The 72,089-nt window shown below is 35.2% G+C and overlaps 1 protein-coding gene across 1 annotated transcript; it reads right to left on the reverse strand.

Annotated features, from left to right (window-relative positions):
* Window positions 1-5,831: 5,831 nt before the first annotated feature.
* Window positions 5,832-22,586, reverse strand: LOC131055441 (uncharacterized protein At4g28440). The gene is made up of 2 exons (XM_057989924.2): window positions 22,077-22,586; window positions 5,832-6,506 (listed from the first exon to the last, which is right to left on the reverse strand). Exons 1-2 carry the CDS (start codon window positions 22,297-22,299, stop codon window positions 6,316-6,318), a joined length of 414 nt encoding a protein of 137 aa, XP_057845907.1. The 5' UTR covers window positions 22,300-22,586; the 3' UTR covers window positions 5,832-6,315.
* Between the last annotated feature and the right edge of the window lie 49,503 nt (window positions 22,587-72,089).

Consider the following 72,089-nt stretch of genomic DNA (forward strand, 5'->3'; position numbering starts at 1 on the left):
ATTAGAGAGATGCTAACAGAATGTTTGAATATTATGTCAAACAATATGCTAGATAGATTACCACCAACGAAGAGTGTCAATCATTATATGGACCTACCTTTAAGAGCAAGTTTGTGAAGTACATAAGATGACATCAATAGAAAATGAAAGTTGAATCAATAAGTGTTAGATGTTGTAGAAAGGATTGAGCATAGAGAGCTAAAGCCCATGTATGGTACTTGTATTAGAATCAAAGAAAGATGAAGAGTGGAGAATGTGTACAAACTCCATACAAATAACAATGGACTATTTGAGAATCAAGATTGATTTGAAAAGTGTATAGCATGATAAAGAAGATGAATAGAAGACAACATTCAAGATAAATGAGAGACTATATGAGTGGTTGGTTATGGCATTTGGGTTGTCTAACATACTAAGTACATTTATAAGATTGATAAATATAGTGTAAAATAAATTCTTGGTTAAGTTTGTGAATTTTTTACTTGGATTATGTTTTGAATTTATGTAAAACTAAGGAGCACATAAAACATAACAAGCCAGTGTTGCAAAGAATGAGGGAAGAAACTTGTTGATAAATATAAATAAGTGTAGTGTTATGAAATCAAAATTGGTAATTTTGGGAGTTGTAACCTCGAAAAAAAGGATTGAATATGGATTCAAATTTAAAAAGCAATTCTTGAGTGGCCTACATTGGTGAATGTTGGAGCGGTAAGATCTTTTCATGGCTTGGCAAATATCTACTACAAATTCATTAGAGATTTCTATGAAAATTGTGCACTAATAACTAACACCATAAGGGGAGATAAGAAGGAATTCAAATGAAAATAAAAGACAAAAAGAAGTTTTAAATTTTTGATAGACAAAAAAAAATTAAAAACCAATGTTAGCATTGCTAAATTTTGACAAAGCATTTCAAGTTGGGTTTGATGCAAGTGTAAGTGTAATGTAATAGTAGTACAAAGTCAAGAAGAAAGACTACTAACTTGTTTTAGTGAAAATTTTAATGATATTAAAAAGATATATTCAATCTATAATCAATATTTTTTATGTCTTAATCCAAGCTTTTAATAAGTGGAGGCATTATTTGTTACCAAAATAGTGGCTTTTAACATGTGAGAGCAATTTTGTTATGAAGCATAGGATTGAAATATCAGATAAGGTTGAAATGTGTTGAGCAAGGGATAAAACTCATTAATAGAGAGAGGAATTTGCAAAAGAATAAAAAGCATATAGAGAACCAATAAGCATAGATAAAAGTAATTAGCTTGTTTATTTAATTCAAAATGATATGATGTTCAAAGGTAATCAATTATGATCAAAGAAAATCAAGCAACAATTTAATAAATCCTCTTAAAGCAAATAAAATGGTGGCATTGGTGAATGAACTATTTTCCGTCATAGATATACAAGGATGTGAATAAATTCTATAAAATTTAGCAAGTAGCAAAGGAAGGTATTCAAAATGATGTGTTGTGCCAAATATTACTGAATAAGAGTACAATGAAAACACCATTTGCAGTTACATATGGCAATAGTCCAAGGAACATAATGAAATTAAGGGATCTTAAAAGTGAAGAGAAGTGGAGTAACGAAGTGGAAGAATTTACAAAACACAAAAGAAATGCATAATAAAGTAAGAAAACATTTGGAGAAGATGAATGGTAAATATAGAGACAAAGATGATGATAAAAGGAGACAACAATTTTTTAGTTGTTGATGAAATAAGAGTACGCCTAAAGCAAAAAAATCAATCAATAGATACAATAAGTTGGAGATGAGTATGATCCAATAAATTCATATAAAGTGGAGTCAACAAAAGAATTGAGCATATCACCAATGTTCAATGTTGCATAAATAACATTACCACTAAAGAAAGACAAAAACAATTACCACAATAGCAAAAAGAGAAGATTGAGAATTTGTACTAAAGGATTGGAAGCACGAAAATAGGCAATATAAAGAATATTTGGTGAAATAGAAAAAAGGACCCAAAGAAGACTCATCTTAGATTTCAAAGACTAAGGTAGACCATCTTGGATTTTCTCTAACCACTAATAAATAAAACTCACTTTTGAAATAGCCTCAATTGTCTAGTGTAGGTATATCCCAAGGTGTAAGAGCAATATTGCATCAATCAAAAATGTTCTCTTTTTTTTTTGCTTATCTTTTGTTTGTACAATTCCAATAATAGTTTCAATCATCTACTCATCATATATTGTACTAAATTTCATCATACTTGTGTATCTTACCGTACAATTGGGAACATGTTCCAAGTTCAGCTAGGTCACATTCAAATTCCAAGAGTTTATCACTAGACATATAATTCAATTCTAGACTCGTTACTAACACGGCATATTGACTCATTGTTCAAGGCTTGTGACATCTTTTTCAGATGTGACACAATCAAGAGACATTTCAAAGTTCTTTGAACCCATATGGTATGAACCTTACCAAATTTTATTGATCCATCATCACTACACTCCAAAAGATTCATCTATATGTTTGATGAACTAAAGCTACACTTGATGTCAAGATTTGCACCTCATTGCAACTAACTAAAATCATTCTCATGAAATGGTTAGAAGTCACCATATACAAAAATTTCTCAAGATCATTTAAAGGTAACAAAGTTAACCATTTATTACTAATAGCTCCACATCGACACTATATTGGAACATCTTTTGAATTATATAATTCACTCATGTAATCAAATAGATACAACCTAACATGTTGGAAACCCATTGTAGTATATTGTAATTGATTTGTGATTGTGAATCAATAAATAATCATACCTATATGGTTGAGCAACCCTTCATTAGACCCTTCAACCATAACCAAATCAAAAAGTTTATTGGGAATATCAACGAGGTCGTCTTCAACCCAAGAACAATTCTCAAGATCATTTGAAGGCAATCTAAGTTTGCCATTTAGTAGTCATGCTCAACATTAACATTGTAACCTAACATCTTTTGAATTATATAAACACATATAATAAAATAGCTACATCTAACACAAACACAAGTAATCAAACAGGTACATCTAACACAATGGAAGCCCATTGTAACATATTATAATTGATTTGTGATTGTGAATCAATAAATTTTCACATCCACATGGTTGAACAACCCTTCATTAGACCCTTTGACCATGACCAAATAAAAATAATTATTTAGAATATCACCAAGGTTGTCTCGACCCCAAGATTCAAATACAAGAATACAATTTCCTAAACAATCTTGATATACTCTCTCAATAGGGCAAGGATGGTTGTGATGCTTTAAGAGTTCATTGTGTAGATTACAAGAACCATCTCCACTATGTTTCAAAAACTAACCATCTTAATAGTTTTATGCTATGTTTCATGTCCACAAGAAATGAGGATGTTGCTACTGTTCATGTGTCAACTTATACAAAAATTGTTTTGGTATACAACACCACAAGAAGTTGTTTCACATTTGGTAGATGCTAATTTCACGGTGCCCACTATGAATATTATATGTATCAACTTATTCAAATCTTTGAAAAACATTTACAACAATATTACATTCTCAAGTCCCCAATCAAAAGAGGAAAACTGATAAAACATCATTTGCAATTTAATTTGTATACACAAGGATCACAAGGACATTTGGACAACATAAATGATAATTTCTTTAAACATTTCATTATATTCATTTTAAATGTATTCAAACAAAGGAGGAGATTGATCTATCTCGAATCCAATACCTTTGTTTAAAAACATCATGTGTGGAGGTTGACTTCGCAGTGTGATGGTGAAAAAGTGGCATTGTTAATGTTGTCACTAAGGTTCAAACCCCATGAAGGATGGAGTGAGAAAGAAGAGGGGGAGGACACTGAAGGAGGAAGGAGGGCGTGAAGAGGAGAAGATCAGTCAGCGTTAATGTGGAGGAAGAGGTCAGTTGTTAATGCCCAAGAGAAGGTCCCCCATTTGTGGCCTCATCTAGAGCAAGGGCTAGGCTAAAAATCCTTGCACTCATCAAAAAAAACATCATGTGTGCATCAAAAACACATCACATACTATATGTCAAAATTCCCTCAACAAATTTAAAAATTTAAAGAGAAGGAAATGTCACTGAATTGAGATGATACATCAATTCTACACAAATTGTCATACACTTGTAAACATTTTTTTTCCTTTGCCACTCCTATTTTTTTACTTTTCCACTCTCAAATTCAGCATGCACGATCATGATAAGCCTAACATAAACTTCAAAACATAGGCAAAATCAACAAGGCCCAAGCTAATAAATTTACGCAAAGCCTCAACAAGACATGCCAAGTTAATATCTTTTCCAAATGTCGACCCCGACGCCTCATCAATGAAGGCAAGCCTTCTCCTATTTGGCTTAAGCAATTATTGTCTATCAAAGAAGTTACAATACACGATGATGTTCCCACCACAATTTTTTCTAAATAACATTGTCATCCGAATAAGTGCCTAACAAAGATCGCTTAAAGAGGTTCAATACATAATTATAACCATGATTTATTTATCCCAATTATAGTTTTGACCACTCGCTAGGTAACAGTGCACATTTGATATAGAGGCACTACACCCGCGAGATAGAGATACCACATTCACATAAGTGCACTCCCTAGATCACCTCGATCATTTGCTAGGTGACCGGCACATATTCCAAATTGGACGTGTCGTACAACAGATATGCGAAGTGCAAACTTTCCTACAAATTGCTCTTTTTGGATACAAAGAGCCACTGATATTATGATCATCTTTATGAGTTTGCTATGTATTCTTTGCAGAAAAACTAAGCGATTTTTACTATTTAATAACATTACCTTAACCATGTCATTCTCCTCCACCACCCTCCACCCATGTGCAATATAATTGGTATTACTTTTCTTACACATTGATTAGTTTTAAAAAGAACAGCTTCAACTAAAATCTCTGACGAGTATGAACTGAACATCAATATCATTCAACCAAATTTCTGTTGATTACACCAAAATTCCAATGATGACATATCCAATCGTCTTACATAAAATGAACAAGTAAATGAAAATTTAAAACTAAATTATTAAAATTCTAACTAGAGATAAACCTTACGCAATGGTGAGTTTCTTCAGCTCTTATTGATCAGTGCAAAACACGGAATTTGAATACCGATTTCACATCAAAATTTGCAGCAAAATTGCTTTCCCAAACCCTTAAATACGGACGAATTGTAAGAATTCTATCACAAGTAAAAGTTTGTTGGAAGCAATAAGAAAATCAATGACTTCTCCTCAAACAACAAATTGCTAACACTGCTTTCGAAATTAGGATATATCTAGTCTAAAGTAAAGTGTGCCAACAAAATATAATAATAAATACTTTGATTTTATTCCAAAGATCCTGTGAAGTTGGATATCCATTCATTCTACAGTCTGTCCCATTGTCTTTGCCGTGACCTGGGAAAACCTGTGGCATTTGCACCAAAACTTTCTTGACGCTTTGTAGTTTCGATTTTTGTCAAGATGCAAATGAAATATATTTGATTGGTTCGGTTCTAAATGCAGTTTAGCGTCTGAAGGAGCAGTTCTTTGGTTGGCATTTGGACCATTTAGTCCCTTACTTTGGAAAGGTTTTAATAGAACAAGAATAAGACACCTTATAGTCTCAATAGGTTTCTATCCTTAAAATATGTTACACCAATAAATCCCTACCCATAGGAAGAAAAAACTGCACAAGTTTCAGAATCGCCTCTCCTAACAAATCAGAAAATGCTCCATATAGCATGTACATGTTATTGGAAATTGTCAATGCTTGCAAATTGTCCAACATGAAAATCACCCAAACTGAAACGTGAAAAGAAACTTAAAAGCTAAAAGCATGATTGTATTTCCATGTCTACAACCACATTAGAGAAACCAATTCTAGCAAAAGCTAAGGCAGCATCTTATGATAAGCTGGGTATTATTTACCATTACCATAAACTTGTATACCAGAGGAAAAGAGAACATATTCCTCATGAAGTCCCCAAACAAACCTGAAGAGCATTTACTGAAAAGCATGTCGGAAATAATATCCCCAAAGTCCTTTTGCCTCCCCATTTACTCAGTATTCTCATGATTATCTAATAATAATAAAGTTATAACTATTAAAACCTGCTCCCAAAATTTGTAGTGTCTACTATCATACCATAAAAGCGAAGAGCAACCTGAGAAGTGTCATCATATACCAGTATGATTTATGTACCATATTTCTATCAACCCCCATTTCGCATGTAACTACTAAAATAATCACGAGTATGCAAGGAAAATATTTTATCCCTTGCAACATAGAATTATTTTAGTCTACTCCTCTTGAACATTGACCAACTCATATTCAACGAGCGAGAGATTATTGTCCTCCTTCACAACAAAATCTGCAGGCTCAGTTACCTCAATCCTACCCCATTTATCAACAGCAAGACGCATGGATCCTCTAAACATATCAATCTTTGCATTGCGGAAGACTACCGTTGATCCTTCCTTCATAAGATCCACTGCCAAAACACAGAAATTCATCATGCGAACAAAAGAAATTAAAATAACGAAGAACATATATTAATAGGCCAAAACACGGTTGCAAAACCAAAAGAAAAAAAAAAGATGAAACATTTGTATCATAGATATAAACAGCAGTTGGCTAACATACTAGAGAAGAGGTACAATATGTGCCAAACAGACAGACTTGTTGCATAAAAGCCCATATCAAACATATTAGCACCGTACACATGAAAGCGATCTAAAATAAAACTAAGAGAATCTCATACAGCAAAATAACTTTGCTAGATCTTCAATTCAAATACACTGTCTCACAGTTTTAACTGTTCACCATCTAGCAAGGACGTAGTTTGACCAAAATGTCTGAGCTAAACTTTGCTTCCAGGAACAAAATTGCATTTTAATATAGTTGATTGAGGCTCCTGCTATTTAAATACATCTAGTTTGAAAAAAATTCCTCTTTAAAATCTAACATTATTGACTATTTTATTTGTTTGACCAAGAGATAATTATCATTTGAATCCTAGGATTTCCTGGTGTATTGAAGTTGACTTTAAGTGGTACTCATTTAGTGCCATAAATAGTAAAATCCTTTCATCATTCATTGCTAAGCTTCAATCCTAGACAAGATCTCTGTAAATCATCTCTGTGATGTAGACATTTGTAAATCATCTGGTGAAAGATATAGGTTGCTTGAGTCACATCAGCTGCCTTTGCAGAGGTAGATGCTTCTAAACCATTGCATGATAATGACAGCTCCTAGACAATGAATGTGATCCATTGTAATCTCTATTACCATAAATGCAATGGCAAAGCTCCATTTCACGTTATAGCTGGCAAAACACATTTCTCAATTTAAATGGCCTAAAGATTGAAGATTGACAAAACATCAAAGAATGAAAGACCAGAACCTTCTGGTCACCTTAATACTGATGCAATGATGGCAGAAACTGAACCAAAAAATTGCTTTGTTGCCTGTTGTTGAAAAACCTAAATTGTATGGTACTGATAACTATGAAACAGTAAGGGCTAAAATGTTGCTCGACTCTGTCCTCTTCCCTGAGGCTTGCAAAAAGGAAACCTTGTTCTAACAAAAGTCTTGAAGAATAAAAGGGAAGTTGATCAAGGTGAAGATATCTTGAAAAGAAAAAATAGCTTCCAACCTTTCCGGTTTGAACTCTAATCAAAGATCCCCCAGTGTGAAACCTACCAAAGGTGCTAGTAAAATTCCTCTACAAAGAAGCCAAGATATAACCAGGACAACTTCGAAATAGAGGGCCCTAGCCCTATAACCTATGTTATTGAGACCTCCCAAAAAGACCCTCAGTCAGACTTCTCTTCTGGAGGAGTGAGAAAAGCTGGGGAGTTTTTACTTTGCTTTGACAGAACATGTAGGTGTGGAGGAACTCCTGCCCATTAACGTTCCTAAACTTATTCATTGTTGTCATATGAAGATAATCAGTTGGAGTGTTTGTTGTCTTGAAGCTCAAGATAATAGATTTGTTATTTGAACCTTTTGTAAAACCAAACTGGATGCTGATATACTGGTCTTGCAAGAAAGCAAAATCTGTGTGATTCAATCTAGAGTGTGCCCTTAAAATTTAATTGGTCAGGAGCAATCATCCTCTTTTCCAATCACAATAAAGGATGCAGGGGGTCTGTTATACTTCTCAACCAGAATTGCACTCGCTTTATTGTTAATAAAGGCTCCTCCTTGCTCAATAGCTACATGGAACATCCTGTTCACCCAAGGGGCAAACTGTTGCTATATGCTCAACTTATGCTCCAAATGACTATAGAAAACATTCTGACCTCTATAACTGACTTCAATAGATTGAAAAAAGAGAAGATATATATGGAGTTAGTAAATTTGATTGAAAGGGCAATGATCTTTTCTTCTAAGTTAAATTCAAAAGGAAAAACAATATATAGTGAAGCGCCTTGGATTGTGTTAAAAGGCCAGCAAAGGATTTTGGTTCACTTGGAATAACATGTAAAAAAATAATAGAGGACATTTCTCCCGGCTGGATAGGTTCTACCTGGACAAAAATTTCTTTGTTGCTTGCCCCTTTGGAGAAAACAATGTGGTATGAGTTTTCCCTTTAATGCATTCATATCAGTGCCCTATAGAAATGGAGTCCTTTCCATCTGTTGTAACTAGTCAGCCAAAAGCAAAACTTAAGGCCTCTTTCAGATGAAAGATGATTCTTGCCTCAAAGGTTCACCAGCTTGTGGAACATTCACTAGGCACTGAGTGAATTGTTCCAGAATCCTTAATTGGTCCTTCACTGTCACTGTTGTTAAGAACCTTCTGAGGACCCTATGGTAAAGATCAAGCTTAGAAAAGACTGGACTTGTTAAGAAAATTTCATTTCTGTAGAATGGGATCTTCAAGTTGAGACAACATTTGAGGTATTAACAATTTTTCAAAGGCAAAGGTGTAAATTGAGATCAAGTCTGAATTGGCTCAAATTGAGTGATGATTGGATAACATTAGGGAACAAGGGGATGCGTCTACTGCCCAAAAACCCCCATCCCTGTCTCCTACCCGTTTCCAGGATTGGGGGGACGTCCCTTTGCCGTCCCCAAACCTGCCAAAATCCGCTGAAATGCCAGGAAATGTCTCGCCATCCCCTGCACTTGGGAACGTTCCCAAGCATTAAAAACATAAAAAAACACTTATTTTAATTTTCTTTGCATTGTTAGTGATGTGGGGGACCCCTAATGAGATGATAGTGACTCATATGGTTCTATGTCTTTGGCTATTGATAGCCTGAATGAGGCTTAGTTTCATAGACTGCTGTATATTGATGTTTGAGACTTTGGATATTGATAGACCATGGTTTTTTGATGTTTGAGACTGCTGTTATAATGCTTTATTGAAATTTATTATGTTGTTATAGTTATACTGCTGCTCACATGATTTATTTACATTTTGATATTGTTTTTCAGTTATTGGCATATCTCTCTTTCCCCCTCTCTCTATAATATATATATATGGTCCTCTAGGAAATATCCCGGGAACGCGTTCCCTGCCATCCCGTCCCCATCCCCAAAACTTCATGGAACATAGATTTACTTTAACTCTCTTCTCTTTTTTTCTTTCGAGTTCTTTTTTACCATTATTCCATAATTTTCTTTTTTCCCTTTTCTTGGCCATTTTATTTTCATTTTATATTTGTTTTTATTTAATTTTCTTCTTTGGTTTTATTTTTATTTTCCTTCTTATCCCTTGCATTCTCTTTCTTTAATTTTGTGTATTTAAAAACATTTTCTTATCAATATTAATCTGTATCTTATTTTAATATATATTTTATCTAACATTATTTTGTAACCTATTATAATTTATTACTAATACTTTAACATTCTCTTCTTTTTTCTTTTTCTTTTTAACTAATATTATATAATATTCTATTTACAATTTCCTATAATTATATATTAATCTTTTCTTATCATATTTGTTTTAATTTCATCTTTGGTTTTATTATTATTTTCCTTCTTATTCCTTCCATTATTATCTTTATTCCATTATATTTTGCTTCATTCTATAATTTTATTATATTACATCTATTTTAATTTCCATTTATCTTATTTATCTTTTTCCCTTTTAGGATATATATATATAAAGTATTTTATTAACTGTGTTGGTTTTATATAATTGATTAGGATATATATATATATATATATATATATATATATATAGTATTTTATTAATTGTGTTGGTTTATATAATTGATTAATTTTATTTTTATATTTAATTTATAATTTGATACGTATTTTCTTATACCTTGCATTAAATTAGTGCTCATCTCTTATTGTCTTATTTATTTTTTCATTTCCCTTTATTTTATTTTATATCAATTTATTACAATCATTTTATCTTATAATTATTTTTGGTATATTATTCAATTGTTCTTGTTTTGATTTTCTTTACCCCTTTCTCCCTTCTACCTATTTATCCTTTTCTTCATCTTTTATCCCTCCCTCCTAACCCCTAACTCTTAGGTTCCCGTGCCATTGGTCTTAGACCTCTTTCACTCTATCTATTTATTCTGCTTGGTCTGCTAACAATCATTTCAATTCTCTTCTCTATATATTCTGCTTGGTCTGCTAACAATCCTTTCAATTCTCTTCTCTTGCCGATCATGGATCATATCTCTTCTCTATATATTCTGCTTGGTCTGCTAACAATCCTTTCAATTCTCTTCTCTTGCCGATCATGGATCATAGTGTTTGATCCAAAAGGATGGCAACAAAAAACTACATGGTCTAATCCAAAAGAAAGCATATTGAATTCATTGTGGACTGTGGAAACATCATGAATCTGATGGTAAAGGTGGGCATGCCCTAAGGATGTAACCACCAGTGGAGATTTAGCAATGTGTGAGTTGTAGCTTAGATGGCCAACTTGGTGGGTCTGTCTGCACACGCTCTAGGATTGTCACAAAGTCCATTGAATTCGAGATGTACTTGGGCAAGGAATCAGGGTTATGATGCCGTATAGCTGTGCCCTTTGTTCTCTGACTTGTTGAACCATGCTTCTCAGCTGCTACAGAAATTGAAGGTCAAATTCAACCAGTTGATACATTGAACTGAAACCATGCAGATAGTTGGAACAAGGCAAGAGGCAGGCATCTGGGTTGCTCCAAAGAATCTATTGGGACAGCCAAAAGATACGTGATAATTTTGTTTTCAAATATACAAAAGAATGACAAAATGTGAAATAATTAAACAACCAGGTGACAATAGTTCCTGAAATTATATATAGGATAAGTACCAATTAGAAATTTATAAAAGGGAAAACCTCAGGCAAAACATACCCTTGATCTAAGACCATGCGGATAGTTGGACCAAGTCAAGCATCTAGGTTGCTCCTAAGCTATGTCATAAGGTTTGCGAAAATTAAAGTGAAAATTTTGACATATTGCAAATTTAAAGAAAAATTATAAGAATCGTTAAAGTTCACCATCAGATTCATACAGAAAAACATTTGGGGTTTTCTATTAAATATGTTTTAAAAACATGCTTTCGATTTGGCATTTTCAATTTTTTCTCACAGGCTTCTGTTGCAAGACACGGTGAGCGTCATTTTATTGGCATTGATAATCTACTGCTCAATGTTGCAGATTTAGGTGACACTTCAGAAAAAATTATTCATAGAATTGATGGAATTCACAGCAATTTGATCCCCATTTTGAAAGTTAGAGGCCAGGCCCATGCTTGAGGCACACATTATTAGATAGGAGGGCTTGTTCATCGACTGCCTCATGCTGTTGAAGAGTTGCACAGCATCACATCATATTGTGTAGACGCTGGGGCTGTGGGAGGCAGAACCTTACCACACCAATTTTAAATAGCTCCTTACATTTATTTTAGGTTTCATTCTTTTTTCTTTATTTTTATATTTAGGTTTTCCTTTTATTTTATTTTTTGTTGTTTCTAAAAGCTAATACATTAAGATCTAAAATATGATGTTTTTTTATTATATTAAAATTAATATTGTAAAATCTTTGATTTAAAATTTTTTTAATATTAGTATATTTATTTTATAAAATTTAAAAAATTAAATATATTTAAATCAAACATTAAAACTTACTTATATTTTAATATTTTTAAATTTATTATAATGTATTATTTCATATATAGAAAATATTAAAAATTTACAAATTTATATTAGTTGAACTTGAACAAAAAAAAAATTCAAATTTATCTTTGCTGAACTTAGAATTCAAATGTTATCTTTGTTGAACTCAAACACAAACACAAACCCCTTGTGACATGGGTCTAAGTATCTGTAGTTACAAAATTGGGGATAAATCGTGATTACTCACAGCCCACCCAAAACCGCTTTTTTCATTGTAAAAATGTCTTGATTTTTTGAAAAAATCACAATCAACAAGTTTGACCATAGAAATTGTGATAAACTTGCCAATAAACTGGGAAAAGAAACTGACCAGTCACAATTAAATTGCAATTTTCCACAATTATTCAATTTATTTGTGATTTTTTCAATTTTTTGATTGAAATTTTGGGGTTTCTGAGTTCTCTAATTTCGGTAACAACTCTTTCTAAATGATTTCCTAATCCTCTCCCAGTTTTTTCTCAATTAATTAAAAAAAAATTCATCTTTTAGTTTCCCCGTTCAGTTCCAAGAAAGACTACTGCTAAGACTACTGCTTCTATTAAAAGATAGAAGCACCAGGAGCCATTCTTAAAACATGGTGGAAGTAATTAAATCTTAATTTTCATATTCATATGTTATTTTTTGTTAATCTTTGGTGTATCTCTTTTTAGGGTCAAAATAAATTCATTCAATGGCAATAACAACCTTGATTTAAGCAATGAATTCAAAGGAATTGCATGGGAATCAGCTGAGAACAGCCAAACCCCAACCACGAGCACAAGCAATTCAAATGGGAGAGCATTCCAATTAGATTGTCCTTTCAAGTTGTTTGGCACCACATGCCAAAGACTTATTTTAACAAACAAACTCCTTTGTGCCAATTTGCAACATTCCTTAACTAACAGGGTAACTTGTTCAAGTAGGGGTCAACCTTAGTTAATGCACACTTTTACATACCCTTGCAAAGGGGGTTGGGCCTTGTTGAAAATTCACACTTGAAAGGTCTAAGATGATCATATTATTTCAAGGAGACATCACTACACCAATATCCCCTTGTACACCACAAGGTTCATTTAGACCACCTTCAATTCTGACCTCAGTAAGGGCAATAGAATTAAGGAGGAAGTGAAAGATCACAGGATCTTCGTCACCAAACCCGATACAAATATGTTCAATTTGAGGGAATGACTAATGTATATAAGGTTATTGCCATTTCTTTTTTGATAACGGTATTCCTTTGCATAATGTTTGATCTCCTTATTACAAGGAGTTTATCATCAAGTTAGGCAGGGCCAGTAGAGATTATGTGGGTTCTAGCAAGACTCGACTGAGAACCGCTCTTGGAAAAAGGTACTCTACTACAAAGGATGCTTGAATTACAAGAGCCATTGCAACTTATATTTATGACATGTCGAAATGGAATAGGCAGAACGAGTCAAAGACAGCATACGCAAAAGTTAAACATGATTCAGCTAGTAATATTTTTTGGCCAAATGTAAAATGTCACACCATTTATTCAAACAATTTTCACTGTCATCAAATTTAGGAATGCTAAAAATCCTAGTCTAGGGCAGATCAACAAGTGCATCAATACCATGCATGACTACATGAAGGCTGCCATACTGAGAGAAAGCCAACCCTAGAATTATACGCTAAGCATATCCTTGCCATCATGGAAGAAGCTGAACGCCACTCTACACATTGATTGCATATGTTTTGAATTATGTGGATAGACCTAGAAAAATTCTTCCCATTGACAATCGCATAGTGAAGAACAACCTCACAGAAGTCTTCAAGTAAGTGTATAGACCAAAGGAAGCTTTGCTGATCAAAGTTATAATAAATTTACATACCTAAATGACTAAAAGACTTCAGCAAAGATTGACAAGAAAACTTTCGGATACGACAAGACAAATTGGCAGTGACTCCATGCAAATCTAGGATTACTGAGCAAATACAGCTTTATCCACTTTCTAATGAAGAAGAGCAAAAAAGCTTGTTACTGTACATAAGGCCTTGTGTCCTGTCGATTACAAAACACCCAAGTATAGGAAGAGCCCAAGAACACAGTCAAATGTAGACCTTAAGGAACCACGACAAGGTGGTTCACATTGCAAGATGAGGATACAATACCTTCCAATAATTCCAGCTATGGCAAATTTTTGTGCTTGTTGATAAAAAAAGCGGCTATCAATTTTTCTTTTGGGATTCTCATTTTGTCAGTTAAAATTAATCTGAATTTCAGCTATTATGATACTCTGAGTGACAATAATTTTGACTTGGCAATTGGCATCATTTAGTTGTTATAAGTTAATAAAATCAGCTATTAGTTGTGTAGTGTGCTCACAATTCTATAATTTGTAAATGTTTACCTTACCCTAATATGAGGGGTAATTTAACGTAATGGGTAGGTTAAAGAATTATTCAAAGCAGCTTTGCATTGCTTTCCTTTACTGAGTTGTATCTCTGAAATAATATTTAAGATGAACCCTTTTTCCTGTTCCTTGTCAAAAAGAGTTGATTTTCTTTTATCAAGAATTTCTCTAGTTCCTATTTTTTGTTTTCTTGAATAAAAACGTTTCTCAGCTTTTCGTGTATATTGATCCTCTATCATTTTAGTTGCAAGTTGAGATTTACTCACATACACTCAAATAACTTGCTCGTTGATTTTCATTTTTGCAATAAGTTCTCTAATTCTTCATTTCCATCTCTTTGAAAGTAAGCCTCCTTGTCTTTTGTGTTCATGTTTCATTCATCCGCTATCGTTTTAGATGCAAGGCAAGATTTGCTCATATACAGTCAAATAACTTGCTTTAAAGAATCATTAAACTACAAAAACTATTAAAAAGCATCACTATATGACTATCATGTGGTGTGAGATTTTAAAATTACCCTAATTAAAAAAATTTTAAAAAGGTTAAATGACTAGCATGTAATGTCTAATCATTAAGATCATACACATTAACACTTAGACCCAAAACACAACGGGTGCAACAGGTAAAGCAACAGTACAAACCCTAGCCACGACTGCAAGGGCATTTTCCGCTAGCGATACTGATTCAGGTGAAAATGATGGAGATTCAGAAGTAGAAGATGTTTATGATGCCACTTTTTAAGATGTGCTTCATGTGGTAGATGTTTGGACAAGTGATTCAATCGAGGAGGATGAGTTCCTCCTCAAACACGCTGCTGGAGGCTCATCTAAAGGCACAAGGGAATGAGGATGTTGGGAAGGTAGATGTGGAAGTACTTGAAGAAGATCTGTTTTGAGGGCTAAGAAAAGGCTTTCTTCCCTAAACGGTTTTGGTCAATAATAATGAGGATCAGATGGAACTCATGGCTCCTACTCAAGAAACATTGATGACCAGATAGTGCTAGTGGCTTCTGCTCAGAAAGCTTCGAAGGTTAAGAAATCAGTAGTTGGTGCTGATGTTGTTCAAACTAACTTTGGTAATGAGGGCATTGGTGAGACAGTTGTTCCTTTTGCTGCTCCTGCTTTGTCACCTAAAGTTTGAGAGGAAACCTGTTAAAAGGAGGCTTGCATGTTGCAGGACACTGGTTCTTCAAGCTTGCAAATAGGTTACACTTGTGATAGGACAGTTGGGTGTTTTGGAAAGGGGCAAATTCAAATTGATATCCCGAAATCTCTAACTGTTGATTCGTCCACTTGGCTTAGGAATTTGATTGTTGAAAGATTCTACGTCAATCGTCCCAACGTTGTCCCTGACAAGACACGGGCGCTTTGGAGTTGGTAATTAAGAGGTCAAATTCAAGTAGCTGCTATACTGAATAATATTTTACTCTTTTCCTTTCCAATAAAGGAAAACTGCTCCAGGATTCTTTTTGAAGGTCCTTGGTTTTTAGGGAAGGATGGTCTTTTGCCTTAAAAAATGGGTCTCCAATGAACAATATTAGCTTCAAATTTCTTGTTTGAGTTAGATTATTGAGGTTGCTTTTAGAGTTCTAGAATGAAAAAAAGATTATGCTTATACCATGCTACTGATCCAATCATAAAATTCAAAAAGTGTTTGTTGTTTGCAAGATTATGTGTGTTTGTGGAGAAAGCCGAGGCGCTCCCTACTTGGATCAATTTGTCTTCCAAATAGGTTGTTTGGGTGCAGCAGATTGATTTTAAGGCTCTCTTGTTAACTGTCATTTTTGTTATAAAGTAGGCCATACTTCTATGGGCTGCAAAAACAACAAGAAATACAACTTCGTTTGGAGGAAGAAGGATCATACTCTTGCTACTCTTGAGGATTCTATTAGATCCTTTGACAAGGTGCAGAAGGCAGGCAATTAAGGGAAATCCCATGTGCACGATATGATGTGAGATTCCTCTTTTGAAGCTTCAAGGCTACAATAGGATTCTGCCTATGGTCTAATGTTTTTTTCTTATTCAAGAAAATATATTTAAAAGAGAAAGATCCTTTACTATGGTTAAACAAAAATCATTAGAACAATTATATAAACCACCCTGATTTTGGGTTGGTTGTAAGTAAGGTTTTGTAATGTCCTGTCTTTTGTAGTTTCTTTGTTGTTCTTTGGTTGTCCTTTGTTGTCTTCCTGTTCTTATTGCTAAATATCTCCTCTTGTAAAGGGATCTGGGACCTTCCAAACCCCTTACTTACCTTCATCAAAAACACTTAAGTCCTCTCATCACGGATTTTTAGTCTTAACCAAAGTTGCATGGACACGGATAAAGTATCGAATACGGATACGGCTATTTTTTAAGACCCCCAATATGGATACGGCTGGATACGTCATTCATAAAAAACACATACACATATATTTAACACAATTTTCTAAGTTATTCGAGGAGATTTTCATTACTTCAAAAGCAATATAGACACATAATTGCTACATAAATAATGATAAGTAGATTTAACATTTTACAATATGCAAAAATAGAAGAATTGCATTGGAAGATAACCCAAAAAATGGGTCACTGAAATAGAAAAACATTTCATTTGTCTTTCTCATTTGGTGTAGGTTTTGTTAATACCATTTTTTTTTTAAATGTGTTAATGAAGTTTTTTAAAATTAAATTTAGGAAGATTTACGTCAATTTTGTTTAAAAATCAAATCACATTAGTATTTAGCATGGTTGGAAATCAAGTATTTTCAGGCATGCGTGGGTACAATATTCGACGTGTATCTGGGTTGTATCGGATAACGGGAACGGATAAGGGAAAACGCGTTCCCGGGGAGGGACAAAGGAGTTTCTGGCAACTCTGGTCTTAACTGTTATAATCATAACACCCCCTTATAATACAAACCAGAAATGGGGAAACATCAAAATCAGTGCGATTCCACACACATATTGTATTGTACTCAAACCAACAATGTATAAAGTAAATATCAAAAAAGGTTATATACATATTTCATCAATTTTAGCATTGATATTTAAATAAATGGCAGGACTGGAGAGATCTAACATATCAACCAAGTAACTTGGGAATAACTAAGTAGTCATGCTCATAAATACATGGGAAAGTGATGACCTTATATCCTCAGCTTTGTGGTGTATTGCAGATGTATAATGAGTTTGTTGCGGTTGGTCTTCCACTTCATCATGAAGATAATATCTCTTTAAAAAGCTACTAAGCCAGAAAATTCCAAGCAAAAGAAACCAAGACTTAACAGACAACTGCTTGTCTAAACACAAAAAATGAAAAGGAAAAAAAAAAGCATTGGTTTTGTCCATTTTCTAAAATGGAAGACAAGAATTTAGAATAGCGGGCGCTCTAGTTTAAACAATATTATGCAACAGTATAGAGTCTATAGACTATAAAGTACCATACACAGCTCCTTCAGAAAAATAGAAAAACAATGTGGATGTATGAAAATGTGAATCACAATAAGGAAACAAATGCAATACACGATCCAAACTCACAATCCACACAATCACAAAATGAAGCCTAAAATATATGCACAAATCAATTGATAAACAATAATACCAACACAAAGACCTTAGGAGACTCCATTGTTACTTGTGATTTGTTTGAATGCTTGATGTAGATTTTCTCTCAATTTTTGTAGCATAACTTTGATATCATCATGATAGTATGAAGACTTGATGCTTGATAATGGATACTTGATAGTAATAGTGCTAGCTCTTGATAATGATAATGCTCATGAAATTGATAATTTGATAATGCTCATGAAATTGACAATTTGACTAAGGCATGTGTTCAAAAGTGCTAGCTAGGGAGAAATGAATGAGTGAAGATCTTATTTACTCACATTACATTTGAGCAATGGTGGAGATTAAATGACAAGATCTGCGGTTGAGAAAAATTGAGAGAAAGTTGGACCTATAATACACATGGATTGATGAGGTGGAAGGATAAGGAAAGGTGTAAATGCATAGAGGAAATAAATAAAATATTAATTTTAATTTAGGTGGGAAAATTAAATAATTTATTTGAATTTATTTAATTATGAGAGGAAATTAATTAAACAATAAAAATATTTAAATAATGTTTAGAATAAAATTGTAAAATTAATTAAATAAAAATATTTAATTAATCATGGATTGAAAAGGATAATTAAATAATTAAAAATTACTTAATTATTAGAGAAAAATTGGCTTTTTAAATAATTCAAAATTGTTTAATTAATATAGACAAGAATTGGTGAGAAATTGATGACATGACAAGATGAAAAAGCTTTAACTATTTTTTTTTGTCTACAACATGCTTCATTGAAAATTTAGTTTTGTTCCCAAATCATCACTAATGATTATACATGATAAAATAAATGAATGTCAAGCCTTGGATAAGTTTTAAATTTTTAATTAATCAGAATAACCAGCTGAAAAAAATAACTTACTACAAACAAAATTAATAACATTATCTAGGTCTAATGTACTAAAAATCAAGGTCTAGTCCTTTAAAAGCTTGATTTCCAATCTGAAATGCCCAAAAATGGCCTAATGAGAGACGTCATAAATAAATTATGAATACCATGTCAACGAAAGATAGCTCGGAATTAATGACCACATGCGTCATCCTCTTGAGGGAGTTCTAAAAGTTAATACTGATGGGTTTTCCCGTGGGAATCCTAGTCATGCTGGAATCAGAGGTACTGGGAGAGGCAGTGATAGTGGTGTGGTGTTTCTTTTCCCTATCTACAAAGGGGATAATTCTAATAATCCGATGGAGGCTCTAGCTATTTTACATGATGTTGAGAGAGGATGCTCCCTTGGCTGTAGGAGGATTATCTGTGTCAGATTCTCAGATTATTATGGATTTGTTAAATGAACAGAGGCTGAATGGAGTTAATTGGCAGTTGGCCTTAAGTGGCTAATCAGATTTTGACTCTTAGCAATTTGTTGGATTTTGTCTCTTTTTGTCATATCCCTAGGGAATGGAACAAGGTGGTAGATTGTTTGGCTAAATGGGCTTCTGAAAATCTTGAGGGTTGGGATGTGGGAGATTGGGGGTTATTACCCCCTAGTTATTCTGAGATTTTGGAAAGGTTGATCATGTAGTACAATAATATGTAATGTATTTCCTGGTTTATTTTGAATAAATTTTTACCACTTTTTCAAAAAAAAAAAAAAGGCATCTAGAATAAAATTTGTTGTTTGAAATGCTTGAGTAGAAAATTCCTAATAAAATTCAACACACCTTTCATAAAATAAAATGTCTGTATTCATTGACTTAAACAAGAGCATTTTCTTGTCCACTCCCAAGAATCTGATTTTGAAAACTTTCCTTACCCAAGAAGCCCTAAATTTGGCTTGTTGGAAATAAAACTCATAGAGAAAACACTATAATACTATTCCACTTATTGCAAATACCAAAAAGATCTTTAAGGATGACCAGACACATTGAGAAATCCAACACAAAAAAAAATGAGAGTTTCCATAATATAGGTAATTGTTTGAAAGATTTCAGTCGAAAATTTCAAAATAGCCTTAGAAAGAAACCTCATCATCTAAAAAATTCAGCACATAAAGTTTCTTTGACCTTGAATGGCAGTTCAAAAAACCCCTGTAACTACTCATGAAAATTGGTCATCACAATGAGTTGGTAAAACACAATACTTTAAGAAACCTACTTAACTAAATTAATATCTAATTTAAATTATATACTTGATTTTTCGTAGTAACAAATTCCTAAATATACTACTAAAAAATATTTTTTCTAAGGCAGATATGTATCCAAATGCATATTTGTTAAGCCAAATGAGATAAGCTCGAGTAGTAAATCGCTGAACCTTCCATTTGTCACATGCTTAGCTGTAACAAATGTTAAATGTAGAAAGGGATGAAGTTAAACCACCGCGTCCAATTCTGGATGCAGCTTACCCAAACAATCTATCACAGTGGATGAGGTTAGGTACAAGTCCAGTGTGAATTGGATAGGGGTGAAAAAACCTTGTCATGATATCTAAGCTGAATCTCAAAGAACTAAAGGTCAGGTGCAATTTCTAAGCGAATTGGAGGGGAAAACAATACCCTTGGGTCATGGAATCGAAGCAAAACACCACCTAGACAGAAATTTTAACTTAGAATTTTGAACCAGCAAATCTTAGATAAGTTTTAATTAATCAGAGTAACCAGCCGAAAAAAGAACTTACTACAAACAAAATAAATAGCATTATCTAGGTCCAATGTCCTAAAATTCAAGGTCTAGTAACCTTTCCAAGCTTGATTTCCAATCTAAAATGCCCAAAAGCGGCCTCATGAGAAACGTCATAAATAAATTATAACTACCATGTCACTGAAAGATAGCTCGGAATTAAAGACTACATGCAATTCAAAATTCCCACGAATGTAAAATATCTAAGGCAATTCAAGCATCTAGAATAAAATTTGATGTTTGGAATGCTTGAGTAGAAAATTCCTAATAAAATTCAACACATCTTTCATAAAATAATATGTCTGTATTCATGAACTTAAACGAGTATTTTCTTGTCCACTCCCAAGATTCTGGTTTTGAAAACTTTCCTTACCCAAGAAGCCCTAGATTTGGTCTGTTGGACATAAAACTCATAGAGAAAACACTATAATACCATTCCATTCATTGGAAATACCAAAAAGATCTTTAAGGATGACCAGACACATTGAGAAATCCAACCAAAAAAAATGAGAGTTCAAGATTCCATAATCTAGGTAATTGTTTGAAAGATTTCAGTCGAAAATTTCAAAATATCATTAAAAAGAAACCTTATCATCTAAAAAGTTCAGCAAATAAAGTTCCTCTGACCTTGAAGCGCACTTCAAAAAATCCCTGTAACTACCCATGAAAATTGGTCATCGCAATGAGTAGTTAAAACACATTACTTTAAGAAACCTACTTAACTAAATTAATATCTAATTTAGATTATTTTTTCATAGCAACAAATTCCTAAATATACTACTAAAATATATTTTTTCTAAAGCAGATATGTATCCAAATGCATATTAGTTAAGCCAAATGAGATAACCTCAAGTAGTAAGTCGCTGAACCTTTAATTTGTCACATGCTTAGCTGTAACAAATGTTAAACGTGGAAAGGGATAATGAAGTTAAACCACCGTGTCCAATTCCGAATGCAGCTTACTCAAACAATCTATCACAGTGGATTAGGTTAGGTACAAGTCCAGTGTAAATTGGATAGGGGAAAAAACCTTGTCATGATAGCTAAGCTGAATCTCAAAGAATTAGAGGCCAGCTGCATGTCCTAAGTGAATTGGAGGGGAGAAAAAATACCCTTGGGTCATAAAATCGAAGCAAAACACCACCTAGAGAGAAATTTTAAATTAGAACTTCGAGCCAGCAAATCTTAGATAACCACCTAATCTTTAAAAAACTTAAAATGACGAGATGCTAGGTATTAATATTCAACCTATCTGAAGGGAAGTTTGGCATTTTGCATTTTTTTAAATGAATTATTACAAAAATTAACGTTAAAAAGACTTGAAAAGCAATTTTTTTAAATGGATTTAAATTAGGTACCTTGCTCATTTCGGGCAGTAAAGACGATGATGCCAGTATCGTCGCCGACGAGACATTCGGCGATTCGCATTTGACGGACTTGGGCGTCAGGACGGCCCTTCTGCAGTACTACCTTTACATTTATCACCTTCAACACCAGATTATGCCCCGTCGTCCCCGGCCTCAACTGATCTATCTTTATGAACACTGCCTTCCTCAAACCACCCCCATTTGGAGACGACATCTTAACAATTGTAAAATCAAACCCTCTAAACCCTAGTCGAATTTCAGATTTTTGGTCAAAACCTAGCACAATGTGGAGTTAAAACAGAAAATAATGCAGACTTACATGAAACAGAACACATAGACAGAATTTAACTCTAAAATAAAAGAAGATGAATCGATTTCAAGGAAGAGAAAATGAGAAAAAAGAAGACAAAACCAGTGGCTCTGTGACTATTTTATAGTGACGAGTGACGACTAAGCGGCTTTCGGGCAGCGGGCAGGGATTCTCTAGGCGGGTATTAGGGGCGATGTGAGGTGCCCGATTTTGAGGGGTAGTTGGGGAGAATATTTGGCGGCAAGTCCTATGTTATGACTTTATTTGTCTGTATGTTAGTGGTGGAAAAACACGTGGATAAATTTTCGGCATGCGGAAGATTTGATAGAATTTTGGTGGCTTTTGCAGAATGGAAGTGGCAGCAGGTGAGGAGGAGAGGATATGACAAGGGTTTAGGTGAAGGGTTTAATAGTTATAATTTTGTTTTTATTCAAAGCAAGTTTACAAATAGTTAAAAAGAAAGCTGAAGAAAAAATACAAACGGATTCGGGTTTAATGGTTATAATTTTGTTTTTATTCAAAGCAAGTTTACAAATAGTTAAAACTAGCAATTGCACCTTGGTGTGCAATGGGTATGCCGAAAGAGATTTGGAAGGTTAGTTAGGAAAAAAATGGTCTATTTTTTTCATACATTTGTGTATTACATGAAGTCAACTTGTAGGACATATAAGAAATGATATTATTTGGGCAACAAAGGTCTCAATGGAGAAGTGATAGCTACAAATCATCTATTATAGGAATCTAAACATGATTAAAATAAAACCTTTGAATAAAAAAGATAAGTAGTTTTCATTCTCAAAACAATAATATTATTTTTGCAAGAGATAGATGAAAAGAGGGAGAGATGTAGGGATATAGAGAGATGGAGTGATAGAGATAAGGGAGAGATAAAAGAATAAATCTTGAAATTAAGAGATAGAAAGACAAAAAATGAGTGAGAGAGAGAGAGAGAGAGAGAGAGAGGTTTTTGGCTTGATCATAATTATTCCAGAACCATGTTAATCATTGAGGGGTTAGATGGAAGCATTCTCTCCTTAGCAATTTTGATAATAATCTTGGGTTGACCTAGCACTTAGAATAGTAAAGGGGTGTGGAAACCATACTACCTATAGTGAGATGGTTAGTTTAGTCTATTAGGGGTGGGTTCAAGTTAAGAACACTAAAAAATATATCCTAATTTTTTTTCAATATTTTTCTTTATGTTGTCTATATTTTGACAATACTATCAAGACAAATTATAAGAAGGATTGTAGTTACTAAGGTTTGATCAAATTTGAATGATTGTTCTCTTCAATGCAATAAATGTTCTTCAATACTTATGTAATAAATGTGATTGAGTGCACAATTTAAAGTTGATTAACACATGATGTGAGACTTGAATTAAATGCATCAAATTTTTGTATACATTAACATAAAATCAAATTGTAAAAAAAAATCCAAAGTTAGCCCTAGATCAAAGTGTAAGATGGGATTGGTCAATTAAATGTTTGATTATTTTATTTTATTTTTAATTTGATTACATTAGGATCATGGTTGTAAGAAAAAAATGCATACTTGTAGACATAACCAAAGTTAGAGAATTGCTCAAATTTTGTGTCCATAAATAAAAAGATTAAAAAAAAGGCTAAACATAAATTATCTTTTTTTGTAAGTGTAGAAATACAATAAAATATTAACCCAAATTAAAATGATAAAATGCATAAAACAAGTACTTTTTACCATCACAATATTATAAATTTCTTGAATATTGATTTAATTTTATTACAATTTTTTTGTATAATTCATTTTATTAATCCTTTCTAGTTATTCAACAAAAAAAAATTAATTGTTTAAATTGAATTTTTTTTCCTCCAAATAATTAATCAAGAAGTTGATTTTAATTTTATAATATTTTTCTACAATTTAATCTATTAATGATATACTTTATATAATTAAAAAATTCACTATTCAATCATAGTCATTGTATTATATGTTTTTATATAAATCTTTGGAATATAAAAAATAAAATAAATTATATGTATAAAAAAATATAACCATGTCTAATCTTTATCAAAATTAACAATTATAATAAAAAAAATCACACAATCGAATCCAAAAGCATTGATCTTTATATGGATGAAACTAATTGGTGAGTTTTATCTTTCCATTGGTTAGAAAAAAATCTTAGAAAATGAAAAAAAATGTTAGAAGATAAATTAAAATCTTATCTTAAAATTTAAAATGGACTTTAGATGTCCCTATTGGGAATTGAACTTGGGTCTCCATAGTGAGAATCCAGTGTTTTAACCAATTAAGCTCAACCCCTTGGACTATTTAAATCTTAATATTATTTTCAAAAACAAAATAAAATAATATATAAACAAAATTATATTTATCTTTTTATTGTCGTAAACAAATAAATCTTACATACAAAATATTTTAAAGTAATAATTTTACAAAAATTATAAATTAAATTTATACAACTTTGAGATATAATATTTTAATTATCAATACATAAACATACCATATATAATCTAACATGTTATATTTTAGCTTTCCTATAAAAAAAAATTAAATGAAATATAAGCTCCTAACACTAATCAATAAAAACACTTTAAGATTATATAAAAGAAAATATTTGTTTGAAACTACATGGTGGTTAACTACCTTAATCACATTTTTATGAAGAATCAAATGAGATTGTTTACGGGCTTTGTTTGATTAGGGTACCTTTTTAACTCACCCTGTGTTCATTTGACTCAATATCTGTGGGGCCCTCTTGTCATAGGTTTTTTTTATCAAACAAGATTATAATTTCACTAACCGTTGAAATAATCAAAGAGAAACTGTACAAAATTTTGAAAAAAAATGAAATATTGATAACGGTGCTAATTGTATAATAAAAAAATAATATGGGAAATAATGATAGGTACAATCTTTAATTTATTTAAACTATGTACATGCATAATAAACCATTAATGCAAAGGGTTTGGAGAAAAATGCGACCGTAGAAGACATCAAATACAAAATGGCAGAATAAAGAACGCATTAATGCATATTACTTGTGTTGCGTACAGTTCACAACATAACTAATATGCAAGTTGCTCAGTGCGGAAATATCATCCGGAAGTAATATCGGACGGCTAAAGAGGCTCCAATCGTCTTGCACTGACTACGATGGAAAGCAATGAAACCAAGGAAAGAAATCACAAAAAATATGAACGGTGACGATCATCCCGATCGTCTTGCAGGCCTTCACTTAGCATGTCCACCGTTGATAGACAAAATAAGCTCGGTGCATTTCATAGTAGGAGACGCCTTCGGCATAAAGAAAGCTAAAGAAAAAATACAAACGGATTACAATAGACTTCCAATTGAATATGACAACACCAGTCATAGTGAACAAGAAGATTGCAAATGTCAACAAATGGCATACATAAGAATCAAAGTATTAATAATTCAATTTGAACACTTCACATAGATCTATCTCGTTACTATTGTGGAACTCTTAAGTTTGATTTTGAATTAGTTTATTCTCTTGTATTAGGTGAAGGATTTAATAGTCGAGTATGTTATAGGATTAAAAAAAAATTGATAAATTAATATTTTACTATTACTTGTATTTGGATGAGATGCAATGGTTACGTCGATAGAAAGATATACTTTGTGTTTTAATTTTGGAAATGTTAGACCAAATTACTAATTGTGATAGGAGAAAAGTAGTAAGCAAATGTACATGATATCAATTCAATATAAGTGAAAACTACAAAAAGTGAATTTGCATATGCATACATCTAAACAACACATACATATTGTTACAATTGTTCATATCAAATGTACTCGACATAGATGTAGTATAAGAGATAGATGTCGTATTGGAAGAAATGAATTTCGCATTCTTATGACAATGATATATGTGACATGTATTTGAAAATAAAGACAAACAATTTTCATGGAGAATACATGTTTTTTTAAAACAAACATTTACATATGTTTATCCTTAAACAAGTGCGTAGATATTTTTACTCCCTAAAAGCTATGAGTAAATTTTTGACATTGAATTATTTTGTATCTAAACTTATGAGTTATATAATATATATTTAAATATAATGTATTATTAAATTATGTAATTTATCTTAATGTAACAAAAGAATAATTATATCTGTAGTTTTCTCTTATTATCACACAGATATTTCTATAAATTTCTTCCTTTGCATTTATCTCAATATTTCTCTTTGTTTCTATTTACTTATTGTATACAACATCTTGATATGTTCTCTTTGTTTCTATTTACTTATTGTATACAACATATTGATATGAAGGCATGAACTCTTCTTTATATTATTAGATTATTAGATTGTAAGTACTATATTATTGTATATTTTAATTATTATTTCATTGCTCTATTAGTTAATATATTACTATATTCTAACTATTATTTCATTATTATTTTAATTTTAATTTTATTTTTATTAGTGAATGCTTTTGATTGGAGCTATGAACCAATGAGGCCACGATTTTTAGGGACCTCATCTTCAGAGATGTTTGGCAAGTCCACCCTTGTATCTCCTCTTCCATCCTAATGCTCCATGTTTGTGTGCCTATGTTGTGTTGGTCTCCATATCCCGTTGTTGTCGTGTGCAGGTGTCTCCTTATCTCTTTGGCAATTCCACCCTTGTTTCTCCTCTTCCATCCTAATGCTCCATGTTTGTGTGCCTCTGTTGTGTTGGTCTCCATATCCCTTTGTTGTCATGTGCATGTGTCTCCTTATCTCTTTGTCGTCATGTGTAGGCATCTCCTTATCTCTCTATTGTTTCCACCACCTCGCGTAGGGATTTCCTTATCTCTCCATTGCTACACGCAAGGATCCCTTATCTCTCCATTTTTTCATATGTATCTCCTTATACATTCAAGGCATTAACACCTTCGTTGGTTGCATGCATGGAATACCTCCTCTAGATAGTCCACCATCTGACACTATCGTCAACCTACTTTACTTTGTCTTCTTTGAGGCGTGTGGGTGTGAACCCCAATGTGGGGCCTATCCTTCATTGCTCTATGAGATGTGGGGAACCTGTCATCGCCAACTAACTAGAGCCTCTCCTTTGTTTGTCCTTCATCCACATTAGCATCAACCCACAACCACCAACAAGTGAGGATCTTTGACGAGATTTGAACCAGGGAAGCAACTTTAACATTGCCTTGCAACAACCATTGCACTATAGGGTCAACCCATTGTTTTAATTGTATTGTTGTATTCTTTATATTATATTATCATCAACATTAACTCTAATGATAATTGTAACCTGAAATTTAATTAACTCTAATGATAATTGTAACCTGAAATTTAAGTATGACTCACTAATCCAGAAACCTGGATTTATAGTTGTATTATTTTGTATACTTTTATTGAGGGCAATTGCCCGACTTTCAAATGTCCTAGGTATAAAAAAAATTTATAGTGTTGCCAATTGGATGTGTATGAGGTAACAAATCCCAGACTTGAATCTATTCAAGGAGAGCAAGGGGTCTAGATCTTACATGTCAACAACTTAGAATATAATTAAGCTCATTAACTAAATATATAAAATTCTAGGATTTTGCTCACATGCATTGGCACTCTATTTCACATAAAAAAATCACCAACTTAGTAAGAATTCTTTTACATAAGAATAGTTTTTTTGTAGCTTCCACGTTTGAAATAATTTACTTGACTGAACTCATGAAATAATACATTTTCGGAACTACATAGTAATATTTTTAAAACTAAGAACTATGCAACAAACTAACAAAAAGGTGTTTAGGGGTAATAAAATAAATATTTTAAATAACTAACATGAATATTAAAAATATTAATCAATGTGATATTTTTTTGAAAGTAAAATTGAATAACTTTGCAATTAATAAAGATTTTTGTTTTCTATCATAACCTTGCAATTCAAGGTTAATTATCTAAATGTCATTCTTTATAAACACCGATATCAATTTTTATTAATATTATTCTACACATTATCATTGTTATTAATAATTTAAAATATGAATTGTAAGTGCAACCTTAATAATAATAACTATGATTAATAATAAAATGGAAGCTATTCATTTTATTAATAATAAATACAATGTTACCATTTTTTATTATTTTAGTACTTGTATTCCCAAAATTACCAATAGTAATAACCTTAACATGAATATTATTGTTGTTAGAATTGTTACCATTTTTAACCATGGTGAAAGCTTTTATTATTACCTAAACTTATTCACCATTTTCATCCAATCAAAAAACTCTTAAACATTTCCACAAAAAATGTATTCTCTATAAATAAATTATCTTTTTATAAATTTTGTTTAATTTATTCATATATTAACTTATAAGCCTCAATATTATCCACCGCTAAGAATGAGATAAAATATTATTATTATTATTATTATTTATAATGCTAAGTCATATTGTATAATATATGTAGAAATAATTTGTTCGCCAAAAGAGGTATGGCAAATTCATTTATAAAGAAAAGTGATTTATTATGGTTTTCAAACTCAGATGACCATGAGATTATCAACACCCTCAGTTTAAAAGTGAATTAATAAACTTAAATTGATAGCACTCATTTTACAAATTTTAATTATCTCATTGCAACTTAAAGTTGTTGGCAATCTAGCCCTAAAATTGGCATGCCCTAAGAAACCCTAAATATATTATTCTTTTCTTTTTGTTGCATACCTAGTCAAGGCAATGACTATGGAGCTACAAGAATATAAGCTTAAAATTAGTTCATGGCTCATAGAATCTACCCTTAAAGCACAAAACACAATAAAAGAGAATTCAATGAAATATTAGATAAATATGAAAGACTCCGTGGTAAAATATTCTCTTAGAAAACCCATGCAAAACTAATTCTTGTCAATAGGAAACCATAAATAATCACTTTCCAAGCAATAAATCTTTTGTTTCAATTTGTTTAACCGATAATGGCAATCTTGAAGATGGAATTAAACAAATACTCTACTTTCTTTTTATCCTAAAGCTCAAAGGTACCCTTTTTTCGTCTTCCACCCAACTTGTGAAGCCATCCAAAAATAAAACAAGTGTCACGTGGTGGCTATAACTTGTTGTTTAGATTTGTAATAGTAATTGAGTATGCTTTTTTGCAAACAATTAGCAAATAGAAGATATAATTTTGTAACCATAACTTTAATTGATTCCTAACCCTAATTAAGTTGTAATCTCCTTTGAACTCTAACTATAATACTAATTGAATGTTAATTATAAATTTAATTGAATACTAAATTTAACACAATAATCCCTAACCTAAATTGAACACTAATCTTAACCCTTACCCTAACCCTATTTTAACTCTAATAAAAGTCTTATCTCTAATTCCAATTATAACTCTAATATTAATTGAATTGTATTCCTAACCTCTTCGAATCCTAACCAAAATTTAACCCTAACCCTAAATTAAATGTTTTACCTATAAGCCTAATTGATCCTTAACCCTAACTCAAATTTAACTCTATATCTGACCCTTACCCTAACCATTTTTTAACAATAACCATAATTTAATCCAAACTCAAAAAAAATCTTTATAACTTTAATTAAACACTAATTGAATCATAGTCCTAACCCTAATTGAACCTAAGTACATATAAATGTAGTAAATAAATGAGAGGCCTAGTAAAGCTCAATTAAGAATACTATAACTCTTCTGAAATTTAAAATTTATTTGAAAACTAATCATAAATTGTACTTAAATAGTAGTAAAGAAAATTTAAATATTTATTGTAGAAAAAGAGATAAAAGTGAGAACAATTTTTATTTATGTAACATAGTATTAATATTCACTATATTATTTTTTACTGATATTCATTGTATTATTTTTTTACATTATTATTTTGTATTATTTTACATTAATATTTATTTAATAAAATGATCTTCAATCTTTCGTATAATCTAATCTTTTATTTTATTTGTATTATAAAAATGTTAATTTGATATAATTAATGTTAAAATTGTTAGATTATTATTTTTTATCATTCTAATTACTAATATATTATATTGTTGACTTATTATATTATTATCAATATTAATACTTTAATTATTAGAATATTTTTATTTTAAACATTATATTACTATTTGATAATTTTTATCACTAAATAATAATATTTTATATTATATTATGTTATTATTTTATTATTGTTTTAATCTTGTTATGTTATAGAAAATAGTATTAAATTATGTGAGCATAATGCTAACCCAACCAACCAAGAGCTATTTATAAATTACTTAGAAAGTAAAATATTTAATATTTGTTACCTTGTAATGGTAACTATCAAGATTTTCACAATTAATTAATAATCAAATAATTTTCAACTAATTTATTTGTCATGGTGCTTTAAAAGATTTAAATATTTAGATACAGATTCTAAATAATTTGGAAAGAAAATTAAAACATACTAAATATTATTAAAAAATTCATGTAGAAAGTGGATCCGGGAAATTTGGTAATAAGATGCAAATTGTTTGAGCCAATTAGATTGAAAAAATAATAATTTGTGTAATTTTAAATCTTAAAAATCACGTATCTTAACTATTGATTCATTGAAAAAAATATTGAAACAAAAAATTCATAGATAAAATTGGTGGAAAAGCAATTGAATAATAATGAGTTAATGAAAATTCGGTGCAACTGATTGCAATAGTACTAGCAGATGAGTTATAACATATCAATTTGAGCATGGGTTTCAACAATAATTTGAAATAATATAATTTTTTAGGGCATATGTATTGCAATTGTAGTAGAGAGTGCCCGCAATTGTAGTATGTAATGAACACATTGAAATTCAGAGCTAAAGGTGTTTTATTGATTAAACATTTATAGTTATTGCATAATTATTCTAATTTTTTAAATAATAATCAAAATGTTCAAACTCTAACACCATATAATTATATAATACACTCATCTCTATAACTTTAATTATATATTTAACAACCCTTAACCCTTGATCTTAGTGTAACCCTAACTATAATTTTAGACTTATGTCTAGCCTATTTCAAATTCTAGTTGTAACCATAACCCGAATTCTAACATTAGCATTAATTTGCACTATAGCCCTAAGACTTCACTTAATTATAATATTAAATACATTCCTAATTCTATTTTTTTCCTTAACTATATCCCTAGTCCTTAATGTAAAACTCTAACCTTAATTTTAGAAATAGTTTGAACATCAATTCTAACCTTTGGCGCTAAACCTTATTCTAACTCTTGTTATAAGTCTAATTTTAATCCTAATTATAATTATTAAAAAAAATGTAATCATAACATTATTTATAATTGTAATTATTATAAATATTTCTAATTAATTTGTAATAAAATAAAACTTAAATTTATGAGCACACTGAATGTATACTTTGAGCAATCTGAGCAGGTGATGAACAAAGGCAAGTCGCAACTATTCTTCTTCAACACTAAAATGCAAGATCAACAAAGGATCTCAAACCTGTTGGGAATAAAAATTTCTCAACTTCCAATCAAATATTTGGGCGTTAGAATTGAGAAAGGATGCAGGCAGACTCAGATTTGGGAAGATGTTTTGAAATCTTGTCCGACCAAAACAACGCTTTGGAAGAATAGATGGCTAACACAAGCTGACAGATTGACAATGGTTAAGTCTGTCTTATCGGCCATTCCCATTTACTATATGTCGTGCTTCAAGATACCCTATGTTGCTGGTAAGAATATTGACAACCTGCTTAGAAAATTTGTTTGAGAGGGTGCAAAAGACAAAAAAAAGATACCACTCATTAACGGGGACACCATGTGTTTACTAAAAGAGGATGGCGGAGCTGGACTTAGGAAAATGGCACTACAGAATATTGCTTGGGGTGCCAAATTATCTTGGAAGATGTACACAGAACCTCAGAAACTATGGTGCAAAATATTTAGGAAGAAATATTTGGATTCCGAGAACCCTAGTCGAATTCTCATTGTGGCAAATACAGAGGGGGGATCCGCCTCCTGGAACTTTCTTTGGGATTGTAGATTCATTATAACTGATCACATTTCATGGCACATTGGTAATGGCAAATCTGCAAAATTTTGGAGGGACTCATGGAGTGCTCCTGCATTATCTGACAGTTTTAATCAGGATTGGATTGAGCTTGTCGAGTCTACGTATGGTATGTTTGTTGAGAACTATTTCGAGCAGAATAAGGAACTAGATGGGAAGAGGGTATGGAAACAGATATCCATTGGCAATCCGATTCTATGCGAATCTCTAAAAGACATGCTCAAAAGTAGATGTATCTCATTGTCTAATGATGAGGATAGGATATTCTGGAGTGTTGCCAAATCAGGAGAATATTCTGTCAAATTGGGTTATGAGGTATAAAGACAAAGGGGTATGTGCACGGACTGGCCACATAAGCTATGTTGGAGCAATAAGCTTCTCCCTAAAGTGGGGGCATTTCTTTGGCTGGCCCTCCATAATAGAATCCTCACTGGGGATAGATTAAAGTCAATTGGTATCTCCGGACCTAACATGTGTGTTATGTGCAAGGCAGATGAAGAATCTGCCAATCATTCACTCTTCAATTGCCCCATGGCGGAGGCCTATTGGAATTGGTTCTTTGAAAATACCAATCTTAAAATCGTCAAATGTGAGGTACTCAAGGACTTCCTCATTTCTTGGCCGAGGATCTATAATTCAAGGTGGAGCGACCTGTGGCTGGTGGGGCCTTCATTAATTGTTTGGCACATTTGGAAAGAAAGAAACAGGAGGATCTTCAAAGAAACCGCACTCTCGGTTAATAAAATCATTAAGAATATCAAAAGTGTTGTTGAGGAAATGATAAATGGGAAATCTGTCATGAGGAAAATCAGATCCTATAACAATTGGGACCGTAGAATGAAGAAGATGTGGCTCTTCAAACATCGTGTAATCATAGACACCAATAACAAAGTGAATAGGAGGGATATCAGATGGATGGCCCCACCAAAGTATTGGGTGAAATTAAACTTTGATGGAGCTAGAAAGGGTAACCCGGGAGAGGCTGGATTTGGAGCCATAATTAGGAACAATACCAATAAGATAGTACACGGTGTATATGGTGGACTAGGCAAGGCTACTAACAACGAGGCTGAAATCAGAGCATTAGAGGCTGGATTAAATCTTTGTGTTCAAAATGGTATCTCCAAGGTACTCATTGAGGGAGATTCCCAAATAATTATAAATGGCATTATCAAATCAAAGTTCCAATACTAGAAGTTATGCAAATGGCTCCCTCGAATAAATCATCTCTTGGATTGATTGGCACTTTTGAGATTAAGCATGTGTACCGGGAAGGGAACCGCTTGGTCGATTACCTTGCAAACTTGGGTGTGGTATGTAATGATAACAAGATTACCTTTGATCAACACTCTGCAAGCAATGATATAATCAATCACATCAAAATGGATGCTTCACGTGATGGTATCGGCTGAGTCAAGTACGTTCGATGGATGACTACCCAGGCCTGGATTGTAGTGGCACTAGATAAGACTCTGGATCAGTCCCATGGTATTGTGGTAGGATTTCACTGCCCTCTATATCCCAAAAAGAAGATTCAAGTATGATTTCTCATAGTAGTGGCGGCACAGTCGCATTATTATTTCTGAGCAAATCGGGCAACAATATCAAAACTCTACTTTTTTGGATTTTGGAAAGGAAACTTCCAAAGACATCCGGCTCTATAAAGATTAATGCTTCATAGTTTGATGTCGCTTGTATTGATGAGCTTGGATAATGGCACACTTTGAGGAGATTAGTTGTGTCAACTGTGAAATGCATGTGGGTGCTCAAATACAAAATCTATTTGTAACAGAGGAGTATGTGTATGAGGCAATTCAGGGGCTGATGGAGATTACTCTGAATATTGACATGCATTGGTGTGATGCCCTCATTTATGAAGCAGTTGTGCTTCCGTTATTTGACATCATTGACTCAAGGGAGCGGTCTGTCGAGCTGATGTGTGATTTTGTGAAGCTGTCCGTTGGGAATATTGTTGCCAATGGTATTCTCAGTTTGGATGAAAATATAAAGGTCAACATATTAAAGACGTGTTTCCAGATCGAGTACTATTTTCCCTCTGATTCTAGCGAGGATTCAAACAATTCCGAAGAGGAAGGGGGTGGAGGATGGGTCGTATTCTGAGAACAACGACAAGGGCAGCACAACGCAAAGAAGAATGGAGAAGGCTAAGGAAAGGGAGCGAATGAAGTCCTTCATGGAAAACGCTTGGGAGATATTCAAGTGTGCGGTTTTGAATGGGAACATAGATCCCTTCAGGCATGTTACTGACTCTGATGAATGGTTGTCCCCTGCTGCCTCTATTGCAAATGTTATCAGCCTTGGATAATATGTTGCTCTAATTCTCCAAGCTCTTTGGGGAGATGAATAATTGCCCTGCATTTGGTCACTGCTCAATCTTTGTCTATGTTCGACATACTTGTGCTATCTGCTCTGGTCTTTGTCTCTAATTTTTGTGTTGGTACCAATTATAATGTCGGATCTTAGGATAGTCAGGATGAATCAATTCAACCACCTTTTGTCATATGTGGATGATGTAACTAGCTGTAATTTTTCTGAATTTTAATAGAGGGCGCTATCCCCATACTTGATAGCACTAATTTAAAAATTAAAAATTAAAAAAAATTAATGCTGGCATAAAATAAATTAAGTGATCTTTATAAATCATTATTACTTAAAAAATTTTAGCATGTTTGTAATTACTATTTTCATAAGACAGTGCAAATGTATAATATGTTATATTATGATAAGATTGAACACTTTTAAAGTTTATGCAAAATAAAATATAAAAAAATATTACAATTAAAAGAAGATTTCTAAATTGATTAAAATTTCATACGATGTGCTCTCTTTTGAACTTTAGGCTATGTAATGAAAGGACTAACTATACTAAGACCCTAAAAACAATATAATATTATCATTTACCTATCTTGGAATTTACACGAAAAAACTTTAGTTAAGTGACGTGATATATACATAGAAGAAGAAAATTCTAAAACCCTTAAAACAATATAATATTATCATTTACCTATATTGGAATTTACTAAAAAAACTTTAGTTAAGTGACCTGATATATAAATAGAAGAAAAAAATTATTTTAATTTTAATTGTTGTGATCTATAGAAGAAAGCATTATAAAGGGGAATTTTTTATGTCTGGCACAATTGCAATGACATGATGCCATTTTTTATGGCATAGATGGTGGTAAAAATTCAAAAATAATAACTGAGCGCACGTGAATAGATCAACATAGTGGAAAAAGTAAAATTCGTTCAATAATATAACTAAAATTTGGTAATAAAATATTGTTCAATCATTGTGAAGAAAAATATTTTTTTAATTAATAAACTTGAAAAATACATATCTAGACTTTAGAATAAGAAAATAAATCTTAAAATCATAAAAATACTTAGTTCAAATAATTTTTTTAATAACCAGTTAAATAAAAAACATAGAACTCATTACAATAATATTACCTAACGATAAATTTTCATATAGATTCTAGATAATTTGTTAAATATTTGTTTATTTGATGTATAAAATAAATTTGAAAAGAAAATTTAAACATGCTAAAGATTATGTTAATGTACTAAAACTTTGCCTAAAATAATTCATTTAGATAGTGGATCCGTAAAATCCGGTAATAAGATGTAAAATTTTTAGCCAATTAGATTGGAGACAAATAATTTCTATAATTCAAAAACTTAAAAATCATGTATCTTAATTCATAGTTCTAATTGATGGAAACAAAATTCGAATAATAATGTGTTAACCAAACATTCAGAGAGGGTTTCTCGGTAATCAATCGATTCAAAGAATTTTTGCCTGTTGTGATGGTCAAGAGCAAGGCATTTTAACATTCTTCTCTTCAGAATACCAAATTTTATGATCATTTATGATAACCAACAAAACCTATTAAATGCACAACAAAATTTATTTTCAAGCACGAGGTAAGAGAATCGTTTAGAAAAAGTTTGCGTGAGAAACTTTTCGAGTGAGAATGCTGAATTTCAATGAGCGATGCCCACCATATATAGCCTATCGGATAATAAATTACTTTAAAATTTTATTATTATAAAAATTTATTAGTCTATGTTTTTACGTATAGATTATTCTTTTCATGTCAATATTTTCTGATTGGTTAGTAGTTTTCTTCTAGTGGTTTTTTATTTTTGAATTAAAAATCTAAGAAAAATAATCTTGACAGATGATCGATAGACAAGTGTGGACATTTTTAGTGTGTTTCTAATGTTTTAAGCACTATGGGGACAAAGGGTAATGTTTTTGGGTGGCATTTGTAAAACAATTAGTGTGTCTTATTTATCCTTCTACACTTTACATAAATGTAAATATGGATGGCTTCTTATATTTTATCTATTTTTTATAAACGTATTCTAAATTCCAATTGATCTCATTGATGCTTTATTCCTACTATCGATTGCTATGGAATTCAATCCAATAAGGTTTAATCCATGACTCCTCCAAAGAATTCAAGGTGGTTTTGCTCAATCACGAAAATGGGGTTATCTTGTCCTTATCAAAAGGTTTTGTGTGATCATCAAATCTATCCATTTCCTTATAAAATTTTATGTAGAAAAGTTGTGGGAAAATGAGAACATGTATATGTTAAATGATGTTGCATAAAGGAATGAAGAGATTGATGGTTTTAGCTCTATTGGTAGTTGTTCACCTTGAGGTTGTTGGCGATTCATGTTTCTCCATTAGAAAAGATACAAATAGAAAAAAAATGACAAATAAAGAAAATTTATAATAGTAGCATAAGAAAACGGGATATGCAAAATTCACAAAGCAGTAGCAAAAACATTTTGTAATTTTTTTTCTTTGCTAATATAAATTAATTTTGCATGTATGTGTATATTTTTATGTGTGTTTTCCTTCCAACAACATGTTTGTTTAACTCTTCAACTCAAATTTCTATCTGTTTCCCATGCTCAATGTTTCTATCAAAGTTTAGTTTGGCATTGGCTTTTGTTATGTCCTAATACTAGAGAGTTGTTTATATTCTCTCTTGTGGTGTTTTCTACTTTTATTCTAGCTAAGTACTTCTTCATTGTGGTTTTCCATTTATTCATTTATTATATAATTAAGAGTCATTTAAACTCTTAGAGTGTGTGATATATTCTCTACCATATCCAATCTCAGGTAACAAGATACACAAATGAGTTCTTGATTTTATGAGAAGTCTTCCTTTCTATTAATAAATGATGTTTATTGCAACAACTCTTCTTAGAGTTGTGTGAACTCAACAAGTGTTCACTTCATTACAATAGAAGTGGTCTTCCGAAGGTTTGTTGTTTCCCTCTTTGCAAGAAACATTTTTGTATATGACAGTTATTTATTTACGCTCATTGGAATAGCTTAGTGTTTTTGTGAAGTCCAAGACTTTTGAGTTTTGTTTATAGCTTATTAACATAATTTCTCGTGCTTTCAATCAATATCTCGTTATTTGTAAAATGTAATCAATAATGGTATTTAAAACTTAATATCATTAATTAATCTCATTTTGTGGAGGGTAGAATTTTAGTAGATGACATTAGCTGCAATATTTGTGTGTCTTTGTAAGAGTTACCTATACAAGGAACTCTAGGTTTGCAATTTTTTTCATTACTTTTTGCCCATGAAACCAAATGTATACTTGTCACGTCACTTGAGATCTAACGTATACTTGTCATGTCACTTGAGATCTAAGGTGGTTTTGATAATAGTTTCATACTTCAGATGAGTCCATTAAATAAGTAAAGAGAATACCTTTTCTATTGGTTGTTGTTCAAGAGATCTGTTTGTTTTAATCTTCGCATTCATAACAATAAATTTATTCTATGAACGAAGTGATGTACATGTTGGAGGTGATGACAAAACAATCAAAGATCTAATAAAAAGTATTTGGTGCTCTGAAAGTGATTTATGTTTTCAACAACCATTGGAGGGAAAATAAAAGCATGGTTATCTACAAAAAATCATGGCTACATCAAGCCTTTAAGTTTTCAATTTAAGTGAGTATTCATTAAACATAGAATGAATCTCTCATTTTTTATAAAAGGCAAGGACTTCAGCTTCATCACAGCTCTTGTAAAAGTTTAAATATTCTTTTTTTTAATCTTTTCTTTTAGACTTTATTTATCTTTTTATATTATTCTACTTTCTACTCTTCCTTTCATTTATTCTTATTTTTTCTATAATCTTTTTTTAAAGATTGTTCTTTCTTATCCTTATATATTTGTCCCCTTTCAACCCTCTTGTTTTTTTGTAAGTTTTTCTTATCTTTTGTTCCGTACTCTTTTACCTTTGCTCATTAATTAGATATCTTATCATGTCCTTAATGTAATCATTTTCTCTTTTAATATTTTGACATTTTCTTCAATTTGCCTTTCTTATATTTTGTGTTCTTTTAATAAACAAAAATTGGTATTAGCTTGTTTACATTATTATTGTGTTGTTATTGTTTTCTTGTTGTCACTCTATTTTATTATTATTATTCAATTATTAATTTTACACCATAATATTTTCTTATATATATATATATATATATATATATATATATATATATATATATATATATATTTTATATTGTTGTATTTTATTTTTTTGTCTTAACTATCCATTAGTCTTCCCCTATGATTCTTGGTTTTTCTTATCAGGTCTTTATCTTTCTTTTAAGTAGTTGGTTGTCAATTATGCATCATTCTTATCCTCTTTCTAATGATGGATCACAAAGCATGATTCGAAACATTGATGTAAAATATTGTGTACAACTTCTAATTTCAATTCAAATTTAAATTAGTTTTTTAATGAACAATATATATGTCTAGTCGATACCTTTTCTAGACCTCATATATACAAGATAAAAATAAGATATAAAGCTCACCAAGTGGGCGTAAATCGCACTCAATGAAGATTGCAAATATTAAATTTATATACTACCAACCAAATTTCAAATGGGTCTCCTCTCAATCCACACCAATTCCTCAAAACCAATAGAATTTATGACCATAGGTTAAAGCCTAGGAATTTGGGAGTGAAAGAAGTTTATAAATTGAAACAAATATTCAATCAACTATTTTTATTTTCATTATATGTTATAGATATGCTTAATTTTTTATCAATGTAAAGAGTATTGACTTGGACAACTTATCAAATTGATCTACTAGTCAATTTATCAAACTTTGTGTCACTTGTAATCAAATCAAATATTTTACATTTTCTGGCCTGTTAAGGGGCAGGCCCGAGTGCATTTGTGAGAGGATTCTCAAAAGGAGGTGAAATGGTAAAAACCTAGGGAGGGTTGGTATAAAATTAATTTTGATGGGGCTTTGAAAGGAAACCCTAGACCCTTGGGCATTGGGTGTGTGCTGAGGGATTGGGAGGGTAATATTGTGGCAATGGGGGGTAAAAGAATTGAAGATGGAGCGAATAATGTGGCGGAAGCAGAAGCAGCTCTCTTTGGGATCAAATTGGGGAAACAATTATGCTTGCATTGTATCCACTTGGAAGGAGATTCAATGATTATTGTGAATGACATTATTAGCGGTGAGATCCAAGCATGACACTTGCAAAAATACACTGTGGCCATTAAAGTTGAGTTGGATACATTATCGAGATGTGAGGTGAGCCACGTAAGAAGAATGGGAAATAATGAGATGGATGTATTGCCAAAATGGGCATCATCATTCTTTGAAGTGGGAGAGGTACACATCAAGGATTTTAGAGAGATTACATGGCCGGATAATATATGATGTCATCCATTGAAGCATGTGAGTATTAATGGCATGATAGGGGAGTTAGAGTGTCAAGACGGGGAATGTATGAGGTGGCATAAGGAAGCCAAAATTCTCGGCGGCAGCATTTGCAGTTTGTGTGACAGAGATCAAGGTGGTGAGTGAAGGATGGAGGTGAATTTCACCCTCGTCACCTCTCGCTTGCTAGTTGCCTTTCATGGGAAGGTAATGACTCGCGATTGAAGCAGTTGTTTTTATTTTGAGATGCAGAGTTTATTCAAGCAGTGGAGATTCTAGTAGGTGACATTTTTATGTAGCTCGAGCATAGGTATAACACGAACATGGATATTATGTGTATGGTTATTGCCTATGGGTTAGATTTGGGTAAGCCCATTGACACCATTAAATGGGTTATGAACTCAAATGTGGAGAAGGACTAGCTAGAGGGGTTGGATTCTCTTCTGGAATGGGCAGTGTCAAGGGAGGGCTTTGATGTGAGTGAGGGCATGGAGAATTCAAGGGTGGAGGAATGGTACGAGCCCATTCCGTTCATGTGGTGGCCTCCAAATTGTGTCAAGGAAGAGATAAGGATGAAGGCTCTCATTGTGTGGGACACAATTAAGATGTGTATTCGGAATAGGGAGGCTCAGAGGGCGTTGGCGCTGGCGATGATAGACGAGGAGGCAAAATCAGATGGTCAAAGACACTCCATGCAAGTGCGGAGGTCTTGGGGTGGCAAGGTGGTAATGCCATGCAGGAAGGCTTAACAAACGATGTAAGGAAAATGGATGAGGATTGTGACATATATAGGGCAGCTTTTTGGTTTTTCCCTATTTGGTAACAATATTAGGGGTTTACACAGTTTGTGTACGAGGATTTTTATCTTTATTGTAAACAATTTTGGACCGGGATGGGTTTGGTGTCGACTTGTTTTGTAGTGTCCTGGCGGGCTAGTATCTAAAGGGAGGGTTTTTTTAGCTCTTTACTGGTGATTAAAGCAATGGTGCTTTGGCTCTGGGTCTTGGGTGATGTCTAAAAGGGTTGTAGCTATTATGGCTCCAAAGTGGCATGCCTCTATATGATGTTGAAGGCATACCATTCAAGTACGTCAAGTCCATGAGAGCGACATTCCTGGGACCCACAGATGATATGGAGAAATTTGCGGCTGCGATGACGTGGATGATGTTGTCATTTTGCATTTGACGAAAAACGTTGCTTGCGGTTAACATTTACCCGGTCATTGTCACCGTGATGTGATGGTTACATCAGACGAGGCGATTAACATACCGTCGGGCAAGTGGTTTACATTTTCGGTGACCGCCAATTTTGATTGTATTTTTTTTTAATGGCCATGCGGCCATTTTTTTAGCTAACCCGCTTTATTGTGTCCACGAGTCGACTAACATCGACGGTCACGTGCTATGGGCACAATTTTCCATTAATTTTTTTAAAAAAATTGAATGAAAACTCGATTTCGAGAAAAATTGAAAATATATTTCGTCTGGTAGCTACATGCAAAACGCACTGGTGGAGGCGAAACAAAATATTCTACCGTGTAAATTCATGTCCCTGGTTGAATCACTGAGCGAAGGAGTTGCACTTCAATTGTATTTATAGGTATGCATTCTCAAAATATGTGTGGCTCCAAAAGGGAGGAGAAAAGTCGACTGCATGCATAACGCAAGTTGTCTGGGTATATTGTTAGTCCTATTGTTATCGCCTGTTAACAGGCAGGTTTTTTTCATGTGCAGGGAGGAGGTATCGTAGCGTACAGGGGGTGGTACGATTGAAGATTGTTGTGTAGGGTTATGGCAGCATCAGTAAATTCAAACCCTAACAGATAAAGATAGTTTTATGATTCCTTCGTCAACCCTATGTTTAAAATTGTAAATTTTTATATCATTTTTGTATCACAGAGGTGGTTGTGAGTGTGCCCTCAGGAGGTGTCAAGAGGACAATGATTTGGGTGGAGGCTTAGGCGGCTGTGGTAATTTGAAACCCTAAGACATTCAATAAATTTTATTTTATTTTCTATGTCATTTTGTGTTCTGTCTATGAAAATTAGGCATCATTTTGCAGCATGGTCGTGTTAGGATACCAAGGTTCCCTGTTTGATTGTTGAGGGTTGATTTTTGGGATTTTGTTGAAAACCGTCAGGGTTTGCATTGTTTGTTTGCATTTTGGTGTGTGTTAGTATATATATATGTCAATATGAAGCAATACACACACACACACACAAACATGTCTACTGCAATATAGAGGAAAACGACAGAATAAAACATAGATAAAAGAAACTATGGAAATATTATGCTCTGTTTCCATTATTCTCAGGTGCTCATTAGATTAAAAAAAAAGAAAACCTACAGTCCCATAAATCCACCTTCAACAATGAGCCAGAATAGATGGAGGTTGCTTCAACAAGGAGCCCTTCAACAATAATGTTTTCGTTCGCGCATTAGTCTTACTTTTTCCATGTTAGGCAAATAAAAAAGGCGCCATGTTTGCTATCATCAAACAAACAACAGATCAACTCCTAATTGTCAACAAACAACAGATCAACTCCTAAACAAGAGCAGGTCACACACAGTCAAGGAATGGTTGCATCAACCAGTCAACAACCTAATTTTGAGGAGTCTGTTTGCATCAAAAGGCAAACCATAACATGTAAACGAGGTCAAGACCACGTAAAAGAAGCTCAAATTGAAACAAAACATTTTACCTCACTTTGTCTTTCGTGTAGCTATTAGGTGTCTGCCACTTGTATTTGCATATATATTTATTCTCGGACATGTATGTTGATGCATGTCATTGGTACGATATGTCCTTTTTGGAGCCAGAATAGACGTGTGTCATGTATGTCGATTCATGTCATTGTTACAATCTCATTTTGAAGCTAGAATAGACATGACACGAGTTGGAAGCACCTAATCACACTCGAAAAGTGCAGAATAAACATATATGCAAATATATGTGGGAGGCTATGTGTATTGTGGCTCGACAGTGGACGTATCATACCAACAACATGCATCGACATACATTTCCAAGACATGCATACCATGCCAACTTCTCATGATGCTCCGACCCATGGTATGTGATGTGGAGTTGTTGTCAAGTTCTCGATTTCAGTCCTCGGCGCCCACGCAAAATTATGTGGACATGCCAGAGGATGGCTGCGGCATGCTTCGTGGTTACCGTTGGTTTATTGTGCATAACACGCACATTAAAAGCTTGTGAATAAAGGAATCACGTTAAGAGGGCATCCCGACAGAAAGAAAAGGCCACGGGCTGCAAAACTTGGTACTTTTGTCAGAGAAAATACTAGCACGAAACTCAAGTTACTCTCGCAGTGGGATGCCTCTATTGTGGCTGCAAAAAACAAAATGGGGGGACTAACACCCCATGTTTGTGGCAGGTTTTTAATCATAGGTTTTGCATTTGATGGCTACTTCTGTCTAACATAGCGTTGTTAGTCTATACGATTTGTCTATTTTGGAACCAGAAGAGACACAACCTCTCGGACCATTGTTCATGTACGGGTTGTGATTTGATGCAGCTAACAGTGGTAAAGCCAAAGGCTAACACACGATGCAATTTACAATAGGAGATGGAGTTAGTCAATAACAAGGCTCGAGAATAGACAATGGTACTGCGTGTTAGTGACATGTTATCCAATTGCATCCGTTGAATGTAAAATATAGTGTAAAATGTGTGACTAAGTTGCATGTTAGTCGAACCATAGCGTTGATTTTGAGTTGGAATAGAGGCGTTTGTCCTTGAGCGCACAACAACAGTACGAAAATAGGTGGTTGATATAGACAACTCTGGCACAGCTCTGGCACTATGGCAAATGGACAGATATAATTTAGGTGATATAAATTAATTAGTGGTAGTTTATATTGAATGTTAAACTGCATTTTCATATATGAACATGTAGGTTCCTTTTATGTCTTTTGAAATGCATGTACTTCCCAATGTAGACTACCAGTAACATTAGTTATCCATGCAGGTTGTTGATTTTCAAGGCCTATTGAGTAGTCCCTTGGCAAACGTCCAGACGTTCCCAGGTTGTTGCTCTCTCTCCCTTGTTTAATACTACTTGCACTATAATGTCCCCTTATTAATAATCTTTGGGCTTGTGCAACTTTTTGAAAGGCACTTGTTATATATATATATATATATATATATATATATATATATATATATATATATATATATATATATATATATATATTTTTTTTTTTTTGTTTTTTATTTTTTAATTTTTTTTTATGCGATACAAATGTATGTATAAATTTCAGTTCTTGATCATGTAATATTAATGTCCTTACTTTTACTGGATTTGATAATAATGAAAATGAGCAATGCAATTGGCTGATGCCTTATATTATATGCTATAGATGCACCATATTAGACAATAAGATATAATTTTTGAACCTGAACGCAGTACGATTGTTATTTATGGCTTCGAGTCATGAAACCAGTGTTGAATATATGAACCAAAAATCCTAATTCTTGCGAACTATGTGTTATAAATTTGTATATATTTTTTTGATTTGCATGAGAGTGTTAATGTTCATCCTAGTGTATTTGTATTTCTAGATTATTGATGTTCGTGATGTTTGAGAAGTACATGTGTTTGATGATCCAACTCCGATTTGAAATGTGATTTGGGCTTTTGTTTCAGATGTTTTAGGTTGGCACGATGAACTCCTCACGTGTTTATCATTATATTATATGCTATAGATGCACCATATTAGACAATAAGATATAATTTTTGAACCTGAACGCAGTACGATTGTTATTTATGGATCTTCGAGTCATGAAACCAGTGTTGAATATATGAACCAAAAATCCTGATTCTTGCGAACTATGTGTTATAAATTTGTATATATTCTATTGATTTGCATGAGAGTGTTAATGTTCATCCCAGTGTATTTGTATTTCTAGATTATTGATGTTCGTGATGTTTGAGAAGTACATGTGCTTGATGATCCAACTCTGATTTGAAATGTGATTTGGGCTTCTATTTCAGATGTCTCGGGTTGGCACGACGAACTCCTCACGTGTCTGTCCTTCAGAGTATTTTTTTCTTTTTTCTTTTTTCTTTTCGTAACTTAAGACTACATTTTTAATAAATAATAATATTCCCATGTCAACAAAGAGATGGAAGCTTTAGAATAGACACTCATTTCAAAAGACTTGTGTCTTTCAAAAAATGAATTGGAGGTCTTTGTACCCATTAATTATCGTCAAAGACTTTGTTAATGGTAATGAATCCCTGTGTATTCTTTGACATAGATTGACCATCTTGACTGTTGCACACTCATTTTACAACATCAATTTTGCAATTAGCGGATGTGATTGACTAACCTGTCGGTAACATGTTGTAGGAAAGGTTCGTTCTGGAGCCAGAATAGACACACCCGATTCGTTAAGCGTGTTTTGCATCCTTCTTTATCAATCCTTAAGAAAGTCTATTTTTTATGTTGTATTTTGGATGGGGAGAACATAAGAAGCCTTTTTAACAGCGTTGGTGATGGATCATAGTCATTATTTCGTTGCAATTGCAACGAAATATGTTCTAGAGCGGAATGTCATGGATAGTTTATAGCTAAACCGTTAGCTGGGTTGTACATAACACAGTGACATGCTGACCTTGTATTGGAATGTGGGCATAACCGGTCGTGTTTTGGTTGTGTCGTTTGTGGTGAACGTGTGGTGTTATTGATAGTGTGAAAAATATGAATTGCATTTTTTTTATGTTTCAGTTCAATCATGTCAATTGCATTGCGAAAAAGGTTGAGGGAAAATGCTGATCTTGATTATGGGTTACTGGAGCTAAAGGTAGATGATCTCCTGGGAGTTGGCCGCGTTCACTTCCCAGTGACACGTGACATCAGCCTGCCTGTAAGATAAGTAGTTTTAATGGATTATGCAACATGTAGTATTTCTTGGTGTTGTAACTGTTTAATGCTTGTGACTGGAGAACTAATTTGTATACCCAGGAGAGAGGTGGGCTTTCATATGCAGGACCAGTTCAGCATTCATATCTGAAAGATTCAGGAGTTGGGCTTTCACATATGGGAGTAGTTGAGGATTCGAATCCGAAAGAGTCGGGAGTTGAGCTTTCAGATGCGCGACTAGTTGGAGATTCAAATCTGAAAGTTTCAGGAGCTGGGCTTTCGTATCCAGGACTAGTTGAGGATTCAAATCTGAAAGAGTCAGGAGTTGGGCTTTCAGATGCACAACAAGTTGGGGATTCAAATCTGAAAGATTCAGGAGTTGGACTTTCACATCCACGAGTAGTTGAGAATTCAAATATGAAAGAGTCAGGAGTTGGGCTTTCAGATGCAGGACTAGTCGAGGATCCAAATCCGAAAGAGTTGGGGGATGGGCCTTCAGGTCAGGGACTAGTTGGGGATTCAAATCTAAATGAGTCACAAGTCAGGTCTCCAATTTTGAACCCATTGTCAAGTCGGCTTCTCAGTGAGTGCACAACCACACTAGTAATTATTTATCATTGCATTATATTTTTTTTCCATCATTGCATGGCATGGTTGCTGGAAGTTGGGATTTATAAGTGGAAATGTAGATATATACACGGGCATAAAATGGATCGATGACGTGTGCTATTTTATTGAACAACATTATGATAGTGGCTATGCTGGTGAGGAAGATGAGGCCATTGGAAATGTAGATGAGGGCGATTATATTGATGCTCGAGGCTGTGAGAGTGAAAAAGGGGACGTTCGTAGCGAGCACGAGGTGAGCATAGAGTAGGAGGCTGAATGGCAACGTGATTCTGTCAGCACTCACGAACAAGAACAAGGAGGGGCGAGTAACAAAGAGGTCCACTATTAGTCATTATATGTTGGATTATCTTTATAATGCTTGATTAGTGCAAAATTGAATGTGACTATTTGTCTCTGTTGGTTGTGTGCAGCAACAGGCCGATCACAAAAGAGAACATATTAATGGTAGGTTGCACTACTTTTGTCTCTTCTGTTATTGTTTCAAAAATGGAGGTCGTCAGTTTTGGGATCTAGGGAGGCTTAATATGCATAGAGCCAGAGAACATCAACTACCATTATTAGGGATTGCACGACACAGTCGTCAATAGTGTGGAAGTGGAAAGCACAACGTGGATCATACGAAGAAATCACTGATGCGCTTGAAAAAGAGGGAGTCTAATATTGAATACCAAATGGGTGTATGACACAGTATGCAAAAAAAATGTGTCACTGACCGAGTGTGTATGAAATATGGCAAGAAAACACGTGATAAGCTTCCAACCGAAGGGAAGGAAGAGATAAAGGAAGCAATGCGAGTGTACGACAGCAGTCCGGTTAGGGAGGCGAGAAGGAAGAAGGTTTTAGAGTTACTGCAAAGAAAGAATATTGCAACAGAGGTAATTTTTTAGTGATCGTATTTTTTTGCAGTTTACTAAATTCCTTTAAACATGTGAAGAACGACTTATTGACGTATCCTATCCCGGTGCCCAGATTTTAAGTGACAGTGCAAGCCATGGCGAGGAGGTTTTGGCATCGAAGGCTAATTGCGAAACAAACATGCCAGTGAATGAGGCGAGATTTATTTCGTTGGGGAAGCAAAAAAAGAAGAATGCTGCAGAAAAAACAAGGCCAGCTTCAGATCATCAAACAAAAGAGGGTGCACCTATTTTATCGGGGAAGCAAAAAAAGAAGAATGTTGCGGAAAAAACAAGGCGGACTTCACATCCTAAAACAAACGTGCGAGTCAATGAGCCTGCATGTGATTCATTAAGGAAGCAAGAAAAGAAGAATACCACAGAAAAACAAGTCTGACTTCAGATGATGCGACACGTTTGTCATCGAAGGTGACTATCTGTTGGCCTGTCCATATGTGTGTTTTCATTGCATGGTATGCTTTGCACTGCACTGTGTAGTATGTTGACTATTTTGTCCATGTCATTGTAGGCTGATGGGGTCCATGGAGGGAGCATGGACTGTCCCGTGGTATTGGATGACACATAACGCAGTGTGCGCAAAAAATTAAGTCGAAAACCTTGGTCGTCTGTTACGTATAAGTCCATTTTGTCAAAGAAGCTGAAGGAGATGTCAAATGAAAAATTGGGTGCATGCAGTGGCAAGAAGATTGCAGAGCAGTCTCCTGAGTTGGGGCAGACGATGGATGATATGAGCAAAGAACAGTCAATGCAGTTGCCTGATGACACTATGTGTAGTGTTCTCAAAAAACCAAGTCCAAAATCTCGGACGTCAGTTAGGAGGAAGAAGCTAAAGGAGACGATGATTGAAAAATCGAGTGCATGCAGTGGTGAGAAGATTTCGCAACAGTCTCCTGAGTTGGGCCAGACGATGGACGATATGAGCAAAGAACAGTCCATGCAGTTGCCTGATGACACTGTGTGTAGTGTTCCCAAAAAACCAAGTCCAAAATCTTAGATGTCTGTTAGGAGGAAGAAGTTGAAGGAGACGATGATTGAAAAATTGAGTGCATGCAGTGGTGAGAAGATTACGGAGCAGTCTCTTGAGTTGGGGCAGATGATGGACGATACGAGCAAAGAACAATCAATGTAGTTGCCTAATGACACCGTGTGTAGTGTTCCCAAAAAACCAAGTCCAAAATCTCGAACGTCTATTAGGAGGAAGAAGCTGAAGGAGATGACAATTGAAAAACCGAGTGCATGTAGTGGTGAGACGATTGCAGAGAACTCTCTTGAACTGAGGCAGAGATTGGAGGATAGGTGCAAAGATGAACAAGTAATGTGGTGCCATTGTGCATGACATGTAGTGCTATATCATGACATGGTGTGTTATACTATACATTAACTCTTTTTTATGCAGTCGACCGCGGTATTGGACGAGAAACTTCAGAAGTCTATTTCGAGGGAGAAGCTGAAGGAGATGATGAATGGAAATTTGAGTACATGCAGTGGCAAGAAGATTGTAGAGGAGTCCACTCAATTGGGGTAGACATTGGAGGATAAGAGCAGAGATGAACAGGTATTGGGCTCTTCTTTTGGATAACAGGCGGTGAGGGGTAGTGTTATACTGGAGAGCATTTTTTATGATGTTGTGGTTTGTGTCCATTATCTGTGTTCCTGTTATTGCCTTAGTCATGTAAAATTCATCGGTCTTGGTCCAGTAGTGTTCGTAGATGTATGGGTTTAATGTGTACTTACACTCTTGTACAATGTGTCACGTTTTGCAGCATAATTCGATAGAAACAAGCATTGAGAAAGAGTCTGGGGGAAATGATGATGGATATACAAATGCAGACCGTGACCGTGATGGGGGCAACGGGTCAGGAGAGACAGCTACTCTAGTATTGTTGTACTGCATTGCCATGAATTCATTTGACTATGTTTGATGGACATGTATAAAGAATTTTATTTAAGCGACTGTGCCCACTCGTTACTAATGCAGGCAACTGTGGAAGACAAAGAAGAGTGTGCCAATGAAGATGCTCATGTTGTTGTTGTTGGAGTTGAATTCCACCTACTAGTGGATGGGGCAGTGGTTAGGGAAGGCGTTGTTGATGGCCTGAGGAAGGGTGTAATGTGTCATACTATTCCACTCCCACGACATTGTGCTAAAGTTCGCATCGTCAAAGTCTTTGATGCAAATGCCCAGCTGCCTTGCCCAGGTCCTTTCGCCGATGACTTGTCGGATTCCCTAAAATCATGGGCGATGTGGCCCATTGAAGACCTGGTCTGTTCCCCACCCTCGGTAAGTTTTGAAGATGACAAGATCCCTTCCTCTGTCTTCTCATTCCATCCTTTACCTTATTCCAATGGAATGAAATAAGCAGTACTCGTATGATGTCATTTGTATGTGGCAGGGTAAAGTTGGCAAAAGTGTCCAGCCACAAAAAGAGGATGTTAAACGTGGCCCTGTGATCAGACGGGTAAGTCACAGGTTGTGATCACTTGGCATCACCCCTCCCGAGTTGCATAAGAATGAGAAGAAGCGTAAAGCATTTTATGGTGCCATCAACTCCATTGCGCAATCCAGATAGCGGAGGTGATAATATTCTTCGATCATAGTTGTTGTTCCTCTTTCCAAATATTTAGAGCGAGATACTATGGCGGAAGATCAGTCTTGATAGAACCTATTCAAATGGGATTTGGAGATGTTAAATTGACATGGCTTTTACCTTAGCATAGTTTAAACCCTCTCAATTATTGTTTATGTCTTAGATGAATTGTACATTATTTTCAACCTTTCCTACTATTTTAAGCAAAATAACTATAAAGGCTTGATTTGTTGGACTGTTTCATGGTGATCCTCCACCATCAACTACCCTTTAATAACTTCACAAACCTTTCTTTAGTGAACAACATTTTTAATAATGATAGTGGATGGTACAATAAAGTTGATGATAGTCGTTTACTGTTCAAGCTTTGTTCAAGGTCTCTTATCAAGTTTTGTTCAAGGTCTCTTATATATTGCATATGCATAGGTTTTGTTATTGTGTAGCAATAGGGTCCCTGCAACTCTTTTATGTATATAGATGAAGCGGAATGTTTGATTGAAATTGTGAACCATGTGCTCTTTCCATTGTAGCTTATGATAGTTGAATATACCATTGTTATTGTTTGTTTTTTAACACTGAATCTGAAATGAATTAACAACGAAAAAATAACCAAAAAAAAATCTATTAAAATACATCAGACTTCTGTTATAGTTTCATGGTAGATGTGTAATAAGTTGGATGCAGGATGAGGAGTGGTGACTGATGGAGTTATCTTCCCAAAACATGGATTCCCAATTGGCAAGTAACCTGCCACCCAGGTGCCCAGTTTAGTGAACATGTCAACTTTAGTGAACATGTTAACTTTTGTATCGTGCATAATGTTATTCATTCCAAAAAATGCAACAGATAGCTGTTCGTTTCTTGTTGGCATAAACTATTGTTTCCTGCATTTTTCATGTTGTCTTGCCCACCTGTCTATAGATACTTCTTTTTGGCATTGTTTACAGGGATGGCAATGGGAAGACCATGGATAGGAAAAAGAAAGGGTGTCGAAACATCTATTTCATAGAATGGAACGCCTGCTACAAATTCAAAGGCGAATGGGACGATCGATGTTCTCACCTCTGACAGTGGTTTAGAGAAGTCTGCAAGACAACCACCACTGCCCTTTGCAGACTAGAACGATGGGATGGACATAATGAAGTTTGATGCCATGCAAGTAGAACTACTAATGCAGAAGGTCGAAATGGCCCACGCTAAAAATGAAAGGCTGAAGGGGATTGTTTCTGATCTTGAATGGAGACTCACTGAAGTGAAAAGGAGATGCACCAAACTCAATAAGAAATGCACTAAACTCAATAAGAAATGCATGGAACTCAATAACAAGGTCAAGGAATTGGATGATAAGAATATGGACCTTGAGCTAGAAGTGCATGGTTTGTAGATGGTGAATGAGAGATAGGAGGTAGTGCGTGAGGCATGTGCTAAAAATAGCAAAATCACAAGTGACCAAATGCAGGGGATGCTAGATGTTTGTGTGCAACACGCTCAGTACTAGAAACAGAGGTAGGCAGAGGTGTTTGCCTCCGTAACCGATGAAGATGATGGGAATGATGCACCTCCCCTTACTCCGACCACTGGGGGAAACAAAAGTCATTTAAATACTCAACCTCTGCCTCTATAACAGGCTTGCACTGTTACGAAAGTTTTGTAGATGTATATTGTCGAGTCTTGTTCAATAAAACGTCAACAGTGGTGCAGACTTTTTGTAATCAGACATATTCTTTCATTTAGGAAGACACTTTGTATGCTTCATGAATGGTTATTTTCAATAAACTTGATTGACCGAAGTTTTTCTTTCTGGTTCTTTTCTTCGGGAGCCCTTCTTGAACCAGTTGTAAAAATATATTAAGTGGCCTTGCCACCTTGTCAAAAAAAATAAAAAAAATAAATGTCATTGACTTCACTTAAACATCAATGGTTGATGATTGGTTTGTTGTACACGTTTTCATGCTTTCTGAATGGTTCTGTGTGGCTTTTCTACGCGTCTTGTATGATGAATGGTTTTCGCACTTCTCTTAATAAGTTAATATGACTTCCCAATCAGTGTTCGCAAACCAAGGTGAGTGAATCTATACCTGAAACCTAACTGTAGGTTAAAAAAGTTTTTTTATAGCGGATTTAAAAGAACCACTAATTGTATGATGGCAATTTTTCTTAACTTCCACCTGCTTATAATAGTTGCTTATAGAAGACTGAAAAATGCTTATCTATAAATGATGGATAAACTGAATCACAAGTACATAAGATAGCCTGCTCAATGAGGTATTCTTCTGTGTAAATATTAACTTCCACCTACTTATAATAGTTGCTTATTGAAGACTGAAAAAATGCTTATTTATAAATGATGGATAAACTGAATCACAAGTACATAAGATTGACTGCTCAATGACTATTATTCTTCGTAAATATTAAATATAGATCAATGAGTATTTAACTATTTAAGCTTTACCACACGAAAGGTCTGTTTTGGAGCCACAATAGCTTCAGCCCACACGAAAAAGGTGTAGTATAACACACAGGTTAGTTCTACTTGTATTCCATAAACAAAGAAACTCAGATTGAAAGTAACACTTCATATATATGTGACAAGTGTTAGTCAGTCATCTTCATTGATTCGCTGACTGGCTGCCCGCTAATTCCACGTCACTGTCTCACGGCGAAATCGACTAACACGGCGTGTTAGTCAATTTCATCATTTTGCGAGCATAAAGGAAATGGCAATGTGCCACTCAGTGAATTAGCGAAAAGGACTAACGTGGCGTGTTAGTCGATTTCGCCATTTCGTGGGCCTAAAGGAAATGGCAGACGCGTCTATTGTCGCTCCACAAAGACAGTACAGACTGACTAACACATGTGTTACTGAAAAATAAACTAATATGGTAATGAGTTGTATCTTATAGATGACCAGTGCCTTCTTTGCTGTTTGGGCTACAGAGTCTTTATATTTCTTCAGGACTTACTGTGTAAACTTATGAGACAGTTTTTAAACCCACCCCTTTTCGCAAGTCTGTCAGTTACTGTTTCTTATGAGATCTACTTCAATGTTTATATTGTAAACTGTTTGAATGAATTTAACCCTAACTTTAAGAGTCCATCCAAGGAAGGAATACAGGGAACAATTACAATTCACAACTAAATCCTTTTTCATCCAAATCCACAATATTAAACACAAAATTTCACTGGAAGAACACAAATAACCTTATCTCCTTTAGATAATATCACAAGCAACTGCTTGCATAAAATGTAGAAATCGACAACACATACACAAAGGAAAAACAACTGATTGTATTATATTTCTTTGTCAAAATAGTACAATGGTGAGCCTGCGGCTATAGTCTACTTCTTTTCTAATGGTCCCTCTAATATTATAAAAATTCCCTCATTTATATGAGAGTATACATCTTCACCAAGAGGTGTGACTTTTCAGTACATAGCTACTAACTAATGCTTTTGTTAACAAACTGAAAGATAAACAAATTTAGCATCCCTACATGTTCTATGTAGTTGTCATCCTTGTACATTACAATATCATTGTTCATTCTCCTCATATCGGTTTCAATCAAGAAATAATTGGAGAGAATGTGATTCACATAAGGTGACAAAGCTTTGTCCCGATCCAATCCTACCACTGCTCGATCCTTGTCATTAACAAACTCTTGTTTCCATTGCTCTAGCAACACCAATTCACCAGCATTGTAGAAAGAGGGCACCCTAGGGGTATTCCCATTGTCCAATCTCTGAAGCTCTTTTTCTCAATCGATCTGCAAACTCATCATGTGACTTTAGGTAAGTCTCGGCTTCAATCCTCTCACCAGGAATCATTAGACTATTATCATTCATCATCTCCTGCAGCTGTGATCTGAGCCTCTCATGCTCCCTCAAAGCTTTGGTCATCCCAGTGTATGTCTTCCAATAGTTCTCTGCGACCAGCAACACACTCCTGAATCTATGTTCAATGATTTCATGAACAAACTTATCCATCTTCTGCTGCATTTTTTCTATTTGCCGAGATGACTTTTCTGCCTTCCTTCTCCAATATATTGCATATGTCCAAGCATCCATAGCATCTTGGTCAATACCATATGACATCCCTGTTTCACTGGTGCCTGTCTCAATCTGTAGTAATCTTGCTTGCAGTCTTTGCTTCTCTTCATCAATTTTTTAATATAGGCTCTTATATGTACAGTTCTCCCTGACAAGAAACTCTATTTGATCTTGATTCAGTTTAGCCACATCTAAGTTTAGTTTGGCAGTGATTCTAGGGTCAGTCTTTCCAACTTGTTGTATCATCAGATGTCCAAAAGCTTCTTCTGTGTCAACCAGTGTGGGTCTCTTATCTTTAGGATAGATAGCCCATTGTAGAAGAGCTATCTGCACCAGTCTCTTGGCAACCTCTTTTGTATCTTGTCCTAAAGTAGTGTGCCTCAATTGAGAAAGTACATGTATCTTGCCCTAAGGTAACTATGCACCTTAGTCTTGCAAGTCCATCAAGTGCATGTTTCTTCTTTGTTGTAAGCCTAAAACTTTGTATTCAATTATATTTACATCATGAGTATGATTCTCACCATGGTTTTCCCCTGATTGGGTTTTTGACATAAATTTGGTGTTCATGTGTTGATGGATGATGTTTTTAGTAATTCTTTAATAATTGTTTAATATCAGTTAGATTAGATTTAAAGTGTTCCAGACTTATTTATCCTCCCCAGCCATTAATATCAAAATCGAGGATCTAAAATGCACGACTAACACGTGTGTTAGTCCCTCCGTAATGTGTTAGTCGATTTCGTTGATTCGCGGACTCTATTTACCATGTTTGACAACTTTGTCGATAATTTGTACTATATGTAATTTATGTTAAATTTTTAAGTTTACTTGTCGATCACTTATGATATTATTTTATACTATATGCTAATGTTATACGTGCTATCTTTGATTTTCTTGCGCCATTCCCTTTGATGACATGTAATGGATTCTTTATATTGTAACAATAATGCATTTCTAAAACCTAACCTCCTTAATTAATCTTAATTAATTGATATATCTTATATGAAACATTGACATTCTTGCATCATCATAAAGGAGAGAAAATTGTCTTCAATCCAAGTGTTCACAATTACACATTTGCATTCCATATCTCACATCTTAATTTCATTGCATATCAATATTGCAATATTGCATTATTACAGAAATCAATGCTATTCCTTTTAGAGTAGACTTAATGCCTATCGCATGTTTAGAGAAAGGATTATATTTATTAGATTATCTGCATTCCATATCTCACATCTTAATTTCATTGCATATCAAAATTGCAATGCCTATGACATGTTTAGAGAAAGGATTATATTTATTAGATTTAAATTGACATATAAAGTGTATTGGTTTGTAGACATATAAAGTGCATAGAGACAAACATATAAATTGTAAACATAACCGACACAAACATATAAATCGTAAACATTCGAGACAAACGACGTACAAAGATCGGCTATGTAACCATAGAATTAACTGTTTTATAAAAAATAGCATAGTCATACAAGAGCAGTTATACAATTTTAATTAGAGGACCTCCTTTGCGTTGGGAATCTACTCTGTATCCTCACAAACCTCCTCGTTGACCGTGGACTACCATAACCCATGAAAATGGGGGTGTAGTCCATAATAAGCAGGTTCCATGGAAAGAATGTTGTGACATCCTCGATACTGTCATCGAAGTATGGCACTAGGGACCGTCCACATCTCCAATGGGGTCTGTCAGCACAGATTATGTGAATCCGAGGGAGAGTGACTGGCCAGTACGCAAGGCTGAAATACACTGGCCATAGTCGCCTATACAAAGCGACCGTCAACGGAGTCGACAATCTGGCGAACGAGATCACGTCTTCTATGTCGACAGTGTACATATTGTCCTCGGTTTAATGTCTTCCCATTCGAATGGTCCACTCAGCGGCCTGTCTGGGAGTTATTGTTCGGATAATATCTGAAACAACGATATCCAGGAGGCATTGAAATAAGGCAGACTCCTCGTCGTTCTCTACCAACCTCTCTAGCAATCTACAGATACATACGATAAGAGTGTTAGTAATATAACTATAGCATTCAATAAATGTAAGACATAAGAGTATTAAGCACTACAAAAATGCAAGACATAATCACACCATAAGAGTATTAATTATTTAACTAGACCATTCAATAAATTGAAGACAAAAGTGTAATACTAAAAATTAAGTTGCATAAAACCTACGCCTATCGTCCGACGTGTATGTGAACGCCATTTAGTGATAAAACAGGGCGAAAGAACAATGGACCTGCATACAAAGATACATTATAAAAGATGGTTAGGGACAGTTATAGTAAACATTACAACACAACTACAATAAACAAAGTTGTTCCATATTACGCAACAAGTTGAATGAAGAATGGCTAAACATCAAGCACATATATGACATAGTTACAAACAGAAAGCTTAATCTGAACAAATAATACCCAAATTAGTATCAACAAGGATCATTGTGTGATCCCTCACCACGTAAAAGACCATCAAAAGCCAATCGCCGATGAGGACTTCTATGGCCAGGTGTTGAGGGGGTGTCGAACACTATCACACATAAGTGTGGATCACTTTCACCGACTACAAGACATAACAACTAAATAAACGCATGAGCATTCACATGTTTAGAAACCACTTACAGGTGACACTAGAGTACCAACCTATATCAGACACAACCGATGCAGTGGCAAGGACATGCGGTTTCGTTGCTTGGTCCAATTGCCTCTTCCCCCTTCTCCTCCTAGAAGTCTCAAAGGGGAACTCAAAGGTGACAAGCTGCCGAACATCATGACAGATCTCACTCCTAGTACTATTCCCATGTTGTCGTTGATTACGACCGACCCGACTTGCACTGAACCAAGGCCGCATACGTTCGGTGGTTGTATTGGCTGGATTGGTAGATGGACTAAAATCAAATGACATGGCACCGACATTCTGAAGATCAGCCATGAACCTATCCAGAGAGCCTACAAATGCCATTAGTTTATCGCCTGAACCCGACATTGTTTGTGACAATATGTTTAACTTTCTGTTTGCTTTGTTCTACATTACAATGTCCACATCCTCTAAATTTGTATGTGCATTAGAAATGGTATCAACGACAGGTTCAGGTGTTGGGTTTTCATTAGTATTAGTAGATGTTGGAGTCGACATAGGAATAGTATTTGTATGAAACAAGATCTTAGGGTGAAGTACACATCTTTTAAGTTAGCAAAAATCAACATTCACAAACATCCACTTACCTGGAACACGTGAATCATGGAATGAATTGTTCATCATTGCAACAACCTTCAACGCATGCTTGCACATGTTTCCTCGCAAACTCCACGGACATTCACAGATGTAGAAGTGATCCCCAAATTTCCTAACCACATACCAGTTGCACGAGGACTGACTTTTCACCCAGTACCAACCAGGAGTAGTGTCGTCTGGAACACAATTGACATCAGGAATTGCCTTTTCCCTCTCCATACTAGTTTGCAAATGTGTCAACCTGTAATTTTTGATAAATCCAAAATGTTGCAATTCTCGCTTATGCTGGTAGAATGGTTCCACTTTATACACAAGTATAAAATATAGATTGTCCATCCTCCTCGAGCATGTCTTTTTATCATCTCTTAGGTGCAGTGACTTCAATTTTCCATGGTATGATTCGATGGCATTATTTGTGTCCTGGTTAGCATGAGTGAAATTCTTGAAGTTTTTTGCCCACATAGCTGGCCAAAAAAATAAATAAATAAATAAAGAAATTAAAAATAGGAGTAGGATGTCAACTACCAAACGACAACCAAAACGGGTAACAAGTCATAAAGCCACCACTCAAATCTAATGTCGAACTCACTGATACGGCTTTCTCCTTGACACCATGTGTTGTAGAAGTACTCTAGAAAACATGGCTGATCACTAAATTCGGCAAAGAAAGTGTGTTGCTCCTCCACAATGCTCTCTTCACTTTCATGCATTGCCATCATTATCGCCCCTAGACAGTGAAAAATGTCCATTGCTCTTTCCTTCATTGCATACTTGTACACATTCTTCAACCATGCTTGACACATGTGCCAAATACAAAGTATGGCACAACATTCAAAAACACTCTTGTTATGAACAAAATGTTTAATTGGGCTGAGCCAGGAGCCTGGTCATTTGAAATAAAGCATAGAGCAGCGTATAATAATGTTTGATTTCATGTAGACAAAATATCGCTCTTGCACTTACTCTATCGCTTGAATCTCTGCACTCGCATCATCCGTGATAAATGCATTCATCCTCCAATCAAGCCTCTTTTCCTTTCCTCGTCTCTGCAACTCCATCAACCACACCTAGATATCCTTGATCTTGTTCCTTGATGTCACAACCCATGCAACAGGCACCCCCGATTGTTGCTTGTTGAAGACGAGACACAAATACAATTGATGCTATTTTAAACAACAAACAAGAAGATCATGACCATCCACAAATCAAATGGGTTGCATGAAAACAGGTTAAGTTTGAAGAGACTTACCCCGTATTTGTTTGTTGCGAATGTCAAATCCATTGAGATGATTGAGTCATGCGAGAATCATACCATCATGTCAAGCATCCAAGTCATTTGTATTCCCATAATGAAAGGTCTGTCGACACCTTGTGGCTATTGGAAAATAAATAAATTTGCCTCATCCTGTTTTTTCCATTCTAAGATGCTAGTGGCATCATGCACATGCTTTCGTGACCGAATAAAACGGACCCTCGTCGCTGCGTTCAGAACATCCTTGCATGTGACGAATGAATCCCTCTTCTTCAACATGTCATGAAAAATGGGATCATCAAGATGTCTGTCCACGATAGCATCAACGCTCACATCCATCAACAACAACCTCTCTATATATGCTTTGCATTCATCGGAAAGGTTTGGTGCAAATTGAGAGCGCAACTCATTGCTGGTATCATCGATGCCATGACAAGCTTCACCATTCTTGTCTACATGCAACAGTTGCTTCAATATCAAGATGGCCACATCTGGCCTACCATATAACACCTTAACAATGAAGTGGCATGTACAACCTCTTTTTTTCTGATATGTCCGCGCATGCTTCTTATTCGATGACCTTTTCCTATTGTCTTCTGGTCCATATGAACACCAATACCTTCAAAAACAACTCTCCCATTATCAACAATAGTCGTAATGTCATTAAACGTAGACAAAGAATATGAAAGAATGTGTCTACGAACCGGTTGTACATCTTTGTTGTATGCGTGTTGTGCACAGCACTATCGTGCTCAGTGTGCCGCTTTCAGAGGAATTGGGTTTCAACACCTTCGCGCAACAATTCCCCTCTGATGAATGCATCTAATCTACCCAGTGGAATTGTTGCACACATGTATGTCGTTGAATCATTTTCGACACAAATTGGTGTCCATTGAATATCCCTTGAATAGAAATGACACAAACCTTCACCACCATATTGAACTTCCAATACCATAATGTCCTACCATTTCTGGTGTTTTCCTATTCTTGTCCTGCACATATCAGAGAAAGAAAGAGATATCATCAACAGTAAATAGCCACAGTGATGATATCTTTAGTGTGATACTGTTTTCAGATATTGGTTGATGTCAAATGTGTTTGCCATGATATTGGTCGCTTCACACAAATGACCAAAGCTACTTTACTGTTAGACCTTCATCCTATTAGCACATATTTTTACAAAATAGTTTTGTGCTATATATGGACACTTTTAGTTTCATCATAATAGCATTTATTGGTGAATTGTATGTACAGGTGATATGTTGCAGTATCTTCATGAAAAAGAATCACTTCGGCATATTGAAGGGAATGTTGAGTGCTATGGCATTCTACCAATCCTCATTTTCACAAATACTTTCATTGCAGAAGCACTTTTGGAGGATCAGCATAGAGTAGGGTCGTGAACATGTTCACAGATGTTAGTGGTATATGTTGGAAATGGACGCCTCTATTCTCGCTCGAAAAATACAATACGAATTAACTAATCCGCATGTTAGTCGCATGTTTTACACCGTCGATTTTGCAATTAACGGTTGTGATTGACTAACCTGTCAGTAACACACTGTTCGACAGTTATGTTTTGGAGCTATAGTAGCCGAGGCCATTTGAAATATGCCTCCAATTCACTTGACCTTTGTTCATACTCATCGGTTTAAATTTGACCGATGAAACAGTCTGACGAGCTCTATCGGCACAACCTCTGTCGATGACCTGGACATATTGGAGTATGTTTTGGCTATCGGGAGTGGTCTCGGTCTGCTATACCGATATCCGGTTAGTATTGACTAACACGCGTGTTAGTCGCGCGTTTTACATCGTTGATTATGTAATTAGTGGTTGTGATTGACTAACCTGTCGCTAAGACACTGTACGAAATGCCTATTGGGCTGAAGCTATTGCGCGTCTATTATGTCTCCAAAATGGTAGTACAGATTGACTAACAGGCAAGGTAGTCGCGCATTTTACACCGTCGATTTTGCAATAAACGGTTGCGATTGACTAACCTATCGCTAACATGTTGTACGAAAGGTCTATTTTGGAGCGAGAATAACTTCAGCTCCAAAACAGACCTTTCGTATAGCGTGTTAGTGACAGGTTAGTCAATCGCAGCCACGTGTTAGCGATATGTTAGTCAATCGCAGAATGTTGGTTGTGATTCTGACTCCAAAATAGACCTTTCATACAACATGTTAGTGACATGTTAGTCAATCACAGCCGCGTGTTCGTGACAGGTTAGTCAATCGCAGCCGCGTGTTAGCGACATGTTAGTCAATCGCAGAATGTTGGTTGCAAAATGGACGGTGTAAAACTGACCAATAGAACGCATGTTAGTCAATCCGTACTCACGTTTTGGAGCTTAAGGAGCTCGGATTAGCAGCTTTGAAGTCATCTCGATGACTCGATAAAATCGTGTATGACCATTGGGGTAGCTTCGCTTATCGGATGTACGAAAGGATAAAAGGCATGCACATTTCATCCATATCCAATAGTTGTCACTATACCACATGATGGACATGCACGAACGTTATCCAGTGCGGCTTCGTGACCAACGTGGGGTCTGACAAAAGAGCGGGTCCATCGGAGAAAAAGACCATATCGGGATAGTGCAAAAATAGTTATACCGATCCACGATGGCACGAAGAATCGGAAGGCGGCACCATTGGTATTACCTATACCAATAAAATGGACTGGGAAGCATAAAGCATAAAAGTGCATCGGAGACTCATGGGGACTTCGGGAGGAATAGAAAAAGGCTACTCCGACCCTTGATTAAGATAAAACCGCCTGCGGGGATATCTGTGTAAGTTATATCGATAAACTAAACATTTAGTGAGGACTCGTCGGGATGGCTAAAGCTATTCTAGCTCCAAAACAGACCTTTCGTACATGTTAGTGAGAGGTTAGTCAATCATAGTCGTTTATTGCAAAATCGACAGTGTAAAACGCACGACTAACATGCCTGTTAGTCAATCTGTACAATGATTTTGCATAACAGTTTGAAGCTAATAGAGAGATTGAAGCAATATTAAACTACAGAAAAGGCAAAACTAACAACTATAGATCAATACTTCATGTGACAGAAAATTTGTATTTGAATACATCAATACTTAACAAACATTGTGTTAAAAGATTGGCAGCAATGTGTAAGAAGCATTGGTTCTTTACAAATTGTAATGTCCACCATCCCTCATCAGTGCATGTAGATGAAAATGACATCTTTAAACATAAAAATATTGGCTACAAAATGACCATCGAAGGCGCTCCATGCACCTACAATGGTGAGCCATTTCTAACATAGTGTCAGCTAACACTTTTTCCTATTTACCATGACAAGATGCTTTATAACTTATCCAGTAACTACCTAAAATAATGCTACTGTTAATTTTACAAAATTAATCCTATTGTCTACAATAAGGTCATAGAAGTGTAGCAAGTGACATGCAAAATAGGAAATTGTAGATAAACAACAAAACTAACTCCCAATGTATTGGAGTATGACAACCATGTTATCTCCAATCTCCATTACTTTGACAGCGGCTGGTGCCAAGAGCCAATTATCATCAGAGTTCAATAGTCTGCGGAAGGGATCCAGATTCCCATTCCTCACCCCTACCCTAAACACCTCCCACGCCTCCTGGATGAAGTTCTTCCTCCTCTCCCGTGCTGCCCTTTTTTGGGTAATTTCCTCATCTTCAATGTCTGACTCCTCTGATTCAGAGGAAATGTAGTTGGTGTGGTTAAAATAGATGTCGAGGGTGCTTACCCAACAATCAGAATCCAACTCTAGAATGGCATTTCCTAGGGCTTGCCCATCAGACGGGCAGACAAAGTCGTCGATGCTATGTATGGTCGCTTCCTTTGAATCGAATATGTCAACCATAGGGCAAATGATAGCCTCATAAACAAACCCATCACACCTGTGTTGATTACCACCCAATATACCATTAGCCACCTGCCATATAGCATTCCAGAGCACATCATTTGCTTGAAATAGCTGACTGTATTGGGCCTTGATCGATTCCTCTCTACACAGGCAACTGACCCCAAAATGATGCACCATCGGTTCCAATTGAGACTTCCAGGCTTAAGACTGCAATCTGAACCATTCCTTATATAAAGTTTCAAACTTTCTAGAGAAGTCTACAGACCAGAAGAGGCTCTAATTCCAATCAAGGTTCATCCGAACAACATATCTTTACTATTATGAGAACTTGTCAAGTTCCCTACTCCTATGTACTTTATCTAACCGGCCTGATACCAATCTGCCAAAGCGCATGAAAAAACACAAAGGTCTCCAGTTTGTCCTTCCACTAAGGTATGGCCTACGTCTAGCTAAAACGAAGCTCTCGATGAAACCACATTGGCAAGCCAAAGGAGGATTATCGACATCACTTATACCAATGAAACAGAGCGCGGACTCATTGGAGCACATTAAAAAATACTTAACTCGGTGCGCACTTTTCGAAAGATCGTTCCATCAAGATAGCTTGTTCCAGCCGAAGCTATTCTAGCTCCAAAATAGATCTTTTGTACAGTGTGTTAGCGACAGGTTAGTCAATTGCAGCCGTTAATTATAAAATCGATGGTGTAAAATGCACGACTAACACGCGTGTTAGTCAATCTGTACTACCATTTTGGAGCAAGAATAGAAGTGTCTGCTTGTTCCGATGAGGAAGTAGGTGGTTTCTTTCTATCGGCTTGCATCGGCTTATTGACAAAGCATATAAATTTCTATATCGATGACCTATGAAACCATCGGTAGAACTTGTAATGAAATGGCCAAGCTTATAACATAGTATCGGGAGATTGGAAGTAATAAGAAAGTTTTATCCCGATACCCGATGACTAAAGGGAAACTAAAGGCAAGCCCATCAGAAAGAAGAACCATATCAGAGTAGTGCAAAAATTGCTAGACCAATCCCCAATGATATGGAGAATCGGAAGGCCGAGACATCGGTATTACCTATATCGATAAAAGAACTCGGAAGCATATAACACAAAAGTGCATAAGGAATTCATCAAGATTTTGGGAGGAATAGAAAAGGGCTATTCCGACCCCTGATGAAGATAGAAGCATTGGCTGGAGTATCGATGTGAGTTATACCGATAAAGAAAGCATCAAATGAGGATTCGTGGGGACGTCAAAAGAAGAACTTTTATGTTATGCTGAGACCCGATAGGACCATGGTAAGTGCGAGGAGTCTTGTTCTCAAATTCTGATTCCTTCCTATTCCTCCCTATAAGAAAATTTAATAACTCTGTTTGTATATAAAGAGGACAAGAAGAAAATAGAATTCTAGACTAACATATAACAAGGTTTCAACAAAACCTTCTACACTTCTAACTTATCCAAAGCTTAGGTGGGTATACCTTTTGTGAATACTTTCACACTTCTAAATTGAGATCCACAGTAAACCAATGCTAAAAACCCATGGACTTCATCGCCTCAATAAAACTGAAACATTAAAGAAAACTTATGCTCATTTTCAGTATTTGATCCCAAGAAAGATAAAAAGAATTCCATAACTGATATCAGTGCCTTATCCAGACTATAGAGTCACCTAAATCAAGCAAGAGTTTCAAAACTGAACATTCTCATACATTTCATCACTTCGGCTTTCATGAACCCCATACATGCCTGGCATATATATGGGTTCTTTCCCTTTAAACTAAAATCGTTTATCAAATTCAAAGCAACGAACAATTAATCTACTGATAGAAATATTTCACGCATATTTAATCCCTCTCTTGAAGAGAAAAGCTAGAAATATATCTATAAGATTGCCTCACAATCCATGCTCAATCGAATAACCCTAAATTATCCAAATGAAACCAACATGTTGGTGTAAATAATTATTCATCATGGATATTATTACACTTTACTTAAGTTTACTTAGGATAATGCATTTCATAGTAGTTTGGGTATGAGACACTTGGGTGTTTGTGCCACATTGGGATAGTGTGTGTAGGAGAAATTCCACCTTTTTATGGTGTTGATCTTGTTGTTACACTCCACTCTTGTTGTTACACTCCACATTCAGTGGGTGATCCACCTCATGTGGATTATTATATTATTTCTCCTACCTACCCACACCTATTTCCTACCTACCCTTGTTTTTTATTGAGCCACATGTCATGTTTGTGTGCTCACATATCCCTAGCCTTGCCTATATAAGCAAGCTCATCTACATTGTATGTAACTATTGAATCATGATATTGATCATTTTCTATTGATGAGAATATAGTTTATTCTTGTCCTATATTGTGTCTCTATTTTGTACATTTCATTGAGCTCTTGATCTTGGCAAAATCTCACATGGTATCAGAGCCATTGGGGCTTCATTGATTCGTCTTGAAAAGGCATTATTGCGATGTCAAGAGGCAGATCTGAGGAGTAGCATCTTTTGGAGGCGTCCTAGAACAGATCCGACCCCGCCATTGCGTCCAGAAGGCCGTTTCCATGAATTTTGGTTATAAAGTCGGCCGATTTTGGTGAGAAAATTTTTTTCGCCAATTTTGCTATATTCGTACGGATTTCAAAATTTTTTATATATTTTTTAGAATAAATAAATAAATTTATTTTTTGAAAATATTTTTTCAAAAATCTCACATGGTATCAGAGCAAAATACGCACTTTCAAAAAAAACGGCACCTGAAAAGGAGGTCGTATGACTCCAAACGAAGCCTTTGAAGTTGCAAAAACTGGGATTACTCAGGTACAGTCACCAAAAATTGCATTTTCTGAAAAATCCGTGCATCAAAATCAAAAAAATTCTTCACCACTGCGGAGAACACGAAATTCTAGCCCATGTCAGAAAAAAAAATTGCACCCAAAAAGGAGCAAAAATGAGCAAGTTATGGTCATTTGAAGTTGAACTGCAAAATCAAAAAGCTCAATGAGAGGGGTCTACAAAATTTTCAAACCCTGCTGATGTGGCGCTGATGTCAGCAATTCACTGTGTTAAATTTGACGGTCGTATGACCGTCGCAAAAACTTCACCTCTCTGCTGATTGGGCACCCGTACTGTACGGATAGCTGACGTGGTAGGTGACTGTGCAGGCCGTACCGTACGGATTTGCTGACTGGGCGACTTTGCGTGGCAGATGACTGTGCGTACTGGCTAATATGTCGCAGTGTACGGATTGTACAAAAATATGACTATGTAAGGGTTGTACCCACGGGCCAGTGGCCGCCTGCCATGTGGCAGGTGTGGGTCCTCCGGTCTAGTTGACCGCCGGTGGTCCGCGTGGCGGAGGAGCTGGCGGCGGCGGCCGGTGGCGCGGTGCGGAGGATCGTGTCGGGAGGAGTCGGCGCCGGTGGTGGCGGCAGAGTCTGGTGGCATCGGCAAGGACGGGACGGCCGTGGGTGCGAGTTGACAGACAGCAGCAGCGGCTTGTGTCTCGGCGCGGGCGACAGCGTGGAAGGACTGGACAGTCGGGTACAGGCGCACAGACTTGTGTTGCAGACCTGCAGTACGGGGTCACGGGGGGGGGGGGGGGTCTGCGGACTCCCCAAAAACCTTTTTGATATTCGTTTTTTGATTTTTTTTTTCGACTTTTTCAATTTTTTTTTTTGATTTTTGATTTTGATGCACGGATTTTTTAGAAAATGCAGTTTTTGGTGACTGTCCCTGAGTAATCCCAGTTTTTGCAACTTCAGAGTCTTCGTTTGGAGTCACACGACCTCCTTTTCATGTGCCGTTTTTTTTGAAAGTGCGTATTTTTTCATCTACTTTCACATGATGCTATCAGATTGATGCCATTGTAAGTAGAAATTGTACTTTCAGATCTTGGCCATTGTTGGCTCTCTTGGTACTTGTATATTTGCTTGAATCTCAGTTAGATTCATTGCACTATTGATTGAAGTCTCTTGTATCTCATTTGAGAAGTTGTAAATTTTGCATCATAAGTCCACTTTGCCTTGTTTTGCAAGTGGCCCATTGTAATCGCACTAAGTATAAAGTGCCAAAATCATCACTTTGGGGGGGGGGGGGTACTTTGATTGAGTGAATTTGGGGGGGTGTCTCTTGTGCTTTTGTGCTCTTGTGTTCCTTCCTTTTTGCTACTATGGGTTCTTCTAAGTTTCCTCTCTTAACTCCACATAATTATGCTACTTGGAAAATTGATGCATGGAGTAAGCTTATGGAAAAAGGACTCACTCATTACATTGATGGAACTATTGTTGCTCCCGCTGATCCTAAGGTTGATCTAGTTGGTCACTTGGATTGGCTCACTAAAAATATCATGGTAATTGGTACCTTAAGAAAGTATGTATCAAAGGATCTCATTTTTCATATTGAGAAATGTACTCTAATCAAGGATGCTTGGCAAAAGTTTCAAGACTTGTATGGTCAAGTTGATGAGATTAGGGGATATCAAATTGATAGTGATCTCACCATGTTAGATCCCAAAAACTTTGATACTATACAAGATTATGTCACTAAGGCAAATGAGTTGAGGGCACAACTCAAAGATTGTGACATTGATAAAAAGGATACTCAATTGATATTCAACTTGATAGGGAAGCTTCCACAAGAATATGCGGCATTTGTTTCTAGTTTCCAAACCCATAGGATGACAATGGGTTCAAGCTACAAAATGCCTACATTTGATGCTTTCAATGAAATGTTGATGATGGAACAAACTAAGTTGATAAGCATGGACATTCTTAAGGCTTCTAAGTCTCAAGCATTAGTGGCAAATCAAGGGCACAAAGGAAATCAAGGAAAGGATAACTCAAACAAGAAGAAATGGCAATCCAAGCCTAAGGAAAAAGAACCATCTTCTCCACAACAAGGAGATTCATCCTCTTCCAAGAGAGATAATTCACCAAAGAGGGAGAGACCTACTTGTGCTTATTGTAAAAGGATTGGTCATGAGGAGCATCATTGCCATTCTAAGAAGATTGATGAGCTCACACATATCATCAAAAAGCATAACATTGATTTGCCTAAAGTCTACAAGAAGGATGATTCATCAACTTCCACTTCCTCACATTCAAAAGGAAAAGGGCAAGCATTCATGGCTTCTACAAGTGGGAAGACTCACTCTTTTGGAACAAGAAAAGGAAAAGCTCTATGTGCTACTATCAGTCATGATTCAGAGAGATGGCTTCTAGATTTAGGGGCTTCTCATCATATGGCATCTTCACAGTCTATGTTCTCTACATTTGAGCCTTGCACCATGCCACAGATTTTGATGGGCAATCATACATACATGGATGTGATTGGGAAAGGATCTATTGACATTGGGGATAACTCCTTCAATGATGTGTTGTTTGTACCCCACTTAACAAACAAACTCCTTTCTATCTATCAAATCACACATGGCGCAACTAAGAGAGTTGTGGAGTTCACACCTGATTCAGTTTTCATTAGAGACTTGGAGATTAGAGCTATCATTGCGACTGAGGTGGTTGATCATGCATCTCGGTTATACTCCTTTTTAGATTTTGTTGATGATGATGATTTCACATTTGATGATTCTACACATGATGATCACACTTATTGTGATGGTTCAGATTTTGAGGAGAACTTTGGACACTAGAACATGGGGATTCTCACATGTAACCCCGTTCTTGAGTCTTGTATTTCATCTCCTCATATTGATATCACATCACCTATTGCACCTGATGATGCAGATAGTGCAACAGTTTTGCCTTCATGTGATTCAGTGCAGCAGGATATTCATTGTCTTCCAGCTTCAGATTCATGGGATGATTACTTGACAGATATTGCAGGTTTATTTATAGAATCCTACATTGCAGATTTGGGAGACATCATTGATGACATTCATCTTCTCTTTGATGAAGGTGATCCTTCTTCGATTGTTGCGAGGGAACACTCTGACCCTCTTGTTCATTCTCTACATGATCATTCTTTCGAGGTTGACATGATTGTGGATACTTATGTACAACAGTTGGAGGAGGTCTCTTTATTTTTTGAGGAGACATGTGAGTCTTTGGTACATGTTCTACATCCATCTCCACTAGATCTTGGAGTGCCTTTTTCAGCAGTGTGGCACAGTTTACCACCTTTGGAAGGGGTATCTTTTAGCATCGACATGGGGACACTTGAGCAGTTTTCAGAGATTCCTTTCATCATGAGTTTTCTTCATACATCTTCCCTTCATGATTGGGGAGACTTCATGGATAGACCTTTGGTTTTGTTTCTTCCTAAGGGGAGGAATGTTGTTCGACGTTCATGGAGCAGTTTCTTCATACATCGAGCTTCTATCATTGGTGCAGATTCTCCATTGAGGGGGGGTCATAGTTTGACTTCTCTTCTTCTCTCATGTGGGGGGGACTTTTTCCTCACATGGGGTATTGTTCTTCACATTCTTCTATGAGAGTTCTCTTGTATAGCTTTCATCTCTCTTTTGGGGGAGGGTTTTTTCCCATTGGGTTTTTCTCTCTTTCCCCACTTTGCGAAAGATTTCATTGCATTGGTTTGCATGCATTTGCATTTGTACATGGGTACCTAACATGGCCTCGTAGCCGGGACCCATCTTGCATTGCTTGGTTGCATGGTAGACTTAAGTGCATTCCCCTAAGTTGCACTTACGGGGGGGTGTTGGTGTTTGGTGTAAATAATTATTCATCATGGATATTATTACACTTTACTTAAGTTTACTTAGGATAATGCATTTCATAGTAGTTTGGGTATGAGACACTTGGGTGTTTGTGCCACATTGGGATAGTGTGTGTAGGAGAAATTCCACCTTTTATGGTGTTGATCTTGTTGTTACACTCCACATTCAGTGGGTGATCCACCTCATGTGGACTATTATATTATTTCTCCTACCTACCCACACCTATTTCCTACCTACCCTTGTTTCTTATTGAGCCACATGTCATGTTTGTGTGCTCACATATCCCTAGCCTTGCCTATATAAGCAAGCTCATCTACATTGTATGTAACTATTGAATCATGATATTGATCATTTTCTATTGATGAGAATACAATTTATTCTTGTCCTATATTGTGTCTCTATTTTGTACATTTCATTGAGCTCTTGATCTTGGCAAAATCTCACACAACAAACTAATGAATGCACACCAGAAGACAAAGAAGATTTAGGCCTAAAAATTTGATCTGTATATTTATATTCATTTTGAAAATTTTACATGACTCAAGGTAATTCTTGAGAGAACCAGAAACACCCTAGATATATTTTAACAGAGTTTCTTTACAAATTCTTGTGATGATTTTTTCTAAGTCCCGATATCCATTTATAACAATATGGATGCAAACAAGCTTTGGACTTTCCTAGGAAAAGTGTGTTACAACCATGATTCCCATTGAAAAGGAAAGAAAAATACAATCATTTTATTTCCTAACGGCCTTGTTGTTCCGCTGCAACATCTTCTAACTCTTTTGAGACTTCCTCTTCTTGTACTGCATATTTGTTTTTCCTCTCTTGGAACACGTCATCACTTGGCCTGGAGAAGCTAACAATCTTCTTTTTCATCTTATTTAGCCTTTTCCATGTGACTCTCAATTGCCCAACCTCTGTCTCCAGAAAACCATAATGTGACTTTACTTTCTCAATCTCCTCAATTGTCTTAATAAATAAAGACGTTTCATTTGTATTAATGACCTCATTTACCCTCTGAGACAAGTTATACCCCAACTCATCAAGCCATGCCTTTTCCTCTTTCAGCTGATTTGGACCAACAAAACCCCCAGGAAACAACTCATACTTATGATCCGAATATTCTTTTCTATATATGTGGGCTTTTCTCTTCACACCTGCCCTTTCTTCTGCTAATCCAATCATCCCTTTTATTAACTCACAAGTGGATTTGATATTGGCATTAGCCTCTACCTCTACATTAGATGAACACATAAGTTCCAACTCCACTCCCCTAGGCATCCACTTATTCAGAATTGGCTCTAAAGTGGCCTTATCTTCTTTCAAATCAGTCAAAATATTCAAAATTCTTTTCATGTAAATGTATACAATAGAGGCTCTAACTGAGTCAGCAAATCTCAAAATTGTACCTCTGACCTTTTCTTCATATTTGCTTGCAAGTAAGGCTTGAGCCTGTTTAAACTTTTCCATCTCATCTTGTATGGTTTCAGTTGCTTGGAAACCAGAGGTCATAGGAGAAGGGGGAAATTCAATGATAGGACTGGTGGGTGGGGGTCTTGCTGGAGAAGATGCAATCATTAAAGTAGAGGACTCACCTTTCTGGTACTGCCCTGCCAATTGACTTTGTAAACTAGCAATGATGCTATCTCGGTTGGCTATCTCTCCTTTGGCCTCATTATAAGCCTTTAAAATTGTTTCCAGTTTGACCTGGAGATCAACTCTCTCCTTAGCTTCTTTCTCAGCCACTGCCACACTGAATTTTGTAGTTTCTAGAACTGTGCTGGCAGCTTCCACCACTCCAGTGTCCTAGACTCTCTTCACTATCATACCTCCTAGGTAGCTAGATTCTGAGGTGTCCTTCCTCCTTCTACTCTCATCCCTATTTAGGGACCACATAACCAAAGTAGCATTATCCTTACTGAATGTCACTCCTTCTAGGGGCTTGGTTTCTTTCCTTACTGCTTAAAGCACTAAGGCATCTACTATGTCCTATTCAGAAAGGATTAAAACACCAACCTTTGACACCATTTCTCTCCCCTTTTCAGGAGTAATGGCTATGAATTCTGCCATAATTTCTTGCTTCACCTCTTCCTCCACTGTATTTACATCTTTGTGGGGTTGCTCATTCTTTTTCTCATTGCATCTTCCCAAACAAATTGCATAAAGGACCATGTTGTAACAAGATTATTATCAGCCAGGAACTCCTCACTGGCTTGTTTGATAGCAGGGTCTAGCTCCTTTCCTTTGAACTCATCTGTAGTCAAATTCATCTCAGCACTTGGTGGCTCTTTAGGCATTCCCTCTTTTGTTTCCTCATAAGTGTAGGCAATCTCCCAGAGACTTCCTAATTGCAACAATTGCTCTCCCACATGGATAGGGGATTGGGAAGGAGAGTACAAAGGTTCACCTGTTTGCACTTATTTGCCTACCCTTTGCCTTTTAGGGGAGTTTTGGATGTCAGTGACATCTTCTAGTGCTCTCTTTCCTTTTGAAGTAGAGGGCTCACCAGTTACGGGCACTAGCACACTATACCTTGGCTTCTTATGCATCACATAATCACCCGGAGGGATGGCCTTGGCAAAGGAAGGCTTGGCTAAAACCAACTTAGCCCTTTCAGGATCGTTCCTCATTATAACCTCCCTCTTCTCCTTCAATGTCTGCATTACGTCTTCAAAATAAAGAATTAAGAATTTAATTTTCTCCTCAAATTGAGTAAAACTAGACAGAG

The sequence above is a fragment of the Cryptomeria japonica genome, chromosome 10, assembly GCF_030272615.1.
Source record: "Cryptomeria japonica chromosome 10, Sugi_1.0, whole genome shotgun sequence".
Classification (NCBI taxonomy): domain Eukaryota; kingdom Viridiplantae; phylum Streptophyta; class Pinopsida; order Cupressales; family Cupressaceae; genus Cryptomeria; species Cryptomeria japonica.

What these genes read in the sequence shown, in the direction of transcription:
- LOC131055441 (XM_057989924.2), bottom strand. Translation starts at nt 22,299, where the DNA reads ATGTCGTCTCCAAATGGGGGTGGTTTGAGGAAGGCAGTGTTCATAAAG. An exon ending in TACTGCCCGAAATGAGCAAG is followed by an intron (nt 6,507 to 22,076) that starts GTACCTAATTTA and finishes GTGTTTTGGCAG; the next exon opens with TGGATCTTATGAAGGAAGGA.